General features: G+C 35.4%; 1 protein-coding gene across 2 annotated transcripts; it reads right to left on the bottom strand.

Moving 5' to 3' along the window:
* Positions 1 to 14,196: 14,196 nt before the first annotated feature.
* LOC149575947 (TOM1-like protein 3) lies at positions 14,197 to 52,579 on the bottom strand. 2 transcript variants are annotated; one of them, XM_089816066.1, is made up of 10 exons: positions 52,314 to 52,579; positions 47,281 to 47,465; positions 36,651 to 36,729; positions 36,378 to 36,476; positions 36,131 to 36,244; positions 33,633 to 33,799; positions 32,875 to 32,956; positions 17,956 to 18,041; positions 15,685 to 15,873; positions 14,197 to 15,417 (listed from the first exon to the last, which is right to left on the bottom strand). In XM_089816066.1, the coding sequence occupies exons 2-10, from the start codon at positions 47,379 to 47,381 to the stop codon at positions 14,529 to 14,531; spliced, it is 1,806 nt and encodes a 601-aa protein (XP_089672192.1). In that variant the 5' UTR covers positions 47,382 to 47,465; positions 52,314 to 52,579; the 3' UTR covers positions 14,197 to 14,528. The 2 variants fall into 2 exon arrangements, with proteins under 2 accessions (XP_089672192.1, XP_089672193.1); XM_089816067.1 differs by lacking the exons at positions 47,281 to 47,465; positions 52,314 to 52,579 and adding an exon at positions 40,751 to 40,879.
* Positions 52,580 to 72,089: the final 19,510 nt, after the last annotated feature.

Below are 72,089 nucleotides of genomic sequence, written 5' to 3'. Positions count from 1 at the left end.
TTTATATGCAATTACATGTAAATCCATGAAAAACATGAGATTTCACTTAAAATATGCAGTCCTTCCCAAAAGGTCTGATTTTGGTCAAATGCATGTTTTGAAATGTGTCATGCACCTTAGAAGGTTTGATTTACCTTGCTAAGAGTTTTTAAAATATGCATGTCACCCCAAAAAGTCTCATTTTGACTAAAAACATATTTTAAAACATGTTGTGCCTCCTAAAAAGTTTGATTTTGGAAGAACACATGAAATGGGCCTCCAAGAACCCGATTTTGGAGATTGTGAGAGATTTACTTGATGGTTTTACATGAGATTTTCTCCAATAGGGTTTTTTTTGCTTGGCAATGAATTTTCTAACATCGAAAATGGATTTATCTTGCTAAAAAATGTTTTTTCCAAACTCCTTCCAAGGGCACATTTTTGGAAAAATCTTCAAATAAATCCATTCAGAGTGATTTAAATCACGTTTTTGCAAGCAAAATAAGCGTTTTGGCATCTTCAATCATGTGCAATACATTTTGGCTCACGTTTTTGCACTTGGAAGCCAAAAATGAATTCATTTCATGTCTTTTATGAATCACATTTTTGCTAAAAACGCCCAAAAAATTGGGGTTTTTATATGTTTTTTTGCATTTTAAAGTCAACTTTTTGTATTTTGATCCATGTATATCCATTTGTGGAAGTTTTTTTTGCATTCACAAGTCAAAAATGACTCAAAAACATGCATTTTTTGGCCACATTTTTGCAAAAATGACCCATCTTTTTGCATTAAAAAATCATGTTTTTGTTGAAAAAACTCAAAAATGGTATTTCCGGCCCATACCTTTGATCAAGAGGGATTATTTCTTAGTTTTAAATGCATGATATTGTATTTGGAGACCATATATTTGGCACTTTCATGTCAAATTCGACCCTTCATTGCTCATTAATATTTGTTAAATGCAAATATGAAAAAAGTCAAAAAAGTTGTTTGAAAATTCAAATTTGAGGGAGAACTGGTCTTCAAGTATATAAAACTTGTTATTTTGGCTCTTTAACCTCCTAGTAAGTAGACATTTTTAAACTTGCTCATCAATTCATGCTTATCTTGCTATTTTCATGCATATTATGGTTCGTTATTGCACACTTGTCCATATATATGCCTTGAAAAGTTCATTTTGTCTTTAAAATAATGAAAACTCTCATTTTCACACTTTTGGAATTCCCCAAATTCTAAATTCAAATTTGCACTTGAAAGCAATTTGGATATTGACATGTTTGAGTTTAAAACCAAAGGCATGGGTTTTTTTGTGCTTGTTTTTTGTTGTTTTCTTGCTTTCTTTTTTGTTTTTCTTCTTTTGGAAGAAATTGCAAGTTCTTTCACAAGAACTTGAGCATGTTTCACTTCACTCCACATTCCATTTTCCATGTTTCCATGTCACAACACTTCACATCTCATACAACAAATGCTATTACATATTTTCCATCTCATTCACCATCCGCACATACATGTAATCTCATTTTCCATTTCCATCCCTCCATATGCATTTGTAACTTCATGAGAAATTACATGTTTCCGCATCTTTCCATGTTTTCCACCTCATCTTCCATTTGCACTTACATGTAAAAGCTTGTCCACCATTCGCCTTCACATTCCATCTCATCCTTCATTCCTTGTTATATGTTGCATTGATATGTAATCATTTTTCATGTAATAACATCTTGAAAACCCTAAGTCACATTTTGAAAATTAGCAAGTTCTCATTTGCATGCATTCCCATGCGCCAATCACTTTACTTCAAAAAAAAAGTTAAAGGTGTTGATGGAAAGTTACTCTGAGTTTACGTCTGAACATCGTCAAGAAGGTTTTCAAAGTGTTAGAGAATCCAAAATGTGCCAATCTACAGAAGGAGAATTTATGAGAACTTGAGCGAGAAAAGTTTGATCATATCAAGCTATCAAAAGATGCAACACCATGGTTATCAAGGTGAATGCAGTGACACAAAATACAGGAACTCCGAATCATATTATTATTTGGGATAGCATTGCTAAGTACAAGGCCTTTTAGGACAATCCCTAGGATTATTTCATTTCTCTTCAGTCTTTCTTCTTCTTCTTTCATGTTTGTAATTGAAGAGGATGTATTACATGAAGATGTGTAATTACATGTGAATGTAAAAGATGTAATGCGAGTTGCATGTAACCCTATATTCTCTCTTTTAGTTAGACTAGGACAAAGTTGGTTGAGTTGCTCCCACTTTTTCCTCCACCTTTTTCTCAACTCTTGTGCCTATATAAAGGAGTGCCCCCTCATTTTAAAAATCATCTTTTATTCTATGCAAGAAAGCTCTGCCATATTTGTGCAAGCATAACTGTGATTGTGTAGTACAAAGTTGGGAGAAATGTGAATAAAAGAAGCAATTGGATTTGAAGCTTTGACTGGAAGCAATTTTGATAGAGAAAATTAGAAGCTTTGACTATAATTTTTTCCTATTGTCTTTATTCGTGTTATTATTGTGTGTTCAATAAAACAACATAGTGATTTAAGAAGTGATTCAAAAAGCAATCAGAGCTGAAGCTTTGACTGGGAGCGATTATGCAAATATATAGCTAGAAGCTTTATCTATATCTTGTACTTCTTTCTTTATTCAAAAAATAGTTAAGTTACTTTTACTTTTAGGATTCTTTGTGCCCTAATTGTAAAACTTTACCATATAGAAGTATGATTGGACTTAGAGCCAAACTGGTACATTTTCAGCTAGCCTTTGAGTTAGTGAAAGATTATCGGTATTACTATTTCTAGCTCTTGATAGAAATGTAGTTAGAGATTCACCCTACTCATTAATCACTCCATAAGTAAGTGGATTCTTTCTTGAAAGATAAGAAGAAAGGATATTGGTAACACCCATTTTATAAAATCTTTTAACTTCTTGCTTACCTTGAGTTGATCCAAGGAATGGTGAGAAGGGGAAGCCTTCCCTTTAAGGTAGGACAGACTTTGTCTCACATGTGGCTATTCATCCTATTTTGTGACTAGATTTTTATCCAAAACTATCAGTTGCAAAATGTGCACCCAACACCATCGACACGATAGACATCATCAATGGTAATTTTACCATCTAGAGTTAATAGATCCAATTCTTATTACCAACTCTAACAATACCTCCATCATGATTCTTGAACTTAACAAACTTATGCATATCGCCACTCATGTGATGTGAACAACCACTATCAATTATCCAATTAGATTTTTTTTTCTACTTGGGTAACTAGAGCTCTTTCTTCTCTAATTTTTCTATCAAGATCATCTTCTTTTATAGCCACAAATCCTAATTCATCATCACTTCACTTTGACCTTTCTTGTTAGATTCTTCATCTTCATTTGCATACAAACAATTTTTGTCTCCATCTCTTCTAGGATCAAACTTTCTTTTATACTTTTTCTCTCTTTTAGGACATTGAGATGCATAATGACCATATTTTTCTCTTCTCACCAGAAGGGCTATTCCTTCCTCAATCTTCTTGTCGTCATCATCTCTGCTACTGCCAGCAAAATCTCCATGCGTAATTGCACGCCTTGTCAAATTAGGTCAAATTTTTAGGGTACTAAAGGTTTTTTTGACTCTTACAAGTTTACCAGACTGTCTCAAATCTACTTTTGTTGATTCTAATCTTCCAAGTAAAGTTTCCTTGGTGAAATCCTTAGTGTAGAGCATCACTAGCTGTATCATTTGAGCTATAGGTTTGAATGGTGGTGTCAAACTTTTCAAAATCTTCCATATGACTTCATCATCATCTTTGGTTTCATCTTTGGTTCCACCATGAGATCAAATTTCTATAACCATTTCTTATATTCTACCAATATAACTTCTTATAGATTCATCTTAGCATCTTGATATACACATATCCAACTTTGTAACCTCATTCTCTTAGCATGATCATCACCTTCAAAAGTAGATTCTAATGCTTTCCAAATTTCATGAGATGTTTCAAGTGACTTTACCTGACTATATTCATTTTTTGGAAGGATTGTTATTAGAGCTTCTCTTTCTCTCATGTTACACATGAACATATCTCTTTCTTCTTCAATGCAATCTTCTAGCTTTGTTTCTTCAACAATTTTCTTATTTTCCTTTGTCAAGCTCCAATATCTTGGACCCGTGCACAATAGATGAGTCTTCATCTTCTCCTTCCAACTGTCATAGTTGGCCCCATCAAATCTAGGACTATCCTTTCTGAAAAGATTCGTCATCAATCTCCCAATGTTGTTAAGCTTATCCTTCAAGGACCTGATGCCCTGATACCAATTGTTAGAATATATAGTCCACTGATATAATTGGGGGGGTGGGGTGAGTCAATTACATAACTATTAACATCAATACCAACTTTAAACAATCTTAACCATATGAGTAATGTAAACTGAAACCACAACAAGATACTCATATATAATAACACCATAAATGTTAACTAGAGAACCCTTGATCAAAGGGAAAACCCCGGTGGGGATGGTACCCACAAGATGATACACTAATATAAATATTCTTTGTTAGAGGATGGACCCTATTAGGAGTCTACGAATACATTCAATACATATGAGTCTCTGTTAGGAGACTTTGAATCCCTATTAGGAGATTCCAACCTTGTTAGGAGTTGTGAAAGATCGTTGGATCCATTGCCCAAACAGTTTCGAGGGCAAGACCAATGAACTCACTATCCAAATGATCTCTATAATATTCCTTGTAGAATAATAGAACTAAATTGTACTTCATTTGTCTTTGTCCTGTTATCCAGACTTCTACTCCTTTTAATCTTGTAACCAGATCATGAACTGCACATCCAATAATCCCTTGGATCGCTTACACACATTCAATCAACACTCTACTCCTTTTCACATTTTGCAAATACAATGCATAATAGATACTTGGTTCATTTACAATCAAGGAAAACATTCTTCATAATAATTCCTTGAGTCGGCCTTAAGGCTTTCCCAATTAATTAAAATAAGATACAATTACAATAGCACTATCGGCTCACGGTCATTCTCTTTGGGCATGGGTCTTGCCTTTATTTTCTCTCTAGTGATGTACCATTTTTGTGGATCTATCATCCTTCTTCATGTGAATGCTTTCTTAGTTCCATAGTTGATCAAATTGATAGACAACTAACACATCTATTTTCAATCATCCATTTATTCTTGCACGGTTGAGTAGTGTTGTTAGGGTCACTCATATAGAATCATGTGTCATCTATATCCTTTAATGATTGATGTTTTGCCTCTCTTTTTTTTCATCAATTCATTATTTGGGAGCACATATGCAGATAATTGTCTTATATATCTTTGATTTAATAGATGTTTTGTCTTTGTTTTTCATTTGTATTGTCTAAGTAGTGTCATTGGGGGCACTTATGTTTGAATATTTAGAATAATTGAGAGAGGAGGTGAATCAGTTATCCAAGGTCCATATGTATCAATTTAGCAAATAAACACTTAAACAACTTTAGATCATATCATTCCATAGCTCAGTCTCTACAGTCAACTTTTAGTAACATCAACTAATTTTCCACTAACCTAAATATTACAGACTTGCAGAATGTAAACATTAATTAGTAGAACACCATAAATAACATCTACACAAGTTTGACACTAGGATTTAATGTGAAAGCCAAATTTGAAAAAAAAAAAAAAAAAACCAGCAAAATGTCACTAATTTTCACTCTTCTGAAGTGAGCTCTATTAGGAGCCAACCCTATAAAGGTTACAAAACACAATGTTAAATGTGACATTGTTAAAGGATTTAATCACCCTATTAGGAGTGGCCTTGTTAGAGGACTTTAAAGAATTCCCTTAGAATGTCACCTTGTTGGAGGATTTACATATGACTATTAGGTCAACCTTGATAAAAAAGGATTTTAAATATTGTCTACAATGGTTATAAAGTAACAATAGGGTTTTTCTCTATTAAGTATAACCCACTTTGAATGTATAGATCTTTGTTCAAATCATAAATTGATTCATTGTCATCTCTATCCTTGATTCGCTTGGTAGCCCTTCAAGCAATCACTCTTCATATCTTCTCAACTCATCTTAGCCTTCTACTTAGATTTTCTAGTCAACAACATCAACAATTGCTCCAATCTTCCAAACTCTCTGGAATATTACTTTGGAACTCATCGAAATTTCACCCTTCTACCTCCTTAAATAGGTAATTCTGGTATATTTTCACTTAATCATCCCCATAGATCTTACAATTTACAATTAGATCCATCATATACAATGTATATGATCGTTATTTTATTTTTCCTCTTCTTTTCTATAAAATTCTCATGTAATTCATCCCCTAGGTAATTTACCTAATCCTCTCCTAATATTAAATGATCCAACTCATCGACCCTTATCTTCAATACGCTTTCCATTTTCCAAGAAATCAACTTAGTCAGCTGAAAATTATGATTTTTCATAAACAATTAAAATGTTGTTCCTCGACCAACATTGTGTTCTAACACTCGATCATCACTAGGTTACTTGGTCACTACTAAATTTCTTTCTTGACACAAACATTGTCACTTGATTGATATTGATGCTCGGTCAACACTAATTTTTCTTGACTTGTTCGAGCGCTCAATCGACACTAGCATCACTTGGCATGTACTTCAAAATTCTTTAGTCTTATGCTTTGTTTCTTGGTCAAACTTATGCATTTGATCTATCTTTGTTCACACTGTCAAGACTTGAGCATTACTATCTTTTTCACTTATAACATGATTTAAACAGTCAATTTATCTTGTCAAAGTCTAACTAATCAAATTTCTATTTGTTGTTTCATCTTCATAACTCAACGTTTCCTCTAGGTTCTTTTTTTATGAATAACTTATCAAATATTCTTCATCAATCAAATAGACACGACACTTAGAACAGATAGAAAACTATCTCACCAATAGGTTTTATACCAATGAGATTATAACAATTGTTTCAATTGTAGTTTCCAACAATTTCCCTCTTTGGCATTGATGGCAACACCTCAAGTTACCATTCAATCCAAAACATTTACTATTTTGAGCAACACCATCAATGTATTAGACCTTCATTAATATCCTTAGTTTCATTCTAATTCTCATCTTTGTAACTCTGATATTCAATACTTCAAATAATTTTTATGAACTCCCTCTAAGTAATCTCTCCCTCTTGCTTGGATATTTTTGCCATCTTTCATTATCTCCCACTATCATTTTCTTCTTGTGGTAACTAGATAATCTCTCCTTCTTCATGGTAACTGAATTACATCTTCTCCCTCTTTGACAACAATGCCAAAGATATCCTTAACTCTTGCATCTTTCTCATGTAGATACCTCCATATCAATTCTAAATTCTTTATCTGTCATCTTTGTATGACTAATCCATCATGTTCTTCTTCCTTACAACTACCTTAGGCAACTCCTAAAGTAGAATAGTTTGCATCAATTTGTAAGATAGTTTGATCAACACATTTGATGCAAATCACCATCTTTTCTTAAGTTGCTTTTTTAGGGGAATCACTCCTAATTTACCTCTAAGATATTTATGACCATCTTTAGATAAAGCTTTAGTGAATATGTCGGCAATTTTCTCTTTAGTGTTCACATATTCCAATTTTACTTCTTTGACTTGAACTAGCTCTCTCAAGTAATGATATTTGACAGCAATGTGCTTTGTCTTTGTGTGCATTACAGGATTCTTTGATATGTTAATAGCTTTAGTGTTATCACAATAGATAACCATTGAATCAATAATTTCTTCCTCCATACCTTTCAACAATTGATTGATCCATATGATATTTGAACATTTCACTGTTGTTGCCACATACTCAGCTTCAACAATTGATTGGGAAAAATAATAATGTTTCTTGCTTGTTCATAAAACTAGTCTCTTTCCTATGTAGAATTCACCTCCAGATGTACTTTTTCTGTCATCAACATTTCCTTCCCAATCAGAGTCAGTGAATATTTTTAGTTCAAACCTATCATTCTTCTTGTAATACAATCCATAATCTTATGTTCCTTTCATATATCTCATTATCCTTTTCACTAATACCATGTGGTTTTCCTTAGAACTTGTTGAAAATCTTGCAACTATCTCGTCTACTAATGCAATATCAGGTCTGCTATGAACAACTTATTACAATTTTTCAATCATTGATTTCTATTGTGTATGGTTCACATCAATAGAATCATCATTCTTAGATAACTTATGTCCAGTAGACATAGGTGTATTCATTGGTCTTGAATCTTTTATCCCAAAAGTTTTCAATATCTCTTTGATATATTCATTTGATATACTTGTAAGCCAACAAAGAATTTGATCTTACCAAACATTGTCATTTCAAATTCCTTCTTCATTTCATCAGCAAATGACTTGCATAATGCTTCCTTTCTTCCAAATATGATATCATCAATAAAAATTTCAGATAACAATACCTCATTGTTCTAGCCAGTCTTCAAGTATAGATTGTTGTTATCATTTACTCTTGCAAAACCAATCTTCACCAAATAGTTATGCAATCTTTCATAACATGCTCTAGGGGCTTGTTTCAAACCATATAAATCTTTGTGTCGCTTACACATCATATTTTTCTTGCTAGGGTTCACAAATCCTTCAAGTTTTTCTATGTATACTTTTTCTTCAAGTATCCCATTTAGAAATGCACATTTGACATCCATTTGATATACCTTAAATCCTTTATAAGAAAAATATGCAAGCATTATTTTCACTCCTCCTAGTCTTGCTACAGGGGAAAATGTTTCCCCATAGTCAACACCTTCTTCTTGTGCATATTCTTTGCATACCAAACTAGCCTTGTTCCTTGTAACCTCATCTTTTTCATTCAACTTATTTCTAAATACCCACTTTGTTCCAATAACATTTTTATCTTTAGGTCTAGGTACCAATGTCCATGTTTTGTTCTATTTAATCTGCTCAATTTCTTCATTCATTGCTTGTATCCAATCCTCGTTCTCCAAAGAATCTTTCACATATTTAGGCTCAAACTCAAAAAGTAAGCATGTATCACTTATTATTCTTTTTCTTGTCATAACACCAGATTATTTATCTCCAATTATTTGCTTAGGTGCATGATGTCTTCTTACATATTTTTCTAATAAAAGTTCTTTTATTCTTTGTTCTTCAACAGGTTCATCTTGAAAAATGATTTCAAGCTCATTTACTCTCTTGTTCAAGTTTTGGTTCATGCTTTGCATGTTCATTATTGCCTTCCTGATGTTCGGCTTCCTCTGTCTGTGACTTGGCACCCACAGTCTATTGTTGGGCAACTAGTTGTTGCAACTCGACATTCCCAATCTGCTAAAGATCTTCACCTTTGTTTTCTTGTTTAGGTGGAGTTCTAGGACACTGTCATTCATATATATGAATAAGTTGTAATCTTTAGGTTTCGCCTTGCGCTCAACTTCATTCTTCTCTGTATATTCATCAACTTTCACATTATCACTTTCCACTACTTTGTTGATGCTAAGAGTTCAAACACTTACAAGCTTTGTTTTTAGTAGAATATCCTAGGAATATACTTTCATTACTTTTAGCATCAAGGTTTCCATTTCTATTGTCTTTAACTATGTAATATTTTCTTCCAAAAACTTTGATATACTTCACATTAAGTGCATATCCATACCACAATTCAAAAGGTATAGCATTTGTACCTTTCTTGACTTGTACTTTGTTGAGGGTAAAAATAGTTATACTTACAGCTTCTCTCGAGTATTTTTATGACGCATTTTTCTCCATCATCAATGTTCTAGCACAATCCATGATTGCTCTATTTATTCTTTCAGCTATTCCATTTTGAGGGGTCTTAGGTGTTGTTATTTGTCTTTTGATTCCTCTGTCATTGCAAAATATGTTGAACTCATTGGAAATGAATTCACCACCTCTGTCAGATATCAAGCACTTCAAACTCTTCCCTGTCTCCTTCTCTACTTTGGACAAATACCACTTAAATAACTAAAAAGCATCATATTTTTCTCTAAGAAACATCATAGTAATCATTCTAGAGTAGTCATAAATAAATAGAATGAAATATGTCTCTACAATAGCTTTGAACACCAATAGGTCCACATAAATCATTGTGAACAAATTCCAAAATATCATTAGATGAATATGTCTTCCTCTTGAAACTAGACTTTGTCATTTTTTTCAATTGACATTGTTTACACATAGCATCATTAGGTTTCTTCAATTTTGGCAAATCTCATACTCTTTCCATTTTACTAATGCTAACCAAATTGTCAAAATTCACATGACATAACCTCTTGTATCATAACCAAATATCTTCATGTTGTGCAAACAAACATGTCTCATCAAATAAATCTAGATAAAACAAGTTACCTCTTGTGTGATCACCACGTCCAATTAGTTTACCATCAACATCAGATATTTTGGCATTTTCGTGATAGAATTTAACTCTGTAACCTAATTTGTTTAACTGTGTAACACTTAACAAATTATATTTAAGTCCTTCAACCTAATAAACATTGTCACATTTGGGCTTAGTTGTATTGATCCTTTACCTTTCACAATACATGGAACATCATTACCAAATTTAACACAGCTACCCTTGTATGGTCCAATATTCACAAATTTACTTCTATCACTCGTCATGTGATTTGAACAACCACTATCAATTATCCATCTATCACTTTTATTCACATAAGAGATTAAGGTTGTTTTCTCATCTTCATTAGAATTTTCTTTCATAGCAACATAGACTACTTCATCATTACTTTTAGATTCAGTATCAGTTTCTTCTTCGGCAATATAACAAGCTTTCTTACCTTTGTCTTTGTAGTCCTTATTCTTCTTGTCGTCTCGGTCATCTCTTCTTCCTTTGTACATGCTTTCCCTTCTCTCATCCTTGTCTTCTCTGTTAGGACATCTAGCAGCAGTATGACCAACTTTGTTGCATTAAAAACATATTATAGGAAGTTTACCTTTGTATTTTTATTTGCCTCTTCCAAGTCTTTTAGCTATCAATGCCTCAAGTTCATCATCAAAAGTAACACTGTCACATTTCACATGTTTTCCTTTTTCTTTCCTTGCTAATAACTAGTTGTGATTTAAAAGCATATTCAACAGTAGCAGGAGTGTAATTATCAAAATTAGACCTCTTAAAAGCAGCAAGTCTACCAATTACACCTTCCAGAGTTAGGTCATTACCTAGTGTACATCTGAATTCTAGTATTGCAGAAACCCTGATAACATAGATAAGAAGTAGAGTTGTCATTACCTTGTTGATTGTTGTTTCATCCTCAATCTTTCCATTTACTCCTCGAATAGCATTGACAACCTCTTTGATTCTTACATAGTACTAAACTATGGTTTCACCTTATGTCATTCTCATTTCATCAAACTCACCTTCTAGGCTTTCTAATCTGGCTCTCAAGACATTATTTTCTCCTCCATATATGGTCTTCATTTTATCCCAGATTTCTTTTACATTCTTGCACTCGTTCATGTCATCGGACTCAACATAGCTTAGGGCTAAAGCAATCTCCAACATTGCTTGATTGTGTTTTTATTTATTTTTCAGTTGTTAAGCAATCAAGGGGACTGTTGTTATATTCACATGTCCATTGTCCATAAAATATTGTGTAGTCATCACCAATACCAGCTATATGTAGTCTCAGCAACATTTTCCATGGAGGAAAATTCTCTTTGTCCAACTTTGGTACCTCATTTTGAACATCATGTTCTTTAGCTTTGAGTATCTTCAAACTTCTCTCTACAAGCACCAATACTCTGATACCAATTGTTAGAATATTTAGAATAACTGAGAGAGGGGGTGACTCAGTTCTCTAAGATCCAAATGTACCAATTGAACAAACAAACACTTGAACAACTTTAGATCATATCATTCCATAGCTTAGTCTCTATAGTCAACTTTTAGTAACATCAACTAGTTGTCCACTATCATAAATATAATAGAATTGCAAAATGTAAACATTAATTAGTAAAACACCATTTATAACATCCACACAAGTTGGCACATATTCCCCTTCCCTCATTGTTGTAGCATGCATTGCCATATGATGGCCATTACCAAATTCTGCACGACTAGAAATCTATGTCCCAAACCCCCCATCACCTTTGCAAGATGCAAGAGCAGCCGTTGGAGGCCAAGAAACGCTAGAACTAGGAGGGGAACTGCCACACCAGAGCACCATTTTTTCTATTTTTTATCTTGATTTTTCATTCACTATTATCATTTTTCTACAATCCATTAAAATTTTAAACCAATAGCTTCTACTTTAGATTGTGTATGAACTTTTCTACATTAACGTTTCATATCACACTCTACAATCCATCTTGAAGATGCAAGTGAAAGAGATGTATAAAATAATGAGTTCAACTTCTACTTTTCATTTACAATTCCTAATTTTTATCTAGATCAATTTTAAACAAATTAACCTTTGTAAAAACAAATGACCTAATGACCTAAGGCTTTTATAGCATTGTTGGAGACCAATATTGGAATATTGAATTTAAAAATAATAAACGTGCGAAAAACATGTGCAAAAAAACTCTTGATTCAAAACTTACGGGCTAAAAAATATTTGAAATACTTTTTAAAATTTGAATTAACAAACTTATAATAAAACTAAATTGCTAAATGTTGCATACGATATTTAACACATCAGATCAATTAATTTTTATTTTATTTTTTAGCAAAATATAGTCTTACGTATCCTTAGATTTTGTTATGAAAAGGTGTAATTAAAGCTAATTTGTAATATAAAAATAGATTGTTTGTTGGTTAACTATTTCCTACATATTCATTGGGTTTGTTCACACATCTACTGAAAATAAGAGAGGCGGCAAAACAAAGTTCGGCAGAAAATTACTTCAAAATTGATAACTAAAAGTTAATGAATAGTCCAAGATTAAATACAATCCAATTAATTAAGAAAATGGGACTAAAAAAATTCTCTCCACAGAATTACAAACTTTCTCTGTCATTGGCTTATATTCCAATAGCTTTGCCATGATCAAATCAATTTAAATTATGCTTGGACCATATGAATAGCCTAATGAACCATGCTAACAGCACAGCCTATACAAGACTACCTCTCAAAATAGGGTGAGCTGCAATCAAGCATCAAGTTATTTAAGGCAATCAGTATCATAAAATGGAAAAAACCTTATGCTAAGACAGTTCTGCAAATTTAACAGGTAATCCACACAAGATTAACAAAAAGATGATGAAATTCTTGAACATCACATAATTTGACTTGGATACTTAACAGCCACACTGATGATTATGCGTCAACAAAGTCAAAAGGCTAAAATCAAAATATAAATGAATATGATTGGAGTTCATAGTGGAAGGTAGCAGATATAGATACACGTTTGCCCAAGGTTTTGAATTCATGATGGAAAGGAAAGTACTAAAAGTGCTTGTTCTGGAGCTAAAAAGATGCACAAGAAGCACCTTAGAAACCCAGTCCCTAAAACTGCAATGTCGATAGGATGCAAACAACTTCACCCTCCAAAAAGTGTCAGTTTAGGCTTTTACAAAACCACCCACGTTTTTGCTTATTTTCAGCTCTTTATGCCTTCTTTAGATATAACAACTTCCAATTTGGGGTAATGGGGCCAAAATGCTGGATAAAAGGCAGTGTACCTGTTTATTGATAAACATCTCCAGAAGCAATCCAAAATGCTGAAAGAAATGGCAAAAGTTTGAAAATGTATTGACCAATTTAAATCGGGTCTTTACCATAAATAACCACATAATCCTATTGCAAGCAACATAAAACAACACTATAAATCACAAAACAGGAAGACTCAGAATTACAACCAATGCCTACAAAAACCCTTGCATTTTATAGACTGCAATAATTATATTACTACATTATGTTCATGCTAAAACTAAAACAAGACTTATTAATATATCAAAGATCCAAGGTAGAATGAGTTTGTTAGCTATATCTAAATATCGGTAAGACAATTTGGCATAAACAGGAAACTTATTTTAGGGCACCAAAATGGGTTTTATCCCCTCACACAAGTAAACGATCTACTAAAATATCCTACATTTGTAATTATAAAGCTTTGCTTCAAACAAAATGCCACAATCAAATTGCGAACTAGATAATAGTGCAAGGCCACACAGGCAATTACTTCCCACAAATACTATGACAAGAAAAGATAATGCTCACACACTACTTGAGATCTGAAACAGAACAAGCTTCAGCAATACATTGCAATATATATATGGATCTTTTGGCCCTGTTACTAAAATCGTTTACCTTCTAGGTAAGAACATAAGTTTGTTTCAATATACAAATCTTCAAAAGGAATTTCATATCAGAAAAAAAAGTAACAAAAAATAAATTAAATTGCAGTTCACGAGGAATAATATAGCACATAATGAGTACTAAACCTCAATTGAACAAAAGACTATACAGTGGCTTCAATAAAACTGATGCTACACCTAAACCATCACTTGTAGCAAGCTACTTGAAGATATGTAGTACAAAGCATCCCAAAGAACAACCTCTAATTTTTAAAAACTCCCGCTTTTACTGGGTGAAGTTTTACTTTTTGCCTTGGCAAAGTCAACCAGGTCTTCAAACAGCTTATCTTCAGGTTTAACTTGTTTGCTGGAAGTTGAAGATTGTTGTGGATATGCAGTTCCATATGCATCATTGTAAGTTCCATCATGAATGGAGATGTTTTGTGTCCTTGATATCAACTCATCATGTGTAGACTGGCCAGAACCCAAAGCTTGCTGCTGCTGAAAAAACTGCTGTCTCTGATTGTGCTTTGCTGGAGGAGGGGGAATAACTGTTTTAACATTGCTATCATATATGGGAGGTCCTTGCAGATTATCTACACCTTGTGATGTATTTTGGTATTGCTCCACTTCCCAAGGAGCGAGAGGAAGGCTTTCAGGAGTCTTTTGTGTTGATGCCTTCGAATTCTGTGATTGTGGCCCATATAACAAAACTGACTGTTGTGGACTAAGAGACTGCCCTGCTGGATTTGACCATTGCAAACCCTGGCTAGATTTGTCAAAATATGACTCTGGGCCATGGTGTGGAAACTTCTGGTATTCATTCTGTTGTGTTGATGACATCCCTGAAGAGTAACCTCCATTTCGATATGGAGAATTTGATTGTGAATTCAAAGGATATGGTGAAGTTTGCTGAGAAAGAGATACTGGTGGTGAATGTGTGTATTGCTCATTGACTGTGCTAGCTGTTGGTGGAGTTGCAGCAGTTGGTGACTCGTAAGCATCACCACTGAGGAAATCCATTGTCTGCTCAGTTTGCTGGCCGTGAGTATCAATTTTTTTAAGTCCTGGTGGTGGAGGTATCAATGGGAGTCGACCTGTTGACTGATTCTTTTCAGTGTTATCAACTCTCTGATGAGCTTGTGCACTGGATCTTGACCTACAATGCATAAAATACTGTTATTTCTCTTTTGATTTTTCTGTATAGAAGCCTGTCAAAATATAGTACATGGATTTAATAGATGAAAGGAACTAGTTGAAAGAATTTGATGAGTAACTACATTATTTAAAAATTACACAAACTCATGGCATGTGTAAGAAACATCTTGGCAAAGCTTCTGCAGACACTTTCAAAAATACTAAATTACCAATTGTTTAAATCAACAGTCACATTTCTATAAGAACTTGCCATCCACAGATAAGCTACCTGCGAGCTAGCTGTGTTAAATTATCCTCCATCTCATCTTCTTCATGGTTGACACTGACAAGAGGAGCTGCATGAGTTGATGTTCTTTCCCACGTAACAGGAGACCCTGTAGTAATGGAGTCATGTTTCCCTAGCACACGATCCAATTCATCATTCAATGCAAGACCCTGACCAAGAAGTTCCTCATCCCTGCATTAAATTTGAAATAAAGGTGAACCACCTATATAATGGGCTAATAAAACATGCTTTATTGCTAGTAAGAAGCATTAAAAACTATATTAATGGTATGTTAGCCTGCACACCCAGATTCTGGGTCAGTTCAACCATGGAGATTCCCAGGGTCCTGTCAAATGGGTCATACCAGACAACCCCTCTATTCTACAAACCTCAATGAGTGGTCCACATTGACTGTCCAAGCAATTGCCTCCTCAGGGAATTGGCATAGCAGATGCCTATGTACCAGTTTTTGGTGCCTTCTACATTAAAGAAACCTATTTTGAAGATATTGGCTGAAACCTTGGTTTGGTTGCCTTCCAGGATTTCTTCCACATATATGGCATCTTCTGCCACCTTGGTTGTGTTGGTTTAAGCAGCCCCATGCAAAAGCAGTGTAAAACTCACAACACACACATTCGGCACTACCCCAATTTTTGAGGTTGTTACACCGAAGCAACCGAACTGTGTATTGTATTGCCATCAGGCATAACTATGAAAATCAGTTACTCTGGAATTTGAAATGCTTTTAGCTTGGCAGGTTAGATGACCTTTTCGCAGATTGATTACCTTGACAATAAATTAGTTTTTTCAATGTTAATTATGTAAAAGCTCTTGCGCCAAATTTTAATTTGACATCTTATTTATTTATTTATTCTGGCTTGACAGTTTAGGCACCAAAAGGTGAAAGGTATAAGGAAACAATACAAAATTATAACAAACACCCCTCTGCACAACAATACAAATATGGTAGAGCAATGAACTTTAAAAGTTAGATGATAAATCAAACATAAGAATAAGAGCAGAGTGTGCCACATACGCTCAATCAAGTACACTAAAGCCATTTCGTTAAACACTAAAGCAAATATCATTTTACCCATGATAATCTTCTAAAGACCCATATGATGCTGATTACTAATTTTATTGTTTAAACCAAGGTTGCATGGGTACTTGTACCCACACCCCTAGTACTTGTACCCACGTACCCAAGTACTGGGTACACGTATCCCAAGTACCGGGTACGTGGTGGAGAGCATCATAGCTAAGGATCTTGATTGAGATTTCTGATTTATTTTTTTTTGGTTTTATATTTGTGTATCAGCTCGTTGTTTATCAAGCTTAATTCAATACCTAATTAGTGCGAAACTTTGATAGAATATTGATTAACAATAAACTTTATCACTGTTCAAGCATAAGTTTATCACTTCCAATGTCATCGTCATATGATTTATGATCTTGTTCATGTTTAAAGTTCTCCTTCTCTGTTATTTGTTTATCAAGCTTAACTCAATACCTAATCAATTTGAAACTTTGATACAATATTGATCAACAATAAACTTTATCACTGTTAAAGCCAGAAATTTATCATTTCCAATATGTCATTGTCATATGATTTATGATCTTGTTCATGTTTAAAGTCTGCCTTCTATGTTATGCATTTAAACATTTATCATAAATTATTATTACAAACATATAACAAATCTGAAGCTGAAAGCAATAAATTGCACTTGCAAACTTTCACTGTTCTTGATTTGAAAAATCATTGTCATAACTCATAAATTCAGGTTTTCTATAAATATAGAAGTATAATTAAAAATAAAGTTTGACATACCCAAGTACCCCCATCCCCTATTATAAAAATAGCTGTACCCGTACCCGTACCCTAAGTACCCCAAGTACCCCTGTCCCCGTGCAACCTTGGTTTAAACATTGCACAATAAATATCTATCATTACAATTAAGTTTGGCATTCACATTGAGGTAGCATTTTTTTTCACTGCAATTTAATTTGTCATATGAAATTATGCAGAATCCAAAATGAACTCAATCCCAGTTTTTTAACAAATCTATCTACCAGACCCTGTTACCCAAACTAGAATTGGTGTCTCGGATGAAAGTTAGCACTTAAAATGATCACAATGTTTCAACATAATAACTTACAAAGGACATCCCAGTATTTTAGAGTTTTCACTCATTTCTAAAAGAACTTTACCAAATTCATCTCAGAACTAAAACAAAGGATTCCAAAAGAAAATCATAAACAGAAAACGGAACTTACGAAGTTGTATTGACAAGATGCATCACGCGCTGCTTGTAAGTACGACATTGCCCAACAAGATCTATAATCACTTCCTGCTTCAGACCCTGCATATTGTAGCTATTCCAATTACAAAACTAAGCCTTGTAAAATAGCTTCAATACTTCTAATCCATGTATGAGCATATTCGTTTTTTTTTATGTCCATGAAAATCATTATGTTGATATTTAATCCAAAACTCTACCCTTATAAAGTACAAAAAGTAAAATATTCAGCCAGGAATTTCCAAATTTTAAGCTTTTTAATAATGGACAACAGTTTTTTTTTTTAAAATTGTGCATGAAACCAAGTTATATTAATGGGATCCAAGTTCAGGGCTCTGTACATCTAATTTTCAAAATAAGCTTACAAACAAACTTTACTGGCAGTACATAAGGAATTTCCAGGAAATTTTAAATGACTATTCATTCTCTCCTCTTTGTGCATTTCACGTAATGAATGTTAAATCTTTTCCTGGGAATGTAGTCTTTGATTACATTTGTGTTCTGTATTTTTTAGAGACTTCAAAACTAAAAGCCATTGAAAACACATTAAAGTTATTTTGAAACATGACATGCCCCCGTAACCTGTGAGGTGAAAAAAGTGAGAATTGTGTATTTCCAAACAAATAGAAAAAAAAAGCCGAGTCCATAAGGCTCAATCTATATAACATTTTAAAAGCAGTCTTTCTTGCTTGCCTCTGGCCATTGATATGCTGATTTGATTGCAGCATTGCTATCTTATAGAAAACTGCTTGGTGGAATACAGAGGATGAGTGAAATACCATTTGCAAGACTAAGGCAAGAACATAACATTAAATTTAATTTTATACTTTCTCATCAGAACATCATTTTGCAATGCTAGTACAAAGAAGAGTCACATTGACAGCATGGGAATTCTCATTCTGAAGCTACATTCCTACATGGCAGTGTGGTGCATTTTTGCACTCAATGTTCATTTTTTATACCCACTGCCTTGAATCCTTTTCTACCCTTTTCTCACCTTTCCCTATTGTATTGGTGCCTTTGTATTAGCCTACCCAAGGTATTTTAGCTAAGGCTCATTCTATGCCCTTCAATGTTTCTTGGCCTTCAATGTTAATTATTTCACGCCTATGTGCTGTTGTCCCTTCCCTGCTAATATTCATGTTCAATTATGATTACCACAGCTAAGCTCTGACTACCTGATGAATTCAAGTTTCTTATAGGTTTCAACCACCAACAAACATTGGACTTATCTAATTTGATGGTCTATGGGAAATTTAAGTGATTTTGGTGCTCCCAATGCCTTGAAATAGAAGTTTAACTGGCCTGGTCAGAGGTAAATATTAGCCCTGAGCCCCACATGCCGTTGGATCATCTTCAAGAAGTTTGCATCAGTTGTCCAATATTGTTCATGTTGGGAGATCAAAAATCATGATGTCAGCAGTGCCCCATGTCAAGCCCAACTGTTTGAAAGCATTGTCAAAAATTTAGTGAAACATTGCACCATCTATTTGAAAGCGTCGCCCAAAAACATAGCATGTAATTTTTGGTTTTCACTCGAGTCTTAATTTTTAAATGTGTGTGGTTTCAAGCCATTCCTTCAGGATGTCCTTTCAAAAATTAAATGCTTCAGTTGGCATCGTGATCCTTGGTACATTCTACGCCTGTGTGGCATTCCTACATATTCATAGAAAACTCTAGGAAGCATATAATGGATTGCAATTTATACTCTTAAGATGATAGAGACGATGGAGTCCACAAATTTTATCTTTATCTATTTGGGATTATCTAGATGCATCTACCGCTGGAACCCATGTGCAGCTAGATGCCTATATCAAATGTTCCTTTGAAGGGACTGGCAGGAACCAATTGCAGGTCTATTTGCTATTGTTCCTCTGGGGCCAGCACTTACCTTTTCCTAGCATAAGCTTCATAAATATTGAGCCTGTGAATTTCAAGTTGAGGCATGCATATCCCTCACAGACAGGTCACAATAAATATTTATTACAGCACTTCTATTCTAACGACTTAATAAAAAATGTGGGTCCAAATATTTGTAATTCCTGAGAGACAATTACTATTGGCCTGACCCTAATAAGCATTTCACCCATTCCTTCACGTCACTGCTATTGGCTGCCAGGCATCTCGTCACTTCTAGCTGGTCATGGCTGGATGTCTATCCTATCACTATCAACACTAATTTTTAATAATAAAAAAATGCAAACAACCAGAGGCAACAAGAGTATAGAGTAAATTAATAGAATACCTTCCTCCTTGGACAAGAGATGCGAGACAAAGTGATAACCGTGCAAGCACACAAAAATGGTCACCTTGACTATGTGCTCCGGCTTCATAATTTATCTCAAGCTTGGATCAATATTTGCATCATCATTTCCTTTGATTAAATTAAATTATTTGAATTATTTAATTAATCATTATTATTTTACATCAATTTCCTTGATTAAATTGGAATTCATTTATTTAATTATTTTAAATAAATGGTTTGATCATCTTGATTTTTGAATTATTTAACAAAAGGAGTTTGCTCCCTTTTAATTAAATAAAACCCCTCACTTAATTTTATATGCAAAAATCATTATTTTAAAAGAAAAAAAATTAAATAACTGTCCCACACTTTATTTTATAAGAGAAGGGATTATTTTACATTTAAATTAAATAAAAATACCCCTCATCTTATAATTTTTATGGAGTGTTACACTCCACATCTCTTAATTAAATGATAATTGCACATTCTCTTATGTGGGTCATACCCTTTCATTTAATTTTCATTTTCCCTCCAATTTGGGAATGCCTCTTTGGATTGATATATAAAGGAAACCTCCTTCTTCATTTTGACATCATGATGATTTCTTATGCTACAATTATTATAGACATTTTTCAAGCTTTCTTGGAGACTTGGAGATATCTTGCATGTTTATGATAATTTTGAATCTTCCATTCATTGGATGTACTTGCAAAAACCAAGACCGATGTTCAAATGAGAGCCACCACTTCAAACCTTTGAATGTCTTTGCATATTGATGATAGGCAGGGTCACCGGGAGACGGGGAGACTTGGAGATCTTTGGTACTGGTACTGGTACCAGTATGGCAATTTTCAAAAATAGGAGACGGGTGTAATGTTCTGCAAATCCTAAGTCTTGAATCAGACTTATAATTCAGTTCTGAGATTGGCTGAGAATAATCTTCTTAATATTATCAATATTAAGTATGTTGTTGAAGGTTTATCTTGAATGTAGATTCGATGTTCTATTTCCAAATTGATAATATATAATAATGCAGACTTATTGATTGCTAGAAGTGAGATGCTTATAGGAGCAGACTGTTGTGAATTGTGCGTCCTCTAATCTGCATCCACAGCTGAATATATACCTTGCTAGAGGGTGTGTTCCTTAAGGGACATAACCCTTCACTTGACATTTAATATACCTCTTCCTAAGTCAGCAATTTCAGGAGACTTAGTTTAGGATTTAACTAACTAAACATTAGTTTAGTCAAACACAAACAAAGACATCCCTAGAAAGTCGCTGGCACCTATAGGATAAGCAAGTATAAATATTAGATGCCAATCTTAATATATATCAACAATAAGAGAGGTATGGTCTGTACTGTCAGACCTGTAGGATTATATAGGTTAGAATCTTAACACTCCCTCTTAACCTGATAATCCTACAAAGAGATTTATATCTAGCTATCATCAATACAGATGAGTAAGCAAGTATTAATACTCTATATTTGTTTGTCTCTTGTGTGGTATCATAGAACACATGATACAAAGTCATATTACTTAAACTTGTGATATGACAAATCACTGATACTAGTGATATTATACAGGATAAATCTGAAGGGTAATCTCTTCATTTATCCAAGTTATGATTTCATAGAAACTGGTATCATAACATGATCCTAAGTTTTAAGATCTACCAGAATACAGAATAAACCCAAAGAATACCAAGATTGTTCCTTTATCCAATTTCTGACCCATGAACATAACAATGTCAAAATCACAATATAATCTTGATCTCATATAGATCTTGCAATAGATCTCTACTGTTTAGCACATTATCTAAGAGATCGTCACCTCTCATAATGTTTCATACGAGTATTTATTATTTTCTGAGATCGTCACCTCTTAAAATAATGAATACAAGTAAATACAAATGGTGAAGCCCATAATAGTCAATAGCCTGACAAAATAAAATTATTTTATTAATAATCAAAAGAGTACAAATGGATTACAACTCAACCATACCAAGTCTCCTCCTGAAATGTTCTATCTTTATTCTAGATAGAGGTTTGGTAAGTATGTCTGTTGTCTGATCTACAGTAGAAATGTATTCCAATTTTACAGAATTCCTATCTACCATATCTCTCACATAATGGTAAGGAATTTCAATATGCTTGGATCTGTCATGGAAAACTGGATTCACCGAGAGCTTGATGGAACTCTGATTATCACAATGAATAATAGTAGGATTCATGGCTTGCCCAAATAATCCAACAAGTAACTTTCTCAGCCATACCGCTTCTCGAGAGGCCATTGCTACTGCAATGTATTCTGCTTTGTGGAGCTCTGACCTACTGAAGACTTGCTTTCTGCATATCCATGAAATCATTGCTGATCCTAAACTAAAACAGCATCCTAAAGTGCTTTTCCTGTCTTTAACACTTCCACCCCAATCTGAATCGATGAATCTATGCAAATCTAAAGCAACTTTCTCATATTTGAGTCCATAATTAAGAGTGCCTTGTAAGTATCTCATAATGTGTTTAACAGCAACTAAGTGAATCTCCTTAGGTTCACACTGACTTAAGGCATGAACAGCATAGCAAATATCAGGTCTTGTATTTACTAGGTACATCAGTGACCCAATCATCTATCGGTAGAGAGTAGAATCTATTGGAGGTGATTCTGCAGCTACTTCTTTAAGTTTATGCAAATTGGTCTCCATTGGAGAAGACATAGATTTGCAATTCCACATTCCAAATTTCTTCAAGATCTCTGAAGTGTACTTTCTTTGATTCAGTATGATACTATCAAAATTCTGTCGTACTTCCAATCCTAGAAAGTAATGGAGAAGCCCCAAATCTTTCATCTCAAATTCTCTAGTTAGATCTTTCTTGCACTGATCTATAAGATGATCATCACCTGTGATTAATAAATCATCAACATACAATATCAGTATTACCATACCATCTTTATCTCTTTCATAATATAAGTTTGGATCGGCTCCATTCTTAGAGAATCCTAAGCCGATGAGATATTTATCAATCCTCTCATACCAGGCCCTGGGAGCCTGTTTAAGCCCATAAAGAGCTTTCTTGAGTTTGCAAACAAAAGCATTAGGATCATGGGTTTCAAATCCTTCTGGTTGCTCCAGATAGACTTCTTTTGAAATCTTTCCATTGAGAAATGTTGTCTTTACATCCATCTGATGTACCTTCCATCCCTTAGAGGCGGCAATTGCTAAGACAACTCGAACGGTAGTATATCTGGCAACAGGAGCAAAGGTTTCTTCATAATCAATCCCTTCTTTCTGAAAAAAACCTCTGGCTACAAATCTAATTATATATTTCTCAATACTCCCATCAGCAGCATGCTTTATTTTGAATATCCATTTGGAAGAAACAACAGATTTTATTTTTGGTCTTGGAACTATTTCTCAAACATCATTTTTCATAATTGATTGGTATTCTTCTGTCATTGCTTCTTTCCAGGTTGGATGTTTAATAGCATCAGAAGGATTGGTTGGCTCTGTTTTGGATAAATCAATCATATTTGTTGTATGACTCGAGAATCTTTTAGGTCTTCTCACTGATCCTGAAGGTGCAACAAAGTCTTGAGTTGCTTCAACTATTTTTATGGCCCAAAGTGGTCTTTTTTTTGAACTTTTCTCAAGGCTTATATTTTCATCTTCGACCTCTTCTAAGTTCTCCCTCTGGGATTCAGATTCACTATTTTTTTCAAAACTTGATAAAAGAGAGGGTTCATTGGAGCTTATTGCTCTTTTGAATGCAAGATCTTACTCAAAGATTACATCTCTGTTAAGTTCAATAGTTTTCTGTCCAGGTATGAAAATTCTATATGCTTTAGAAGTTTCACCATACCCCACAAAGATACCTTTCTTCCCAGATGGTTCTAACTTGGTTCTCTTTTCTTTTGGAACATGAATGTATATAGGACATCCAAAAATTCTAAGATGACTTATATTGTGTTTTACTTTAGTAAATACTTCTTCAAGGGTTTTATCTTTAAGATAAGAGTGAGGGATTCTGTTTTGAATATATACAGCAGTACAAGAGGCTTCTGCCTAGAGATAGTATTCTAGATTTTGGTCAAAAGACATAACCCTAGCAGCTTCTATAATTGTTCTATTCTTTCTTTCAGCTACCCCATTTTGTTCTGGGTTATAAAAAACAATGTACTCCCTCTTGATACCTGATTCTTTACAAAATCTTATAAATAAGTCTGAGGTATATTCTCCTCCATTATTTGTTCTAAGGGTTTTAATTTTGTCCTAAAAAAATTTCAGTTAATGCTTTGAATTCTTTAAATCTTTGTAGGATTTCTTCTGATTCCTTGCATTTAAAAAAATAAATCCATGTTTTCCTAGAGAAGTCATCTATGAACAAGATATAATACTAGAATCCTCCAAGAGAGGGAACGGACATAGGTCCACATAAATCTGAATGAATTAACTCAAGTACATTATTTGTTTTCCTAGTACTATCATGAAAGGAACTTCTAGTACTTTTACCCAGAGCACACTCTTTACAAATACTAGGGTGATCTTTATTTAATTTAGGTAATCCGGTAACCATTTTTTCCATAGTTGATAAGGTTTTAAAGTTTAGATGCCCTAATCTTCTGTGCCATATTTCATTTGAATCTTCTGCTTTGTGAACTAGGGCTTGAATGGATCTACTGGGTTCTATATTCAATTCACACAAATATCCCTTTGACCAATTACTTTAGCTTTCTTGATGAAAGAGCTCTTAGCCCAAGTTAATACTTTGCCATCCACGAATGCAACATTGTGTCCATCATCTTCTAATGCTGTAATTGAGATTAGGTTTCTTTTAATCCCTGGTACATAGAGTACATCTTTAAGAAGAAGAGTATTTCTTGTCTTTAGTTTCAAAGAGCCGCTACCGATTCCTTCAACTGAGTGTGCAGAGTTATCACCAATAGTAACTTCACCGTTAAATTTCTCTGATAAGGAGTCTAGAGTTTCTTTGTATCCAGTTATATGTCTTGAAGATCCACTATCAATTACCCATGCCTTATTTGAGATTTCATTTGATAGAGAGGAATACAAAACACGGTTCTCAGGGTCATAAGTCTCTTCTTCTCTAATGACATTTGTACAATTTGCTTACTGTTTGGAATTGTCCGAACAATTAGACCTATAGTGTCCAAATTTTTCACATTTGAAACACTTTATATTAGATTAGGTCTTTCTTGGGCTTTCCATTCTTCTGATTTCATTTTTCTTCTTGAAGTGTTTTTTCTTGCCTTTATAAGAGTTGGCATTAAGAACGTGAAGTTCTTCATCTTCTACTTTTGGTTTTCCTCCTCTCTTTAGTTTTCTCGACTCTTCCTGAAGACAATCATTCTTGAGTTTGTTAAAGTCTGGAAGTTGATCTCTAGCACTTATTCCTTGTGCGAATGTTTCCCATGATTCTGGCAATCCATCTATGGCCATGAGCGTTAGTTCTGTGTCATTAATGATGGTTCCTATGCTTGATAATTCATCTCTAATGCCAACAACTCTTAGGAAATAAGAGTTTATCGATTCTCCTTTCTTTATCTGGATGTGATTCAGTTGTCTTTTTAATGCAAGGACCCTAGTTGCATTGTTTACTTCAAATGCATTCCGTAATGCATTCATCATATTGTAGGCAGTTTGGTGTTTCGTAAGCATAGGTACAATATCATTCTTAACTTCATCCAAGATGATTTGAATGGCTTTTCTATTTCCATTGGTCCATATGGATTTGTGAGGTTCAATTGATGGTTGTTTAAATGCTCCATCAACAAATTGTCTAACATTGTTTTCTTCAAGAATCATCAAGATTCTGAATTTCCATGCTTCAAAGTGTTCCTTTCCATCGAATCTGTCCTCAGGCCTGATTGTATATGCCATTGGAAATGGAAGACAACTACTGAATATATAAAATATCTGATTACTGAAAAAATTTGCAGAGCCCTAAGTCTGATAACTTGGCTCTAATACTATGTAATGTTCTGCAAATTTTGAGTCTTGAATCAGACTTATAATTCAGTTCTGAGATTGGCTGAGAATAATCTTCTTAATATTATCAATATTAAGTATGTTGTTGAAGGTTTATCTTGAATGTAGATTCAATGTTCTATTTCCAAACTGATAATATATAATATTGCAGACTTATTGATTGCTGGAAGTGAGATGCTTAGAGGAGCAGACTGTTGTGAATTGTGTGTCCTCTAATTTGCATCCACAACCGAATATATACCTTGCTAGAGGGTGTGTTCCTTAAGGGACATAACCCTTCACTTGACATTTAATAACACCTCTTCCTAAGTCGGCAATTTCAGGAGACTTAGTTTAGGATTTAACTAACTAAACATTAGTTTAGTCAAACACAAACAAAGACATCCCTAGAAAGTCGCTGGCACCTATAGGATAAGCAAATATAAATATTAGATGCCAATCTTAAGATATATCAACACTAAGAGAGGTATGGTCTGTACTGTCAGACCTGTAGGATTATATAGGTTAGAATCTTAACAACGGGGTTACTTGGAGACAGCAATTTTTTTAATAGTTTAAAGAGTCTGATACAAAATACACAATAGTAATGCAGTAAAACTAAAAGACTGAAGTAAATAATAATAGTAATGTTACATCAATATAGAGTCAAATATTTCAAAATTCACATAATCACATTATTGTATCTCATAATCATACTTGTGAATGTTAAAGACTGCAAATAGGCAAATGATGGTGGCATAATTTAGTAGGAGTTGCTCATGTTAGGCAAGGCCTATAGTAATATAAGGCAGGTCACTTCTCATTTTGATTGTTACAAGGATTTGGCAAAATGTTACCTTTTGATGTTCTTAGTCTCTTTTTAATTGATAAGAGTGTAGATAGTTCTCAATACCGATAATGAATTTTGGCATGTTCTTGATATGGCTTGGAAAGCCTAATATGCTAATTTCTTCATATATCTATACAATATCTTGAGGGATGTGTTAGCACAACTGGCATTGCTGTCAAAATAGATTAGAATATCAGATATGGTGCAAAAAGTCTGCAGAAATCTTAATCTGAAAGTGCAGATTGGATTGGCGATGGAGAAGAAACACATTCATTCGATACTTAACTGTTTTGCTTATAGTGACAGATTTTCTTTGATTGATAAAGTTTCAGGGTGACAGGCATAAGTCGATCCGTAGCTGATTTTTTGTTTTCAAGTAGTAGTCTTCTGTTTTGTAGAATCTGAAAATACTTTATCGTGATCGAAATCTTATTCATAAACCTGCTCTTAATGAGTTTGATATGTATTTGTTGTGGCAATAGACCTATTTGTGAAGTTTTCTGTTCAAAATGGCCAGGAATGAATGCATCAGTTTGGTTACCAAAATGGCACCAAATGAATCCATCAGTCTGCATATATTGGTTGTATTAGATCAGTTTAAATTCTGGCTATACAATTAGAACTGTTACAACTGTCTTTAAAATAAGTTGCAATTATTGTTTAATTCTACCATCTCATTCTCCAGGAATGAAAGGTTTGGTTTTGTTTATAATAATATGGTTGAAACTGTCAACTGATTCCTATATGGTTAAAACTGAGAACTATCCAAACAGTTATTAACAAATTTGGAAGCCATACAAACAATGGATAAAAAACATTGGTCTTAATTTTTGCATTAGAAAACATTAAAATGAGGGCGAAAACACATAAAATAATTTGATATTATATTTTACATTTATTTTTTATAAGGAGACTTCAGGGAGACTTCACTTTTTGGATTAGGAGACTCAAAGACTTTGTTATGAAGTCTCCAACCTTTTTTGAGGTCTCCGGAGACACGAAAAGTCTCCGAGACACGTCTCTGTCTCCGAGATGTGTCTTTTAGGGGGGGAGACGGGTTTCCCTGTAACCATGATAATAGGAAGCTATGAGTCGATTCTTGAGATCTTGCGTTTACATGGTGTTATTTTGAAGGATTTCGAGTGTAAGGATTCATAGAAGTGTGTTTGCTATTTGTCCACATTTTTCACACACAATAACAAGAGTTGAGAAAGGGTAGAGAAATATATATGTAGGTACATAGGGACATGATGGGAAGAAGGCATAGAGGTTTTTCCTCAATGGTTGGATAAAAAAGAGCCCGACTGTGATGATCGACTTAGGGAAAATCTGTAGAAACTTGTAAGTCCTCATTGCCAAATTATGTGCCTATGAGGCAAGAAAGTAATCTAGATTTAATTAATGGTGTTAGTTTTGACTGTTGTTACATTCATCATACATTTTCAAACTGATTTTGAGTTCCCGTTATGTCTTATTTTTCTAGTGATTGTTCAAGATGTTGTGCATCGCTGGTAGGATTAGCTACCCTTCATCAGATACCAGAACCTAGACAGCATTAATTTCCTATGCAATAGATTGTAAAATCCCATTGATGTTTACTGAAGCTACCAGCAAGTGTACCACTGAGTTGTATTTCATGTCATCAACATTGTATCCCTCCTCTGTGTTTGTTTGTCCACGTAAGAATAATGCCAGCAATATATTCCCATAGGCAAACGATATAATAATTAAATGCCCTTCATTGGATACCTGACTCTAGATGGCATCAATTTCTTATCCGATGGGTTGCTCAATCTAAGGGAGGTTTATCAAAGCTATTAGCAAGAAAGCGTGTAAATAGTTAGTTGTGTTTCAACTTTCAAGTCATCCATAGTGGATCCCACTCCCAACTTAAATGGATAAAACAAGCATTAAAAATTGTAATATACTTACCATTGAGCTTCTTAGAAAAGCTTCCATTCAGCAATCTATAATCCATGAGACATTGGATTTGACCTAGCTAAGTGAAATGCATCCGAAAGGAAGTCAAAGGACAATACACGGTTAAAGGCTAATCACCCATCAGGGGTGCACTCTCAAAAATCATGGTAGCAAAAATTATTCTCAGAAACAAATCCATAAATCTAAAGATAAAAGCCATTTTTCAAAAAGTTACAATTAATCAATATTAGGATAATAGATAAGCTTCTATTATTAGTTAATGGTTATCTATTTGTAATCTATTGTAAATATTAGAATGTTTCTAATATTAGTTTGTAGTTATCTATTAGCTTTCCTTAGCTTTGCCTCGGAATATGTTTGAGGTTTAAACACACTGTAAATGTTGGCCATGAGAGCAAAGTTAAAAGACTCCATAGGTTTGTTCCTTTTCCGAGTAGTTCTCCCATCAATGAGCTCATCGTCACAAAGATCAGTATCTTAACCCACCACTTAGGCTGGAGAGGAGAATGACCAACATTAGTATTAGGAGATGCTCTATGATCAGGGTCCTCATCTGAAGAATCTGGTTCAAACTCAGGTGAAGCATCTACAAATCTGGGTGATCCTACAAGAGAAGCTAGAGGTGTCTATACAATGATCACTAGTGTAACTGGAGCTACTCGAGCCCTCCCATCAGGTGGACCTAATGGAAGCTTAACTCCAAATCATGAGCCTTCATAGGCTGGTTTGTTGGATCAGGAACAGGAGAAATAAGCATGAAAGGTCCTCACCATAGTTAAAAAAACTCGATTTTGGCAATATCTCAGCTGGCACAAAAAATTTGAAAATCTCGAAATCGGCAAAAACTTGACATTTCTATCGAACATTTGAAAATATATAATTTCTTAGAATATGCTTAAAAATGCATATACACACCAAATTTGTAGAACATATAATGATTTGAGATAGTCACCATATATTAATCAAAGTTATTAGTAATTTAGTATTATAGTACAGTATATAGTAGTTGTTAAATTATATATATAATAAAATAGTATTAGAGGAAATTTAAAAATTAATGTACAGTTTATTTATGTATTTTTAATTTTTAATTATTTACCAAAATAAATTAAGTTTTAAACAAAAATTATTAATAAAATATATTAAATTTTTTAAAAATTAAATATATTAAAGTTTAAAAATTCATTTCCAAAATACTATCATACTTGGAAAGTAGAAAAAACCTCCAAATCTGCAAGCTACCAAAAAATCCCAATCCAAATCAATGCAAACAAATTTATTCTATGATGTCGTCTATTATTCTTTTCGTATCGTCGAATGCCAACTTAAAGGACCCTATTCATGTCATCATATGGCAACTCGAAGTCTAGACAATGTTGTCAAATGCAAGGAGCAAGTTTCAATGCAGACAAATGAGAGTTAGGAGGCTAGGTCGCGAATATTTTTAACATAATATGAAACCTAAAATGGCTCGCCCAACGACTTTTGAACAACATTTGCCTACGACTTTCCCCTTTTACCGCGATATATTCCAAAACAGGAGCCGCAATTTTTTTCCATATCTCATTGACGATTTATGCTGCGATATACTAGGCCAAGTCTGTGCTCTATGAATATCGCGAGATAAGCGATGTTTCGCCAAAATTTTAACTATGGTCCTCACTGCTCATCAAAGACTACATCATGACTATATAGAAGACGAGATGTCTCAATGTCAATCAAGCAAGACCGACCACCTTGTTTGTTGATAACGAAGGCGTTATCAAATTAGCACGAAATCCAATCTTCCATGAACGAACCAAGCACATGGATGTTAATTGTCACTACATATGACAGCTGGTTGAAGATGGGACAATAGACTTGCAATATGTTCCTACCACGGATCAGACTATAGACATTCTCACCAAGCCTCTTGGTCCTGATAAGTTTGTTAAATTCAGAGGACAGCTTGGTGTTGTGGATAGATTAACCATTAAGGGAGGTATTACGATAATAGATAAGCTTCTATTATTAGTTAATAGTTATCTATTTGTAATCTATTGTAAATATTAGAATATTTCTATTATTAGTTAGTTTGTAGTTATCTGTTAGCTTTCCTTAGCTTTCTTTTACTAGAATAAAATATTTCTATTCTTTACGATCGTTCCCTAAGGAAACATCACTTTATTCTTTTGTGTGTATTGACCTCTCGGTCTCTGTTAATATTAAGCAAGTATTTTACCAAATACTTCGTAATAATCAAAACAATAAGGCTCAAGTTAGGAGCTTTGAAAAAGATCGGATAGGTTTTGCTAACACATAAATAATGCAGTCAAAACTGTCAAAAATTCATGTAAAATCATAACTACTTCGAAGTTAACCAATTTATTAGAAATTTTATGGCATTTACCGGCAAAGAAAAATAGCTGTAGTCAATTTCTTCAAAAATTTACAGAAATTCACAGGGAAAATTTGTCTGATCAATCACCCAATCCAAGATTACCACCATTACTCACAATTTTTTGGCAAGAAATGCAACTAGGGATTGGATTATTGCTGTAGTTGCAATCCAGAACCAATAATACTAGAGCTGAGGATGATGATAACAGTGACGGTGATTAACATCATATAACTGTTCTGCACAGGATCAAATTAAAACTGCAATGTTAGCACCAATCCGACCGAAGGAACAACTGAGGTGAAGTCCACTCCCACCACCTGAAGATGTGTTGTCAATTGCCACCACTGAACTGATTTTTGTCCAACAAGGCCAAATCACATTACTCTTTTTAGTCAAATATTTCAAACTGGGAATGTGTCCCAAACCACAACAAAGTTATTTCCCTCCCAGTATTAGAACTATATGAAGTGGGGGGGGGGAATGTTAAGAATATAAATTGTCACATATAGTTAGTTTATAACATTATTAGCTTTATTATTAGCAAGTCTAACCTATTAGGTTGAGTTATATAAGTTTGTTGTTGGGTGCCAGTCCTTAAGATTGGATTCAATAATTCAAGAATCAATTGCTTTAGAATATTTGATCATAGTTTGCAAATTCTTTTTGATAGCTACCTACATTCGAAACCATAGGTATGCAGACTTGATGCACAATCTACATATAATGTCAAAATGCTGCAAAGCAAATAACCAATAATTTAAAGAGGAGCTCCAAATTAAAGAAATCAAAGCAGGGATGGACTTGTGACATTGCTGCTCTTTTCTGTATGTTAGCACCAAATGGCTGGGCCCTTGAGAAAAACAAAATGGTGAAAATAGGATTTCTGAGAAAATCCTAGCAACTCAAAAAATAAACCATCATACATCTCTGATTCAAAAGCTGAACCTGTAAGCTCACCCTAAGGCTGTTGGTTAGGTGGTGGTGGTGGTCCTGTAATCACTAAGGTTAAAACCGGAATTCTGCATGCACAGATTGACCATTCTGACGGGGGAACAGATCAACCATTCGGCCCCCCTCTACTCTACTGTATGTAGGATAGAGCCTCCAGCGCCGGATATTATGATATTAGTAGACCATTGTGATTACATGCTTGTGCCTTCGCTGATCCAATATGCTCACAGATCTAAACCTCAGTTTTGTTAAATAGAGATGAGTCCCCCATTTATGGCCTTGTTGGTTCATGTATCCAGGTCAGAAGTGTTTCACGTGGGAACAAAGGGTATATCGTGCTAGCATCACCAGTCATGTTTAAAAGTTTACAAGCCACTTATTAAAAAAAACATTAATTCTAAAAAAAATTCAAGAGATTTGGACTTCTAGCAGTCTTGAATTTAAATTTTAAAATAATAGGGCATCAGATTGAATTAATTCACAAACAGTGTTAAGTGATAAATGGATAAAAAAACACAATATCTTATGAGTACCAAATTACCTCCTTACTATGAGGATCTAGAGCATTTAGCATCTCCATCAATACATCAGATATACCTCGTGCATTCTGAATCTCTGTCAAGCTGTAAAAAATGGTTTTTAGAAAGGAGGCTTCAATTTTCTCAACATCAAATGATCCTTCAATATAATTAAAGCTCTTAAAACACTATATTGTTAAATGCACAACATTAATTTCAAATTTCAGTCTTCATCCATCAACGTTTCAATTGTACAAGCTGCAAGAAAGTAATACCTATTCTACTAGCATATAAAATAAGATAAGAAATCCTGCAACAAAGATTCAGCATTCAGGATCCCAGAGATTTGTTATGCTTCCAGAAATAAGTCTGTGATGCTTCCAGAGATGAGTCAATTTTTTATTTTATTTTTGTTAATCACTATGCTACTGTTAGTTCTACATGGCACTTAAGGTGTATACAAGTCTCCTTATCTCATTGATATTCTTGATAAAATGGACACATGCATTAACATTTATAAATTGAACTGTGCTTTTGGAATAAGTGGCTAGGCACTTTGGATTTATTAATGTCACAATTGGCAATGATATTTCACTAAAGTGAAAGATGTGGCAGGCATGAAATAGAAAACATGGGGAAAAATAATAAAAAAGCATGTTGACTAGAACTAAAGGCACTAAGAAATCCACAAATCAAACCAGCCAATATGATTCCCACCCATTGTTAGAAGACAAAAATCAAAATATCAAAGATGCTAAAACCTCTCTTGAAAAATACATACCTTAGACCAGATACCTCAGAAGCCATAGATGCCTCAAGTTCAACTCCATCCTCAAAACCTGAAGGTACATGGCTTTGAGTTGAAAAAGAAGTTATTGGCTGTGTCTGAGGTGGAGTAAAAATTGGAGCAGAGCTCTCCGGACGTGGTGGATATTCTACTCCTGCACGCTGTGGTGAAGATAGGATGTCACATCTTGTTTGATTAAAACAGATATCAAGAAGCATGCCAATTCTTTCAATAAATCAGAAAGATGGTACAAAAAAAATTACTTTGAATCCAACAAAGTGCACAACCATAACTAAACAAAACAGAAAGCCTCCTTTAACACAATCATGTACCCTAAAGTTACTAAGTAGAGAAAACAACATGTATGAACCATGTTATCTTTAAAAAAATTGAAAAACAGAAAAAAAAACCACCTGTCTGAAAATAAAAACCTTAAAGTAATCTTACTGCAGAAGATACATGAGCAACCGTAACACAATTATTGCTGTTTTCTTGGAAAGCCTTAAAGCATCTACAAATGTAGCAAACTGAGGCAGGCAATCACATTTTAATATGCAATAACAAACGATTCATGCTTAAAAAAATAAAATCTACCTTGTTATTGTGTAGACAACATCTGGAAAGTCTGATCTGTTCTACAAAATTCTATTGTTCAATAGTAAAGTTCAATGGCCACTCTTAAAAATCCTTCATACATCAGACCAATGGATAATGAAATTCAAGAACACATCCCCACAGGCAAGATAAAATTATCCTTGTGCTAATCAACACGGATCCTCTTGATTCACTGCTCCACTTCTGTAGTCTAAATCCTATAACATTTAAGAATCAAACCTCAAGGCGTGAAACAAGTCTTACAGTTATCATGTATTTGGTTGTGTTTTTCCATTTTGCTTCTTTGGTACAGACAAGATTGTAAATACTAATATAGTTGCCAGGAACTGCTTTAATGATATTCCAAGTCCTCAATGTCCACTAAATATGTCCAAGCAAGTAGAAGCAACGGTGATATCAAACAAAAAATATGCAAAGTCAATCACTTATAACACAGGGAATGGAATACTAAAAATCAAACTGTCACAGGCATAAGTACTTGCTGTGCAATTGCCCCTTGAGTGGGGGCTTCCGTTTAAGCATTAAAAGCACCAATCGTCAAACTTCTAAAAAAGAATCTCTTGCATTAAAAATGCACAATTAACATTTAAAATTAGAGGGCTACATTTTTTATGGTTGTGAAAGTTATTAATGTATCTTCTTTGGTGGGCCCAATAAGCATCATATACTTGACTAAAATTAGCTATAAAAGGAACCGTATAGACCACAATTCTTTCCAATAGTTCACAATAGACTTTGCATTGAGATCCGAGACATTGATTCAATGTCTTTCAAACAATTGCCCCTAAAACATTGTTCCGCTTAATATATGGACTGTGGAAATCTCTGGTCTTTGCTATCTACAGTACAAAATCATAGAAAACACCAAACACAATCGTACGCACACCATTCCAATGAGACATTTACACAACAATGATTAGCCTGTTGAGACAAGAAAAGCAAAAGAATGGAGATTACTTATGCAATTTCATTGAAAATGTGCCTATTTTTTGAAAGTCATCAACCACCAATCATGGAAAGTAAAATGAATGCATTTTGAACAATGTAGCATACACCGCTCTGTTTCCCCAACCCTTGCCCAAAATATAGAAACCTGAGATGCTTTGCCTAGATCATTGTATAAGTCCCATATCAATGCTCCAAGAAATCTTGAAATTTCTCTCAAGGGTAGCACCTGATTTCATTAGAGGTCAATTTATAACAAGGACTTGCAAAATGTACCACATATCCTAACATTCCATAACTGTGGCATTTATTAATCTCTGGATGTTCATAAGCAATTTTCTGCTTGTGTTAACCTGCACTACCAGCTCTCATAGTAACAAGCTTCAAAATTATTTGTAGATTTGAGAAAGGAGAAGTTTTGCCAAAGTTGGAAATTTCGAAGTGGTAAGAAAATATTCTAAGTTATATTAAATGCAAATCATGCATAATCACAGTAATACAATGTGAAATGATGTTAGTTCAATGCCAAATGGTCATAGCTTTCAAATTTGGATATACCACATTATCATACAAAATTAAAAGTGTTGCACTCTCTCAGGTGGTACTCAAGGCCCTAGAGCCACTGGGCTCTAAAATGACAAATAAAACTTCAAACTATGAACATGCAGCATGATATTAATTACTAACTAATGTCATTATGCCAACATCACTGTTGCAATGCATCCTGGAATAGTTTAACAATATACGCTACTTCCAAATGGCATTTAAAGTATGCAAGCTAGAAAGCAAATCTAGGTAACAAAAATGAGGGTCGATATCAAGGTCAATGTTTTACCCTAACGTTTGGCAGAGTCAGTCAAATATATTCAACCTGCCCTCAAAAAACATGAGATTTGTTGAACATCCTTAAGATTCTTTTTTTTTTTCCTTACCTGTAACTCGTGGTATGCAGAATAATATTGTGGATATCTTCCATTTGGCCCCCCAAAAGCTTCCTGCCATGTATCTAGCAGGACCAAGATCTTTTCTCTAACATTTAAATCAGGCTGCAAAATAAATTACAAATAAAACCCACATAAAGGACTGCTGAAAATATGCACTAAGTGCACAAACCGAAAATTGTTTAAGCTACAACCCAGAAAAACATGTGCAGGTTACACAAAAGCTTTTTTTCCAGACCTTTTTCTTTACTATCTTGACCATTTCATGTAGCACATCTCTCTCAGCAACTTGCAAGTGAACAGTATCACCACAATTTTTTGTAAGTGTCTCTAATAGCTGCAAAAATAACCAGGCAAATATTAAATCAAAGTTATCCATCAAAGTCAATCATAAATGAATTCTTACTACAGTATATTTTTTGCGCTCAGAATTCAACCGAATATCTCAGTAATGATAACTTAAAATAAATCAAAATGCATATAGAAATTTATAATATTATTCAATACTAACCGTCAGAGAAAGAATCTGGATCTTAGGATTCTTATTGGCAATGCGTTTCTTAATTGCTTTGATTACTTCCTTTGCTTGTCTGTTCAAACACAATCATATTGACCAATATAGACCCTTCATTAATATCACCATATCCAAATGTCCATTGATAAGAAAGAATTTAGAAGACAGAGCTGTTAACCTGCTCTATAAAAACCATACCAACATCTCTTATGCAAACTCTATTCATATAACAAAGATGAAATTACATTCTCTGAACATGGACTAACATTAATGCATAATACAGAGCAACTACCAATCAAATAATGTCAAATTGGATTTACTACAGAGGATAACAGTGTATCAATATTTGTAAAGCATAATCAAGAAATCTGAACCTAAGGTGGATTAGCAATTTAGCATGATTCTATGCCTTGTAACTCAGAGATGAAGGTATTTCCAAATATTTTGAATGACTTCTCATGTTAGACAAAAGATTATACAGACACATCTTATAAATATAGCCAAGATAGAATATTCAACAAAAGGAGTAAGATTTCTTTGTGCCATTCAAGGTTTTTGGATAGGCAGCATGAATAAAATGAAATGTTTTCATTTCCTTAAAAATTCTTGAAAAACATGTTTGATTGTGACTACCATACATGTTGATGTGAGCATGCCTGGCTCCCAGTTACTGCTATGATATAGTTTAATATTACTGCTGTAACTTTTATAAGTGGTGATGCAGATGAGCAAATTTGGATAACAGTTTCTATATGTTAGGTGTCGAGAAGCTTCACTTTACAATTTAAAAAACAGTTCTACCATACATGCTCTTTTATTTTGTGTCGTCTTGGAAAAGATTGAATCATTCATGTAAACAAACCTAACAAGCTCTACTGTGTGTTTATTTCATCATATGCATTCTCCATAGACTTCTTTTATATACCTACAAGGCCACAACACATCCAAGCTGATATTTTGGTTATGATATCATGGTAAATCAGGGGACTATCTAGGGTTACACAGCTACACATTTGCACCTCCTCCGAACTCACAGTTCCATTCCCCCCAGTATCCCCAGTACAACTGGATGATGGCCAAAGGTTGTCCCTTGTGATTATGGAAGAAGTGGATGGCATCCATGAGAACCCAGTGTCCCAAAGACATTTCCTCCACTGTTTGAAATTTTTTAATAAAACAAAAAGAATCTACCATACAAAAAGAAAATCAATGATTGCAGCCGTCAATAGAAAGCTTAAAGCTATTTAATGACTGCATACAGAGATAGAATGAAAATGTAAAATTGATAATTACAGATGTTGTCAAAGGAAAGCTTAAAACTTTTCAATGACTACATACAGAGAGAGAGAGAGAGAGAGAGAGAGAGAGAGAGAGTCCAAAACTGTTGAATGACTGCAATACATACAACTATAGAATGAAAACATAATGACTACATACATTTCATGCTGCCTTTATCAATGGAAGAAAGCGTGACCACAGGCAACTATTGAAAGAAAATTTACATTTTGTTGAATGACAGCATACAACTATGCATTCGTGGAATGAGAATGTACTACAACCAAATGGCAACATACCATTGTAGATTCCATCAATGGGAAATTCTATGCACACACAGCTGCAGGAGAGCAGGCAATCATATAATTAGAGTATACAGGCATATAGAATGGGCAAACACATAAATGCATACAGTTGTAAACTGGAACCGTGCATATACCGAACAGGAGCATACAGTTGGAAGAAACATACATGGTGATTGTGATTTCATTATCATTTTGTATCCTTCAGGCCTTTTGTTGCAATGAAAACATTGGACAATGATTCTTAGTATGCTGAAGGCATATATTGCACTCACATATGGATGCAAAAACCTGTCACTAAAATGAAGAAGAACTCAATTTAAAATGCCTGTGACACATATTACCTGAAAAACAAAGCCAGATGATGGTTGGATAAAGATCAATCTCGACAGTGTGTTGAAAGGTAATCTTGGTCCATCTGGTGCCTGATTTGTGGCTAAGGATAACAAAGGAAACATTGTAGCATGTGGACCCAACTAATTGATGGATGGTACGAACAATGAAGGCCAAGCCAAGAGGCCATCTCGGCAGTTGAAAATGGCAAGCAGAATAAAGATTCCAACGTTACACTTAGAAGGTGATTTCTTAAATTTCATAAATGCAATAAAAAAAGACTTAATTGCCGATTCGTGAAACATATGGACACGTGAATCAGAATTTTTTTATTCCCAATTATGATTCATGGAAGATTCATGGGTGTGTGTGTGTGTGTGCGCTAAAAAATAAGAGAAATATACATAATTCTAAAACTATATCATTTCATAGTATGAATATATGATTCTAGTATGGATCTATCGATCTAGTATACCTGATAATTGAATTATTTTCACAATTATAAAGAAAATCAACACATTCACATTGAATTGCTGAATTACAAAATGAAATCATGATCCTTGAGGATCCTCAGGCTGTGGCTTGGATCCTTGAGGATCCAGGCAGGATCCTTGATTCTGGCTGTGGATCCTCAGGCTGTGGCTTGGATCCTTGAGATTCCTGCCTGACGGACCCGCAAGCAGAATCAAGGATCCTGCCCGGCCCGGATCCTCGAGGACCCAAGCACGAATCCAGATCCGGCCTGTCAAGGGTGAATCCGGCAACTAAGAAAACAGACGAACCTTTAGCTTGTAAACTAAAAATATATATTAAATTCATTAGAAATGAGATGTCAAAATTTGTATAGTTTATAAACACCCACAAAAAATGAGAAGGGAATGATTTGGTAGACTCTCTTTCAAATTGGATAGATACATTAAATAAAGCCCAGACTAAAAAGATATACAAGGATCTCAAACGAATTTATTTCAATGAGCGTATGTTTCCAAACGCTGCCATTTATATAAAGATCAAGGGTGCATTAATGATTTCTGCCTTTGCATAATGGGGAACGTGCAAGGTTGATAAAAAGGTTAGCCAAGTCTTGTCAACCTTCATTGCTTGGTGTTGGTTGCAGTGAGCGGCAGAAACCGGAGAAGATTGGTATTGTTTAAACATGGAGGCCAAATTCACCTTGCTCACAAGGAAGCTACATCTCGCAAAGTTGGGGAAAGTCTTGAAGGGGAGATTGAAGAATATTTTTAAGTTTGCAGATCCGATGTTTTTTTACATGGTGGGTATCATGTTGGTGAAGAATACATGAAACCTGAGTACAAGTATCAAATGAATGTCAACATTGCCTTCATCTTCTTGGCCTGGTGTGTGGAGCTTGGAAACAAAGAGGATGCCCACTGGGTGACAAAGAAATGTGTGAGGGATGAATCGCCATACAGCTTGGGCGCTTTTATTGCAATGGCAAACCTTAGGGAAGGGTTTGTGGCATGGAAGTGTGAGTGGCTCCACATTGCAGAGGTCACTCCTCCTATGTGACCCTTTCTCTTATGTAGTGCATCTGAAGAAGAGGAGTCATGAAGAGCAAAAGCCCATGTTGACTAAGGTTTAACCAAAAACTACATTTGGGACAGAGCATGAGCCGAGCAAATGTTCAGGGTTAAAAAAAAAAACAGGCTGAAATTTTTGAAGAATGATTCCTGGGTGAGTGAACCACAGCAGGAGAAGAAACCCTATAACAATATGCAATTTTCAAAAAAATGCTAGCTTTCTAGCATCTATGTGTTTGTAAATTTTGTATTTTGTGTAATCTGTATTTAAATAATATTTTATTATTTATTTAATGCTCAATTATGTACTTTATTGTAATTTTAGGTGATAAGCTTGTCTCTGATCTTATCTGCAGTTTCTTTTCTAAACTTGTTTATTTTGTAAATATTGTAAAACTATTTATTGAGCGTCTTTGCTCATTTTAATACATCAAATAATTTACCAATTACTTGCATAATATGGTATCAGAGACAAAGTATTCTTTTTGAGAAAAAAATTCAAATAAAAATTGGCAAAGAATTTTTAATGTTTTTTTTGAAAAAATTCCTGATTTTTGTAATTCGCTTGTGAGAATGGTTTTTGAGTTTCAGAAAAAATTGTGGAAAGGAAGAAACAAGATTTTAAAATCGCAGGTTTTGTTTTCACCTGCATTTTTTGTCTTCAAAATCCATTTTTTTTCTGATATTCCCGTTTTTCTCAGGCGTGGATCTTTTCAGTGCAATTTTTGGCACGATTCTACTCCATGTTTGGTTGTGTTTTGGTTGGTTTCTGACACATTTACTGGGGTTTTTTGTTTGGCTGCGACTGGCTCTGTCTTCCTGAGACAGATTTCTTGTGATTTTTTTGCTTGACAAGTTTCTGTCGGTTGCGCCTGGTTTTTACTGGTGGATTTCGACGCCTTCAGTCTTTGACAGGATTTGCAAATTTTGGTGCGACCAATTTCTTTGACAGCATTTACCTCTTGTTCGTGGCATTGCACAAGTGCCATCTGGTATTTCTGCAATTTTATGAGCTTTCATGGCTGCTAGGTACCCAGAAGTTATTCGACCAGGGTTTTGACCTGTCACATCAAGTTGGAAAATATTTCAATTGGAGATTTTTGGAGGATTTTTCAAGAGCTCAACTGTATTTGTCTCAGATTTTTTGTGTACCTCATTTTTTGTGCATTGATTTATGTGCCAACAAATTTGTATTGAAATATGTACCTATCTCAGTGCATTGAAATTCATGCATAAAATTTTGTGCAATCAGCATCGTCGTAGTACCTTGTTTTTTGTGTCACAAAAAACATGAAGATGGCTCCATTGACCAACATCATGTTGGAAGGCAATCAACATTTCAATTGTAAAAACTACAACACTTGGAAGCAGTGAATGATGACCATTTTTTAATATCACTGCCTTGGTAGGATCATCCTAGGCACTGTTTAGCATCCAGTCATAGTAGATAAAGATCAGGAAAAGTTTGATGAGCACAATCGTGAAGCTGTCACGCTCATTAAACTTTATGTTAGAGATGATCAGCTTCCACAGGTTCCCTCTGGAAAATCAACTATTGAGATTTGGGAGCACCTAAAGGCATTGCATGAAACCTCTAATAAAAACCGTGCATTATTTTTTTTAAATCAGCTTTTCTCCATCATGATGGATGAGATAATGTCCTTACAGGAGCATCTAATGAAGATTAAGGACATCCGTGATCACTTGGAGTCAATTGGGCAAAAGATGAAGCAAGAAGACATGGTGGTTATTATCTTGAAGAGCCTACGAGGTCCTATGAATATTTTGTTGAAACTCTCAACATTACCTCCTCAAATGTTGATTTCAAGTTTCCAGACCTCTGAACCAAGCTTCTGCAGCAGGAACCTTGGAAACAACAGCTTGGTCCTAGTTCTTCCTCATCTTCTGCAAAGCAAGCTTTTCCATCACTATCAACCGAAAAACAAAGGGAGAGGTCAAACTCAAGATAGTTCTAAGAAAAAGAACATAGAGTGTAATTTCTATCATGAATACAATCACATGAAAAAAGATTGTCGTCAGCAGTTGGCTACTAAACAGAAGAAGCAGGGAGGGTCTCAGCAAAAAGCACATGTTGCTAAGCATACTGAGCAAAAAGAATTTGCCTTTTACGCCTCCATGGCTAAAAGATTTGCAGATCATGTGAAATCTTTTGTCTGGTACTTGACTCAAGTGCTTCACACCACTTCACTCATTGGCGTGACTAGTTCACAGACTTCTCTCCATTCACTGAGTTAGTTGTTTATGGAGGAGAAGAATACACAGTTGTCGGTAAGGGCATTGTTCAAGTACATTATGGTGGGCGGGATCTCGTATTCATCAATGTGTACTATATTCCTGGCATGGAACTAAATCTTCTCTCACTCTGTTAGATCACATGGCATTCTCCTTAACTGGATGTTGTATTCAGCTCACACAAGTGTTTGATTGTTGATCAAAAGATTCACACTATTGTAGTTGTTGGCATTGGGGATCATGGTTTTTACCGACTTGTGTATACTGGTGATTCTCCAGAGTTAGCAATGGCAGCCAAAAGTTCTTTAATCACAAATCTTTGGCATCAACAGTAAGGGTATAAATCTCAACTATCTCTCAGTTGGCTCAAGAAGGACTTTGTAGCTTGTTTACCTGAGATCCAAACTCAACATCATGGTGTTTGCGAACATCATGGTGTTTGCGAACATCATGGTGTTTGCGAACATCGTCAGGTTGGGAAGCAGCACCAGACACCATTCACGTATGGTGACTCATGGCAAGCCTCTAAGGTACTTCAATTGGTTCATGTTGATATTGAGGGCCAATGCATACACCTTTTGCTTCTAGTTGCAACTATTTCTTGCTTTTTGTTGATGATCTCAATCATAAAATGTGGGTGTACTTAGACAGAAATCAAATGGGTTTATTATATTTTAGAAGTTTAAGGCCTTGGTAGAAAAAGAGCCTAGTTGTTGTTTAATCACTCTTAGGTCAAATAACGGGGGGGAATTTTTTTCTATTTCATTCTCCAACTTCTGTGATACACATCATATAAAATGTCAGTGAACCAATCCTTACACTCTTTAGCAAAACGGTGTTGTAGCGAGGCGCAGTCGTACTATTGTTGAGATGGCACATTCTATGTTACAACACAAGCGTGTTCCTAATAAGTTTTGGGCAGAAGCAATTTCACTGCAGTCTATCTCCTTAATTGTTCCCCTACACAGATTGTTAAGGGAAAGACTCCTAAACAAGTTTGGACCAGTCACACACCTAGGATCAATCATCTCAAAATTGTTGGCTCTTTATCTTATGTATGGATTCTAGATGCCCAATGCTCCAAGTTGGATTCCAAGAGTCAAAGCTTATGTTCATAGGGAACAATGACAACCATAAGGCTTATTGATTGATAGATGTCAACACTAAACATCTTGTCTTCAATAGGGATGTTGTCTTTGATGAAGCACGAGGACATTTTCACCCATCCTCATTTGTGCAAAATTTTGAGGATCAACCTTTGAAGGCTTCTGATTTGTGTGTTTGTCTTCCAATAGGTCTACCTCATGGGAGGGATGATGCAAATTATGAGTTTGAAGATGCTCAACCTGAATTTCCTTCATATGATCGTAATTTTCCACTTGTTGACACTGTTCCAGATCCAATACTAGTTCTAGCTCCTACATCTAATGTTGGTTCTTCTACTCTCTGACCCATATGGTGGGCTAAAGACTATTAGTGATCTTCATAATGATAAGCTCGTTAAGGGTAGATCATCCAGAAACAAGGGGAAACAGCTGCATACAGTTAATTTTTCTCTCATGGCCAACATTCACAGTGTTTATGAGCCTCACACAAATTTAGAGGCTAAAGGGATACCTAAGTGGGAAAAGGCTATGAAAGCCAAATATCTTCAGAAGAATCACGCTTGGGTCCTTTCTGATCTTCCTTCAGGGAAGAAGCCCATTAACTGCAAATGGGTGTGTAAGGTGAAATACAAAGCTGACGGGACCCTTGACAAGTGCAAAGCTTGTCTCATTGCTAGGGGGTTCTCACAGAAGAAAGGCATTGACTATGAGGAGACATTTACTCCTACAGCGACGATGAGTACCATTCGGCTTGTCCTTGTCTTGGCAACCCAGTTTGGTTAGAAAGTTCATTTGATGGATGTTAAAGAGTGCTTTCCTCAACAGTGAGGTGAAGAAAGACGTCTATATGACTCAATCTCCAAGGTTCAAGGTTACTAATCAACAACACAAGGTAGGTGTGCAGACTAGTAATAACACTCTACCGCCTGAAACAGACTCCTCAAGCTTGGTACATCAAGATTGATAAGTGATAAGTACCTCGTAGATCATGGCTGTTAGAGATGTCCATCTATTCTTAATTTGTATGTTAAACAAGTTGGTAATGAGATTTTGTTGGTTGTTGTCTAGGTTAATGCCCTGATCATTATTGACGGCTAAGAACAATTGATTGGTGAGCTCAAACTGATTTTGAGTAGCGCATTTGACATGACAGATTTGGGACTTCTCCATTATTGTTTAGGTTTCGCAGACAAAGAATGGTATCTTCATTTCCCAGGCCAGGTACGCTTGAAGTCTTTTGGATAAGTTCTAAATACAAGATTGTAAACCTACCTCCACACTCATGGAAAAAGGGCTTAAGTTGTCAGCTAAGTCTAATTCACCTATAGTAGATGAATAATTGCTCAGGCAACTAGTGGGTACTCTCATCTATCTCACTCTCACTAGACCTGATCCCAGATTTGAAGTGAGCTACATTTCATGCTTCATGACAGCCCCCAAGGCTGATCATTAGCTAGCAGCAAAGCGTGTGTTGCATTATGTGAAGGGCACTTCTGATTTTGGACTCTTGTACACTCGTAGTGAAGATCTTACACTTCTTGGTTATACAGATTCAGATTGGGCATGTTCAGTTGATGACAGAAAATCAACATTTGGGTATGTGTTCAGTTTGGGATCTGATGCAGTCAGATGGACTAGTAAGAAGTAGCAGATTGTGACTCTCTCCTCGACAGAAGCGGAGTATTGTGGAGCTGTTAAAGCAGCTTGCGAGGCAATTTGGCTTTGACGGATGCTTGTGGATATGCAAATATCTCAAGTAGGTCCGACTCCTTTGCTTTGTGATAATCAAGGAGTTCTTGAACTTGCAAAGAATCCTGTCCTCAATGAAAGAACAAAGCATGTAGAAACTCATTGTCACTTCATTTGGTAGCTTGTTGAGGACAGATCCATTCAATTGTTGTATGTTCCAACAACGGATCAAACAGCAGATATCCTCACTAAGTCCCTTAGTTCATATAAGTTTGTGAAATTCAGGGGCTCTATTGGTGTTGTTGATGGATTAACATTAAGGAAGGGAATTAATATAATGTTTTATTATTTATTTAATGCTCAATAATGTACTTTATTGTAATTTTAGGTGATAAGGTTGTTTCTGATCTTATGTACAGTTTCCTAATTTTTATAAATATTGTAAACCTATTTATTGAGTATCGTTGCTCATTGTTAATACATCAAATAATTAGCAATCACTAGCCTAATAATTTGTAAGTATTGTACTTGTTTGTAGGAGTCAAAAGTATGGTTTAATACTCAGAATACATATAGAATGAGTGAAATATATTTTCCTTGGGGGCAGGGGGCCTGTAGTTTGTTTCAAAGACATTGGTATGGTTTCAGAAAACAAATTATCTTTTAAAATTTTGTATAGATATATTTTAAAATATAATATAAACTAAATTCACCAATCAAAAGAAAAAATGTGTTTGATTCTATTTATTATATTTTAAATGTGTCTGATTCTATTAATTATAATGTATATGCATTCAAAACAAAGTAGGACATAAAATCCTCCTCTTTCTCAAGGATAAGGATAAGGATAATAATGAATATAAAATAAAAAAATAATGAAATAATAAAAATGTAGTCTTAATGGATTTTTTATTCTTGTCAAGAGTTCGATAGAAATACAAGAACATAATAATTTGATACCATAAGTTTTTTTGCAATTATAAAGAGTTTATAGGAAACATGAGAATATAAGAATTTACCAAAAGGCACTTGGTGTAATGGTAACAGTCATGTTGTAGGCACATAATGTATATGCATTCAAAACAAAGTAGGACATAAAATCCTCCTCTTTCTCAAGGATAAGGATAAGGATAATAATGAATATAAAATAAAAAAATAATGAAATAATAAAAATGTAGTCTTAATGGATTTTTTATTCTTGTCAAGAGTTCGATAGAAATACAAGAACATAATAATTTGATACCATAAGTTTTTTTGCAATTATAAAGAATTTATAGGAAACATGAGAATATAAGAATTTACCAAAAGGCACTTGGTGTAATGGTAAAAGTCATGTTGTAGGCACCTAGATGGTGCTGAATTCAAAACTTGTTCAATACAAAAAACAAAAAAAAGTACAACATATATATATATATATATATATATATATATATATAATAAGAAAATATATTGAAACATAATAATATAGTCACATCTCAATAATAATTTAATATTAATTACAACATCGTAACATACTAATGATTTAAAATTTAATTACAGTACAATAATATAATAATTACAATATTATAAGTTGAATAATAAACAAATATGATATCTTTCAGCATACTTTATCCATTAACATATATATCTATATCTATATATATATAAAGAAAATATATTGAAACATAATAATATAATCACATCTCAATAATAATTTAATATTAAGTACAATATCATAATATAATAATGTTTTAAAATTTAATTACAATATAATAATATAATAATTACAATATCATAAGTGGCATAATGAACAAAAATGATGTCTTTCAGCTTACTTTACCCATATTCCTCTAAAAATATGGTATGCTAGTAGCTACCATACTTGAATTGAATCAGTGAACATATTACATTAAATGTTTCTAAACAGAAGAAATAAAAAAATATGACAGAGAAGAAAACAAAAGGTTCAATTGAGTAAACGTTATAAATAATAATATAGAATTGTGCTCATTCATTAATCTTTTCAAGATAGAAATAGAATAACAAGCAAAAAATGTAATTGTTGTATAAACTTACATATAGTAAGTTACATGAACAAATTATGAAAAGCTAACTCGAGAATACTAAATTAGGTAAGAAAGTTTCCTACCCGGGATCACCATTAAGAATATCACAGATCTCAATGTTCATTCCCCAGTCAGGACCAATAAGCATATCACTTGTTGCTCTCTCAACAAGTGCAGCAGCCATTCTTAGTCTTTTCTTTACAATTGGAGAACTCCACTTGCAAAATCTTAAGAACACTATTTCCTTCACCACATTAGATACTCAATCCTGTGACAAATGCCAAGCAAACATCGTCTGAATGTTAAAATTAAAATGTATACCATTTTAGATATTCAACATGGCCTCTTTTATTAATGCCACATCTAGTGAATTTTTGCATAAACACGATTTTACATTTTAAGTACAAGCTTAAGTGCACAAATGCAGCACTTTCTATTCAATAGGAAATGAAACATTAGAAGTGCAGTTTTTGGCTTTATACTTTCATGAAAAGGAATGCACGCAAATGTTCTGACAGAATAAATAGCAGATCCTTCAACAAATCAAGAATGCTTGTATAAAGGAAATTTCAAACAAAGAGGGATCAGCAATATTATCTCACAAAAACGTATGAATATAAATTGCTCATTTTGAGATCTTCATTTCAATGTATGTTCTGCTTGAAATCTGGAAAGTATTCTCAACTTACATCTGTGCATGTCCAAGAAACCCAATAGTAGCATGTGCACATATTTATAATACTAATTCAGAAAATGTTCTTTCTGTCTCCATGCTTTCACAGAATGCATTCAAATATGATCAATGTTGCTCTGAATAAATAATTGAAAACAAGCACAGCCAAGCTTCCTAGCTAGTAAAGCTTGGTTTCAGGTGACTAGACAAAATCTTGGTAAAACTCTTTAACTATTCTTCCAACTTTTGACAAGACTGATTTGTTCTAGGACCAATAACCTTTGTTGCAAACATACAAGAATTTGACAAAAATATAGTAAGCATAAATATGAATTTTGTGAGGAACGGAGTTCTAAACCAATGTTTATTTGTGTTTGGAAAAATAAAGCTCATCAAATTTCATTCAAAAAAATTGCAAGCCAATGAATGTAAAGATGTATAAATCATTCTAACGCACAGATCTCTTTCATCTACTCTGTCACTCCATTACTAAGCTGCTGCTCCATTCAATAAAGATCTTATTCTGAGTGTGAGTTATGGTTGATCTCAGCTGCATTCTGCTACTGTAATTGGCTTTTCAGCTAGCATTTTTTTGGAAAGGATAGATAGTTTGCAAAATTTTGTAATGCAAAGAGCACCTGACGTTTGCAGTTAAGGAAATATTGCTCCTACACTATTCATGTAAGTAGGAAAGGGATCAACTTCCAATTGCCAAATCTTTTAACTTCTTGATATTTGTATACTCCTTACACTGACATTAAATTTTTCAATTATAATTTATTTGTATTAATATTTAACAAATTATGCTTTCTAGAAAAAAAGATAAAGTTCTAATATTTATGGATGAAGAATTTGATTATATTTAATATTTAATGTTATTGCTTAACATTTTCAAAAAAATTATTTAGTATAGTAAAGATTTATATTATAGTATTAATAAAGTATAGTTTATAGTCTACAAATATGCATATAATTTTATCATTTTTTTATTTTTACTTCTTTTTTGGTACAGATGATATTGAAAGCATACCCAGCCACAAAGAATGTATACATATCCAAGTAACCGTACCCAAATCCAATTTGCAACTTACTGTATGGAATCACAAATAGAGAAGTTAAACGACTGGCAACTGTCATTAAGTGTCTCGTGAGTAGAGAAACACTAGAACTCAAATAAAACATTATAAAAAAACAATTTAAAATTAATGGTTAATTGCAATGGATCAATTTACTAACTGCTGGCTAGGGTGTGACCTAATTATAGTCTACTGTATTAGGGCTCGCAACTGTGAAACTATTGGAATTTGATCATTTTCAGGTGAATTCATCCGGCAAGTGCGTGTAACCCCCCAGCAACCAGTAGTATCCTCACCTCTTTGTAAGTGTTTAATAGCATATGTGCCACAAAACTTTCTAGCTCGGGTCAGGATTGAATTTAGATCCATTGTAATGGTCAGTGGGCCTCTGAAGGACATCTTAGGAAAAAGAAAATTATAAGACATGAAAAGAACTAGAAAATTATATAATAATATAATGATTTTAGGCACAATCCGTAACATCCCGGATAGAGATATGACTGTAATTTTTTCAAAGTATAGGACCAAACTGTCCTAGGCCTGTTCTGAAGGTTTTCAATTTAGATAATTAAATTTGGTCTCAATGTTTTCCTGTAACTCCTTAATATATGAAACCAATGTCTGGTTTTGCAGTCTTAGTAAACAAGAATCGAAACTTTTGCAGTTTAGGTTAGAAGAACATATAACCAAACATGGACTATGTTCATCACGGATAGTCTTTCACCATTACACATGCAGCAGTATTCAACAACTTCTATACAGATTTTATAACCAAATGGTGTCTTCAAAGTCTCAAACTTACAAATAAAATCAGGTATGGAAGAATATGTTGTAAGAAATGTGGAACACGGAATAGACTATGCTCAATGAACTTGTTTACTGGTGCCATAACTGATAACACAGTCCCAGCTGTAAATGATGTATCCTTGCGATTGAGAGTATGCCTAGAGATGTTACTGGTGTTATTGTCTCCCTTCCACAGTGTTTTCCTTTGAATGGTTCTACCTATGCTTCAGACAAATCTAATTGTTGGACTCAAGAATGAATGCAGAGGTTATTCTGAGAACACAATATCTCTACCCATGATTCCCAACTGTGACTCAAACTCTGTCCAACCTTCACGATAATATCATAACTGAGTTGATGTTGTTCCACTGCTGCGACAAGCAACTCTTATCAACTTGAATCAAACCAACGTCCCCTATTCAAAATACAGTTTCTTCTTCCAGCAGTGTGTCTTCAATACGATGTCACAACCTAGAGCTACTTGGTCTCTCTTCCTTCGCATGTAGAAAACAACACAACTGGAATTCTTCAGCTGTTAAAATAATTGAGACCAACTATGCAGTGCCATCTTCAAAATACCAACAACACCTTTAAACCTACAACGAACTCAGAGGTAAGCTCACTCAATTTGTTCGGGGCTACGTCCAAACAACTTCAAATGTTTGCATCTTGGAGTATTGCACTCACAGAGACAGCAAGCAAATTGAGAAACTCAGAGATCTGCTCTTTTTCCAGAAATCCATCCCCTGACCAAATCCCTCCCTTTCATTCCCTTTTGCATGCACAGGTGTTACTGAAGAAGAGATGTTTCACAGCGCCCAGCAAATGAGAAATTAACAGTGGCATGATTAAGGCTTCTTCATTGTAAAAATTTAAAACCATACTGACGTGAACAAGGGAATCATCGACTGACATTGAAATTAGCATATGAAATGGACTTGCATTAAGATACCAAAGTCCAATTAGAAAATAATAAATGTTTTCAATGTAGGGGATAACAAATGATAGTTCTATGACTGCAAGGCATCCCTTATTGTAAACATCAGTATACCGGGATGACAAGTAGACCAATTAAGCACTCAATGGTACTAAGTGCAAGAAAGGGACATGACACAATCCCGCAGTCATTTGCAGCTATAGGCTAGTAACCTAGTACACAAAAGCTTAAGTGAAAATCAAATAAAACAGATAAAGATCAGTAAGATAATTTTGGCACCACATGCTCTCAATGTAACAATGTCATAAGGGCCTAGAGAACATTTTGACATAAAGAAAATCAAAACTCATTTTAACAAATCTTATCTTATTAACACATTTGGGGGAGACTAGAACGAGAATTCTGCTAATGATGCAACAATTCCAAACTAAGAATAGGTTGCCTATGTTAAGAGCCAATGAATTGAAATCCTACTAACAAATGTTCATATCATTAACATGACCTTGGAATTATATTAATGGCAAGTTGGGGGGAGACTAGATTCTGCTAATGATGTGACAATTCCAAACTAATGCATAGGTTGCCTATGTTAGGAGCCAATGAATTGACTAACAAATGTTATATCATTAACGTGAACTTGGAATGGGAAAGCACCAGACATAAATTCAATTAGAAGACTGTCTTGTATGAAGATGTCATTCAAGGTTGAGTTCTCTACCTAAACTCTCAAGTGAGAAAACTTGAAGTCTTAACTGGTGAACATTCTTAAATGCTTGTTATACACCAACGATTAATAACTCCTGCATGCACTTAGAAAATACAGCTAAATGGAAGGCCGAAAAGCTAGTCGTCATGTGCGCCATCGATGAAGCTAAATGACAAACAAAGCTAACTAACAAGAGAGATGAAGAAGATCTCTTTCGTGCCCTCCACTTATGCAGAACGGGATCAATAAAGATCCAAAAACAGAGATCGTTTAAGTGTTCAACTGATAGACATGAAGACGTCATGCCTCTTGATCGAGTGACAAGTGGTCCTCCACTTATGCAAAACGGGACCAATAAAGATCCAAGAAAAAGAGATCAGTTAAGTGTTCAACTGATAGACGTGAAGATGGCCCTCTTGATCGAGTGACAAGTGGTGGGACAATTGGAGCAATCATTTATGCCTCTATCAATAAACAAACCAGGGCATAAAGAAAGACGAAATTTATGCAAGCGATATTATAAACTTAATAAATTGTCACCAGATTGAACGAAACAAAAACAAAAAAAAACAGACAAATTATAACTCCAGCCAAACAAGTCCATGAAAACCAAAAGGAATACAAAACGATCCGGTCACTAAGTACTTCTTCCCAGACAGCAACATCATCAAAACAAACTACGATTACAATCAAAACTTCGTCAGAGCAATTGCATAAATACAGCACCGAACGAACGTTTCAGAGCCACTATTTTCACCAAACAAAGCATTTCAACCAGATCAAACAAACATACGCAACATGATGAAATCTTAAAACCCTAATAACCCTAGTAATCCTAACACTTATTGCCAATTCAAATCAAATCGGATCTAACCTATATATTCCAACAGCAATTACCACTCAAGGGAAACAAAACAAAACAAATAGACAGCACTTACATCCACAGCCGTGCGATCCTCGACTTTTGTTCAGATTCTTCAGAAAGCCCCCAGTTCCCCGAATCTCTTGTAAAAAAATGACCAGCAAATACTCGCCGAAACAGGAGCTAAAAAGTGGCAGCAGTACTTCAAACCAGTTAAACCCGCAGCTCCTGGGAGGAACTAAATCGGAGGGCCAATCTGAAACAAAATCGCTTCCTCAACTCCTTTACGCGTCGATTTATTAGCCCTATCTATAAAAACATATTAATTTAGTAAATGCCTACAAAGAATTCGAAGACAATTTTTATTTATTTATTGGCCTCTTCAACCGACCATGCCGAACACGGTGCGTCCTTTCTAAATTCCACCGCAGATAAAGTGGAATTGGGCGAAAAAGAATGGAGAGATTCGTGTGAATTCGCTTCGCTCATTTGTCGCCTTGTAATGGGGTCTTTTTCAAGCTTACGTACGTAGCATGGACTTTTATTAGATTAATCTATTCCTCGTTTTTTCTAGATGTTACCTTATATTTGACTACAATGTAGTTATTGCCAAACAACATTTCAATGGGACACTCTAAAATGTTTGATTCTCCATCTCAATCTACTTTTCAGTGTGAATTGTTAAAGTTTGCACTTACTTTTGTCTTTGCTAGTCTAGTTTAATTTAAGTGAGAGACCGCCACTTATAGTTTTCAATTAGTGCAACTTTTCCTTTATTTCCATCAATGAGATTATAGGCTTCAATTAGCGAAAATAAATTTGTTCTATTTTAACAAGAGCGAGTTGTAGTGCCTATGTGCATCTTCTTTCCTTTTTCTTTTTTGAAGTAAGCTAATAAATTACAAATAGGGAGAGTAGCAGACAAAAGGCTGTAAAAAAAAATTAAGAACTAACTCAACACTATAAGACTATATCAGCGAGCTCACAGATTGGTAAACCAAAATACCATCCAAGAACAATGCATAACAATGAGCTCATAGGTTGGAAAAACAAGTTACAAACAACAGTCGTACAAGAGAACCAAGTCACAAACTCTAAATAATAGCAATTCATGAGGAACATTATGGCTGCACATGAAACTTAATGAGTTGTTGAAGTTGTTTAGAGCATTTCATCTCACAAACATGGAGCTGTAGCAACTGATATTTAGTTTCATCCAACTGTCTTTGGTACCTGGCATGATTTTGATGCTTAGTCTATGTGCATCTTAAAAAGTAAACAATATTACAAATATGAGAAAGTTGATAGAGAAAGTAGGCAATATCACAAATATGAGAAAGTTGATATAAAATGAACATATGATAGAAGAAAAATGTGTTTGAGAAGGATATATTAGAAGAAATTATGTATATATAACATTTTAAGTTGAAACATGTGTATAATTAGAGTATATTTAGTCAGGTCAATTAGTGTACAAGTCCTTCAATTATTATACAAGCTTTTTAAATGAACTAAATAATTCAATAAATTAATTTATCCTAGAAATCTTCTGATAATATCAAATAAATTAAGAAAATATAAATCAAGAAATATTTTTGTCGTACTAGTAAATCTACTTTATTCCACTCTAATAATGTATATTGATAAACTATTTGTCAAAATTTATACAAAGAATAAAATGATTATAAGCATTCTTTCATTTGCACAGATTAATTTATATTAAATTGTTTATATTAGCTAATTATTTAGATTATATTTAGGATGTTCACTAAATAGATGCATGAATTCACTACTACATCTAAAAAAATCTCCATTGCACATTGCTTTTTTTATTGCCTGCTCTAAATGTTTAAATTTATTTTTTAATTTAAAAAATACCAATTATAAAATTTCTTAAAAAATTCTAAAAAAGTTTTTTTCCACAAAAAATATGTTGAAATGATGTAGAAACATTTACGACAAACACCATCATCAGTAAGTGAAAAGCATGATCAAACAAACTTTGCCACATCATTTCTACCCATGCACAAATAGAGCCAAAGAATGGGGTATAGTCATAATTTGTTTAAGCATGAAAAAAAGTATAAAATAATTTGCAAACTAATGTCATAAATTTTCAAACAATTTCATTGTACAATGAAAAAACAAAACCAATATATTTTGCCAGTGTCGTGGGTCCATGGGGTATGCAATTAGATCTGTTAAGATTGTCTATTTAAAAAAGAGGAAGCTTCCTAGCATATACAATCAACATGTGTGGTGCCAGATTCAGCAACCTCATCATAAATGAATTTAAATGGAAGTGACCACGTTTGAAAAAAGAAATGCATCTTTGAGTTATGATTCATGATAGTGGTTGGTTCATTCTTGTGCTCAACCCCTCATTTTTTCCTACCCAGGGTCATTTGCAATCTTCAGATTTCACTTATATGTTTGATATAATGGGCAAGTGAATCCTTGATGTTGGGAGCTTGGCACAGAATATGGACATCTCACTAAGAAAAGTTTATGTAAATTTATGTTGAACTCAACACTAAATTTCTATAAAATTATTTGTATCTACCTTGCGAGACATCAACATTCTTCTGTTGGATCAGAGAATCTCATTGGAAATAGCGCTTGAGCACACATATTGTAGTTACAGGCTAATCTACCACAAAAAGGTACCAAAGACAAAACAAAGTCAAACTTTTTTTATCCAAATTCACGAAAACATAGTGATTTTTTTCTAAATTTTTTGTTGTTTTAGACTGCAAACTATGCAAATCACGAAGATCAAACGCTCAAATTTTCAAAAAAATCCATGATGTTTTTTATCTTTTGAAAATTGGTCAAATGTACATTTTTGTGAGAGGATAGCCACCTCCTATATTGTATATATAAATTTGAAAAGGCTCTCAAAGGTCTCCTTAAAGAGAAGCCTATTTTATAATGGCATCTAAAAAAGAATAGAAGAGTAATACGATAGTTGCACTAGGCATGAGCTTAGTAAACACAATGGTTGTCGTGAAGCAAACAAGGCCTAGAACGAGCATAAGCATTAGTAAAAATGATGAAGGGTTGCTAGAAAATACTACACTACAAATATCGGTAAAAATGATGGGGCTGAGGCCAATGTAGTCATTCAGAATCCCCACAACAGGGCATGTGTGCCTATGTTCTTTGAGAAGTTTTGCCTGCAAATCACCACCATAGTTGTGTTCTTCCATGTCATTTTTTTTCTCCCATGCAAAGGAAAACACACATCTGTGATGTCATTTCAAGTCGTTATGAAGCACACATACAAAATAACATAACCAAAACAGAGCAAAAACCACTAAAATTTTTACCTACCAATAAGGCAAGGGTCGAATCCTCTAGCTCACAAGGCATTAGGCATCATAACCGACGAGTCCTTCCAGAGAACCAATTAACAAGATCACCCAAGCGAGAAAATAATTCTATGGAAACCCCACAACTAAACCAAAAGCTTTCCCCATGTCTTTGGTGATGCTCAAGTTATTGAGTTGCAACTGATTTAACCCCAAAGCAACCTTGAGAGCCACGAAGCAGTTAACAAATGTGTAATTATTTCCACCAATGGCTTGCACCCAAATAGTCATCACATACCCTAACCATTTCTTTGTAAGCATGTATCTTGATCCCATTGAATTTTGAGTTACGAGAGTAGAAAATAGTGATTTTTGATATCTTCTAAACACAAATGCAAAGGCTTGAGTTTGACACAAAGAATTCAACTGGGCATTTTTACACTTAGATTTCTTTGGAAAAAATTCTTATGTTATGATTTCTAGTCATGGAGTAGAATTACATGAGTTTCTTTTCTTTCTTTATTCTTATTTCTTGGCTAGTCCAATGGCACCGCTTCCACATTTTTCAACTTTGTTTTGTGATCTGGCTAGTCATTTATGGCACAAAGTTTTTGGTGGTTGTTCTTAGTGCACAAAATAGGCAAGAGAAAGGTTGGGGCAAATAGAAGGCAGGGTGACTAGGGAAGCAAGCAGAGTTGAGGACTGGGCAATTTCAAAGTTCAGCAATCCATGTTTTGGACCTTGATTGGATAGAGCCTTTTAGACAGAAAGAACGGTCAGCGGAAAATTCTAGATGATAGTAACCTTATCTCATCCAACCTCTCTTTTTCACAATTTTCTTCTATTTTTTATTTTCACAAAAATCACTAAAACCCCAACAAATTCTAATTCAACAAATAAAAAATTAGGAATTTGCATTCATTAATTACTTTTTTAAATATAACCTTTCTAACTTTAGAATATAACATGGGGTTGGACAATAAATAAATTGAAACAGGGTCTACTAAAAACATTATTTCATGCCTTAATAGACAAAGGAAGAAAGGCAAGCCCAATAAACCCTTGAATTAAAAAATGAGGGAGTCCTCCTCCAAGGATGAGGATGAGGAAGGAGAGGAGATAGTAACAAAAGTGGAGGAAGAGGTTGTTGTTTAAAAAAAGACCCCTAAATAAAAGGAGAATCAACCCATTCAAGTATGTTAGAGTAAATAATTAATTAATTATTTCTTATTTATTCTATTGCTTAAGCTTACTTAGGTAAATGCATTTATTTAATATTTTGTATTTAATGCATGTAGTGGTTAGTTGTTGACAATACAGGAGTTTGTTCCCTTCTAGCATGTTCCACCTTTTGTGGATGTGTGCTAAGTTGTCAAGCTTATCTTCTACCACCTTCCAACTTGTTCTACAAGCTTCCATGAGCTCTTTATAAGCAGGCTCTCTCATTGTATTTTCAAAAGGCATTGTGCATATTGTAAATACATTTTCTTCTTGTGTTTGCACATATTGTCTCTCATGTTTGTTTAGGGTTTTACCCTTGCTCCATGCTCTTCCTCTCCTTGGCTTCTCTTTGACAGGTTTTCGCATGCAGGTGATCTTGGGCATCTTCGGAGTTGGTTTTCATCAACTCCAACATAGTATCAGAGCCTTCCTGTTGCTGCTTCGTTGAAGAACTTTGAAGCCATGATTTGAAGTCACAAACCCTAGTTTGTTTGTGCATTTTTTTCAAATCGGGGGATCAGTGATTTTTTGGAGCACATTAGGGCCAAACGAACATCACCATTGGATCTGGAAGGCCATTTGCAGTCAGGATTCATATAAAACTTGTCATTTTTAGAGACAGAGCTCCAGGAGGCAAAAAAAAATTCATTTCACGGCATTTCGTACGGTCATACGGACAGATCAACATTTAAAAAAATAATAATAATTTGTGGGAGTGTCGCCGCAGCAGCACCCCCGCGCCACTGCGCCACCGCCCCCACACTGCTCTGCAGCCTCCTTCGCCGTCGTCCACAACCCGTTGCGGAGCGCCGCCAGTCGTTAGGCCGCGCCACCACCCTCTGCAACGAGTTGTAGTTTCTCCATTGCGACCCGGCGCTGCCAGCGGGCCACTCCTTCCTGGCACCTTTGCTGGTGCCACCCTCTTGAGTCGCTTCGTTGACTGTTTCGCCACCTTGGCAGCCCAGTCACCAGCCACTCATCGCTTGACACGTGGCAAGTCTGCCACGTGGCACATTGCCACATGGCCCCTGCCACGTCAACCACCTGCCACATGGTACTGCCACGTGGCCTCTTTTTTTGTTGCAACATCTGATGTGGCAGTCAATTTTTTCCAGTGAAATGCTAACGTTAGCATGATGTCAGGACTACATCATCCTTGCTTGCACTCTCCTTCTAGGTCATTTTAGACCTACCTTTGTTTTTTGGCCATAACTTGAGCATACGGAGGTATTTTTCAGATCCAAAAGAAGCGTCAAAAAGCTGGTTCCGAGATAGAGACTTTGGTGTAGGTATTTTTAGGTTTTGATGCTTTTTATTGCCCATTTTTATAGTTAAAGTTTGAAGTTGTGTTTTTGACTCTGGCAAGCATATCTTTTGCGTTCCATGCCTATTTTTTGAAAACTTTATATTTTTGGAAAGCTGGTTCTGTCACCTTTTTAGAAATGTGGTCTTTTTTCTTAGTTTTTGGCCCATGCTCTTTCTATCATAGTTTTGGCATTTTTGCTATATGGTGGATATCTTGAGTATTTTAGGCCTGAGGATCATTTTCGTGGCATGGTTTCTCTTGTTTTTAGTTGTACTTTGTTTTGTTGTAGCTTGTTTTTAGTTTTGGTCATTGTAGCTATCATTTTGAAGAACTTTTATGTATCGCACTGAGATAAAGTGCCACTTTTGCATTCAGGGGATCGTGAACGTTGTTTTGAGTCAGTTGTACATGCACTATTTTCATAAAGCACCATGGGGGGATAGTTGTTTTCTATTTTAGGCCTTCTCCCTTTGTCAAGTGAGTGTTCCTTCCATGACATTAGCCCCATGTAGAGTCAATTTGACTGTGTCTTTATAGGTGTCTATACCTCTTTTCCTCTCTCGTCGTTCTTGGTTCGTCTGCAGGAGACTTTGGCCCACCTTCTTAGTTACCTATCATCACACCCCATCTGCATTAAGGGGGGGTTATGCTGTTGTTCTAATGCATCTGTGGTTCGATGGTTTGATAGTGTGAACTATGTATTTAGTGGTTGATCATATATACAAGGCGATTGCAGTGGCTGGCTACCTATGCATTTCGGTGAGATGGATCATCTACCATATAGACATGCTCGGTTCGTGCCTTCTTCTTCCATGGAGGTTCTTCAGATCAGCAGTTTGACAGATTTGCGGCTTCTTCATGCTTCAGTGATGCTTCTTCATGATCACTCACTGTTCCTATTTTAGGGGACATTTCCCTAGTTGGAGGCTTCTTCAGTTCTTCACTAGATTACCTCTTTTGGGGGGAGGGTTTTTCCCATGTGGTTTTCTCTCTTTCCCCATTTTCAAAGGTTGCATCTTTTCTTGCATTGTACTTGGGTACCTAACATGGCCTCGTTGCTGGGACCCATTCTGCATTCATCTTAGTTTTGTGAGCTTAAGGCATTTCCCTAAGTTGCACTTAAGGGGGGCTGTTAGAGTAAATAATTAATTAATTATTAATTATTTATTCTATTGCTTAAGCTTACTTAGGTAAATGCATTTATTTAATAATTTGTATTTAATGCATGTAGTGGTTAGTTGTTGACAACACGGGAGTTTGTTCCCTTCTAGCATGTTCCACCTTTTGTGGATGTGTGCCGAGTTGTCAACAATGCTGAGAAATATTGATAACAATTATTCAATTGTATAATATCATTAATGTTACACAATTTTTATACTCTAACCAAGCACCACAAGTTGGAACTAAGTTCAGAAGACTCTAGTATTAGTTGAGCATAAGTTCATGAGAAGCACAAGTTTAGAGATTCCTATATAAATCGAGTCATATCATTTACCAAAGGAATTCAATGTAAACCGAGTCAGGGCAGTTACCAAGGAACTCAATAGTAACCGAGTGACCTAGTTTTCAATTTTAGCTTACTTACAACAAATTAGCTTTATTTATTAGTTGGTTTATGTAACCCGACTCAGTGGATGTTATTTGTTTATTTGAAAGGATATTCAATCTGACTTGACGTTGGATTTCATATATATGAAAGGTCAAGATGTGGATTGATATATGAGAAAGAAGAGAAGAAGTTAAGATGTGTATAAAGAAGGCTATTTGATTTAGAGCAGAGTATCCAAGGAGTTGCAAAGAATATTCTGATCAGGGAGTATCTAGAGGATAAGTCAAAACAATGATATGAATCTACAATTTAGTTGCTTCGTCTATCAGATCAATCATTGTTACTCTCTAACAATTGTAGTAGTGAAGAAATCTCTTAACAGAGTTGACTTAATAGTCATTTTGTAAATCCTCTAACCAGGTGGCATTTCTAGATTGAAGTGTCTTAAGACTTCTAACAAGGCCACTCCTAACAGGGTGATTCAAATCCTTTAACAAGGTCGCACCTTATAGTGTATTTTGTAACCTTTAACAAGGTTGGCTCTTAATAGGGCTCACTTCATAAGAATAAAAAGTTGTAACTAGTTTCATTGGCATTTTTACCAAATTGGGTTTCCACATTAAATCTTGGTGTTTCATGTGTTCATGTTGTTTGCTTATTGCTTTATCTGTCTACAACTAAGTCACTAAAGGTTAATACACATCATTATCTTAAGATTGTTATCCGAGTTACAGTGAATATCTAATTCTAATTGAGTCGTGAGTTTAAAGGAAGTTTGTATTGACATCTAAGGTATTTAGAATTATTTTAGTGGTAATTGACTATTTGGGAACCATTGGAGATATAGGCCTAAAATTCCTAGAGAACCAATATGTGTCACCTCCTAATCCTTTGACTATGGATTAGATGGTAGATAAAAAGAATCACAACACAATGATGATTGACATTGCTTCTGCTCTCAATTATGTTGAATTTGATGAAGTCAAAAATTGTCCTAGTTTTTATGAAATATGGAACCATCCGCAAAAGATCTATGGAGGAGATGACAATGTGAGGAGAGAAAAAGCATAAAGTTTAAGAGGTCAATTTGATCGGACGAAGATGAGAGAAGATGAAAATATTGAAAAATATAGTGAGAGAATCAAAGCAAGTGCGAGTGCAATCAGAGCTTCAGGAGCAACAGGGTATTAAGAACCCTTCTTCTTAGAAGATACAATAGTAGTCAACAAGGTATTAAGAACCCTTCTTCTTATCTATGTAATTAGAGTTTTAGTTATTCAAGAGATGAGATGAGATCCCAAAAGTGATACAACTTTGGATGCACTAGTGGGAAGGTTAATAGCTTTTGAGTTGGATAACTTTGATAACTATCTTCCTGGATCTCACAACATCGAATCAACATTCAACTCTAGACTAACCCTTGATAGAAAGGGAGGAAACTAAAAAGGAAAACAGTCTAATAGTGAAGAAGAAGAAGAATCGAACTTCAGAATGTAATATATAAAATCAGGTGGTTGTCTTTGAGGAATATGAACGAATTTTCTGTCTGCAACTTGATGCCGGGCTAGGGCAGTCGTGCCCTAGCTTGCCTCTGATCTTGTTGTGCATGCGAAGGTGGGGATGTCTGTTCTTTCGTGTGGGGGTGGGATTCTATTACATACTTCTACAAAGGCACTGCTTTGCTCCTTTTTTAGCCACCCTTCTGCGGGCAGGTTGCTCGTTTGTTTGGAGGTGCCCGGGATGGATTTCCCTTATTGTGGACTATCTAGGGCCGTGTGCAACTATCTCTAGATGAGCCTTCTAGGGTACACCCAACATGGATTTTCATGCTATGGGGGGCTTGACTCTGCCAGGACAAGGAGCGAGGGTTTATGAAAATGCCCTTTTTTCTCAGATTACAGGAGCTACGGAATCGAGCTTACCTGGTGGATCTTGGATCACGAATATTAATGGCTGCCTTGAGCACTACAAAGAAAGACCTAAACTGGTAAATCCCTTTTGAAATGATTGTTGAGGATGTTGAATACTATTCCAAGCACTCTCTATATTGCAAATTCTTGGGATTAAGAGTATCTCTTCAATTTCTAGAAACTTAGGCTCAAAGAATTTGGGAACAAGAGGGTGAAATGGAGGTCACGTTGCTTGCAAATAACTTTTTCGTGGTCACATTTATCTGCTTGGCTAATCACAATAGGGTTTTTGAGGGCAGGCCCTATTTTCACAACCAAGTTGGGCTATTCATCAAGCCATGGCATGCAAGATTTAATCCTTCTGAGGAGCTTCCAAATCGTGTTCCGATGTGGGTTCGATTACCCAGATTTCCAATAGAATGTTGTTGTGAGGATGTTTTTAATATGCTTAGATTGATGCTCAAAAAGCCAGTGGGGTCTTCAACACAAACCCTGGGTAAGAAAGTAATGACTTTTTCTCGAATTTGTGTGGAACTTGATTTGAGTAGACCATTGCCAAATGCGGTGGAAATATGTGGGGGCTCACATTCTTGGGTGCAACAACTACATTATGAGACCCTTCCTTTCTGATGTCGCTTTTGTCATGAATATGACCACCTATTGCAAAGATGCCCGAAGGCTAAAACAATGGAGCAGCAGCCTCCGCCTCCTCCTCGTAACACTTTTGGTGCTGATAAAGGGAAGAAGCTTGTTTCTGGTGAGGGAAAGGATGTTGATGGTTTTGTTCAGGTTAAGGCTCAAAATCGAAATAGAGGTCAGAAGAGGACTCTAATGGAGAGACAAGATGAGGATAGTTTTAATAGATTTAAGGTCTTGGATGAATTGGGTTAGCAAGAAGTTAATCTAGGATTAATCAGCGTGGATGAGTATGTGGCAGATTTTGGCCTGAAGAATAACACTCCCATTCTTCCTTCTGCTCCAGATGAGGAATATGCCATGCCTATAGTCACAAATGGGCAGACAAGGGCCCATATGATATTAGGGCCAAATTTTGATTTGGGACAGGGAGAAGGGGGCACTGTCATTCCTACACGGACTGTTGTTTTGAATATGTATAAGCGTGGTAAGTCTTCTCCTCGCTTGGGCATTCTTCAAAAGGATGGAAAGAAGGGGGTTTCAGAGAAAAGTGTTAAAACTGGCTAAAAGAAGGACTTGGAAAAGATTAGGATGATAGGGGAGACTTTGGTGGAATCAGGATCTGTTAATACCTTGGATTCCCATTTTTTGACTCCTCCAAAATGATCATTATTTCATGGAATGTAAGGGGCTTGAACAACAGCCCTAGACAAAAAGTTGTTTGGGAATTGGTTAGAAGTCATTCTCCTAATGTTCTTTTTCTTCATGAGACCAAGGTTTCTATTTAATGCATGATTAATATAGCACCTAAATTGTGGAAGAATGGTCAGTGTCAGTGCATTGGAGCTCAGGGATCTTCGAGGTATGTGGCATGTTTCTAGAACCCACCAAAGATCCAACCTCTGTGGTGGATATCCTTTAAGTCCTCCTTATCCATGGTTTATTTGTGCCATGAGTCAAGAGAATCTGTTCTTTTCTCCAATGTCATTGCTCCCATTGAGTTCCAAGGTAAAATTCTTGTATGGAATAATATTCATTTTGTTTGCAACCTATTTCCTTACTTGTCATGGATTATTGCTAGAGACTTTAATGTTATTCTTGATTTAACTGAAAAATGGGGAGGTAATGCAAGACTTGAGCCCTCTTTTGTGTTATTCCGGGATAATATATTAGCACTAAATCTTGTGGACATCAAGCCTAGTAATGGTCAATTCACTTAGAACAATAGAAGGGTGGGAGATAGATGCATTGTTGAATGATTAGATCGTTTCATGGTTTCCTACTTCTAGGTGGGTATATTGTGGTCTTCCAATTCTAAGATATTAGATTGGAGAGGTTTGGATCATTGGCCCATAAAGCTAGTTATTTCTTCTATCTGGTTGCCTCAAAAGACACCTTTCAAATTCTAGCTCATGTGGTTGAGGGATCCTGACCTATATGGATGTGTTGTTGATTGGTGGAGGGATGGTAGTATAATTTTGCTAAGCTCCTCCAATATGTTAAGTATCAACTCAAACAGTGGAACCGATAATGCTTTGGAAACATTTACCATGCAAAAAAAGTTGCACAAGCTGAGTTGAATGATATTACCAGGTTGATTAGGGAGGATGGGGTGTCTGAGTATTTGTTGTGGGAGGAAGTTAGGGCTTTAAAAACCTTGGAAGAATGGGAGCTGAGAGAGGAAATCTATTGGAAACAAAAAGCTTGGATTAAGTGGCTTCAAGAGGGTGATAAGAATGCTCACTGCCTTCTTCTTCAATTCAGTGAAGGCCAGACAACATGGTAATTCTATATCAACTTTGGTGACTGATAGGGGGGAGGTTATTTCTTCTACTTAGGATATCTCAAATGAAGCTATGTAGTATTTTACCTCTTTATTTAGAGAGGAATTGCAAGGGGACTTGGTTGATGAGGCTTAGGTCCTCTCTTGTATTCCTTCTTTGGTTTCTTTGGAAATCAAGGAGCATCTTATGAGTGCCATATCTTTGGAGGAGTTGGAGAAGACAGTTTTCCAGATGAAAAAAGGAAAAGCTCTCGATTTAGATGGCTTCCCGATTGAGTTCTTCTAGGAATTTTGGGACATTATCAAGTTGGATTTATTAGCAGTTGTTCAAGAGTCCAAGAAGAATAAGCAAATGCTTCGAGCCCTGAACTCTACCTACCTTGCTCTCATCCCCAAGGGGGAGGGGGCTGATCGGTTAAGTCAATTTCACCCTATCTATCTTTGCAATGTTATTTATAAAATTATATCTAAGTTGATTGCTGATAGGTTAAAAAAGTGGCTAATACTGCTAATTTCTAAAGAACAAAGTGGCTTTGTGGCGGGCCGCCAAATTTTGGATGGGGTGATTGTAGCTACTGAGACTATTCATTACATTGCCAACTCTAAACACAAGGCTATGTTCATCAAGCTGGACATGGCCAAGGCTTATGACAGAGTTTGATGGTCCTTCCTCCAAAAGGTTTTGGGAGCCTTTGGTTCTGAGGAGGAATGGATTCATTGGGTTATGAGTTGTGTGAATTCAACTTCTTTCTCAGTTTTGATTAATGGGGAGCATTTTGATCTCTTTGGTGCCTCTCGGGGTTTATGGCAAGGGGACCCCATCTCTCCTTACTTATTTCTTATTTTGGTGGAAGGTTTGGGATAGTTGATAAAAAGGAATGTAGAAGGGGGATTCATTCAAGGCTGGCAATGGGGAGGTGGCCTTCTTATACAATCTCACCTACAATTTGTGGATGATACGACTTTGATGGGCATGACTACTGTTAGGGAGGCTTCAAATATACACAAGGTGTTGGATGTTTATCTTGATGCTTTAAGCCAGTCAATTAACAAGGGAAAGTCTTCCATTTTCTTCTTCAACACCCCACCATCCATTCAGAGGAGAGTTGCTCATATTCTTAGATTCCAAATTGGGAGTCTTCCACTACTCTACCTTGGGATTCCTATCTCAGTTGGCAAGCAATCTAGGGATTCTTGGCAAGTTATTATGGATAAGTTTCTTGTTAAAGTCACTCACTAGACCCATTGTTGGCTATCCTTTGTAGGTCAGGTCCAACTGCTCCAATCTATGGTTCAGGCTCTTCCTCTCTATAGGTGTATGATTTAGGTAGCACCGATGGGCTTTGTTAGGGACCTTGATTCCTTAGCAAGACAATTTTTATGGGCTGGTAATTTATCCTCTACTAAGTGGAGCCTTATAAAAAGGGAGGTTTTCTATAGTCGAAAATAGTTTGGTGGTCTTGGATTACAACAATCATTGCTATCTGGTACTACTCTGGTAGCCAATTTGTATTGGCGATGGTGTGTGGAATAGGACCGTGTGCGAGCCATAATTTTGACTCAAAAGTACTTTCTAGGGATCCCCTAGAGAGATATCCCTCGGTATAGCTTGACAAGGAAAGGATCATTGATTTGGAATACTCTCAAGAAAAGGGTTGCGCTCATTAAGGGTGACCTATTTTGGATTTGCAAGAGTGGGTTAGAGGCACATTTCTGGCATGATGCCTAGGATGGATACCCTCCCATGGTCATCCAATATCCTCATTTGTGTATATTGTCCCAGAGGTTTTGTGAAGCAGGATGGTCAAGGGTGCGTGACTTTAAGTCCTTTTCCCTTTAGGGGCAATTAGTGGAGGCGAGATGGAAGAACCCTAAGGAATGACCTATTTTTGGTTTGGAGGAGTGCGTTGAGCTTCATTACATTCTTTCTTGTAGAAACTATAGCGCCCTTATGGATGATGATGTGTTGGCATGGTCCCCTAATCCCAAGGGTGCTTACATTGTTTCTTCTAGGTATTAGGAGTTGCTCTCCCAACAACTTGTGGGGGGGGGGGGGGGGGGGGAGGTTCATTGGTGGAAGAAGGTTTCGAATAAGATTTCTTGGCCAAAGTGTAATTTCTTTATTTAGACTTTGGTCTGGAATAGATGCTTGACTTGGGACAATATTTGGAAGAGGAGTCTTTCTGGCCCTTCAAGGTGTGTTCTTTGTAGTAGTGAGGAGGAAGACTCTCTGCACTTATTCTTTCATTGTTCTTTCACCCTACAACTCTAGCATTTCTGGTGGGGTGTTTGGAAATGCCCATGCATTCATGCCTCCTCCTTGGCTGAGTTTTGGATGAGACTGGGGAGACCCCCCTCCTGGGCCCCCTTCTTGCAAGATGTTTCATAAGCTAGACCCATCTTTCTGCTATGGCAAGTCTAGTTGGAAAGGAATCGAAGAATCTTTCAGGGTGAAAAATTGGGGATTCAACAAGTTTGGCTTAGAATTATGGGAATGATCCAAGATATTGTTGAAGCTAAGAGTGAGATTGTGTTGCCGCTTGAGAAAGGTGATGTTGAGATGGTTGATAGGTTTGGAATACAGGGGATATCTCCAACTTCAGCTTGCATTAGGAGAGGTAGACATGCAAAGAAAAAAGTTCAAAGGATGGGGAGATGGTTGCCCCCTCCTACTGGTTCTTTGAAAATTAATATGGATGGCTCTTCCATGGGCAATCTAGGTCCAGCTAGGATTGGTGGGATTGGTAGGGATTCTTTTGGATCAATCGTTTTTATTTTCTCGACTAATAAAGGGATGCAGACTATTAATAGGATGGAAGGTTTGGCTATCCTTTATGCTTTGAAGTGGGCTTATGCTCTAGGGTGGCATAAGGTGATTTCTGAGTTTGACTCTCAGGTTCTAGTCAATCTACTCCTTGAGAGGAAGATTTTTGATGTTAGTTGGCAGTTGTCTACAATAGTGTAGCAAATATCAGGTTAGCTCTTTGATGGATTTAGTGTCTTGTGTCCATATTCTAAGGGAATGGAATAGGGTGGCTGATTATCTGGCAAAATGGGTGTTAGAAAATATTGATGGCAAGAAGATTGATGAGTGGGAGCAGATGCCCTACAAGTTATGTCAAGATTTGGAGAGGACTCTTGCAAAAGATGTAAGTGGTATTAGGGAGGAATGATTTAGTTCTTGTGTTTTCTTGTGGTCTCTGGTGGTCCCAGGGGCTTTGGCCCTTTGTTGTTTTGTAATGTGTTGTTCTAAAGTTCAATAAATTTATTACCCCTTTATTTCAAAAGAAGAAGAAGAAGAATATGATGATGACCTTGAAGCCATTGAAGCCCTACTCGCAAGAAGGTTACCAAAAGGCAAAGGTAAATATAAAGGCAAAACTCCATTGATTTTATTTTTCTTGTGAAGAAGTTGGTCACATTGTTGCTGTTAGAGTAAATAATTAATTTACTAATTATTTATTCTATTTACTTAAGCTTACTTAGGGAAATTCCTTAAGCTCACAAACTAAGAAATGCAGAATGGGTCCCAGCAATGAGGCCATGTTAGGTACCCATGTACAATGCAAAGAAAATGCAACCTCTAAAAATGGGCAAAGAGAGAAAACCACATGGGAAAAATCCTCTCCCAAAAAGAGGTAAGAACCTAGTGAAGACCTGAAGAAGCCTCCAACTAGGGGAATGTCCCCTAAAACAGGAACAAGAGTGATCATGAAGAGCATCACTGAAGCATGAAGAAGCCACAAAATTTACCATCAAGAAGAAAACTGCTGATCTGAAGAACTTCCAAGGAAGAAGATGGCATGAACCAGATAGCACCGACGAGCCGCAGACCATCAATTTTAATCGAGTGAAATGCTGACGTTAGCATGATGTCAGCACTGCATCATGTGCCCCTTGCACCTCTCCTAGGTCCTTTTTGACCTACCTTCAATTTTTTGGCCATAACTTGAGCATACGGATGTATTTTTCCAATCCAAAAGAAGTGTCAAAAAGCTGGTTCCGAGACAAAGATATTGGTGTAGGTATTTTTAGTTTTTGATGTAGTCTTGTTGCCCATTTTTTCAGTTGAAGTCCAAAGTTGTGTTTTTGACTCAAACATGCATATCTTTTGCGTCCCATGTCAATTTTTTGAAAACTTTATATTTTTGGAAAGTTGGTTTTGTCTCCTTTTCAAAAATGTGGTCCTTTTTCTTATATTTTGGCCCATGCTCTTTCTATCATATTTTTGGCATTTTTGCTATATGATGGATATCTTGAGTGTTTTAGGTCTGAGGATCGTTTTCCTGGCATGGTTTCCTTTGTGTTGGGCTGTACTTTGTTTTGTTGCAACTTGTTTTCAATTTTGATCATTGTAGACATCATTTGTAAGAACTTTTGTATACACATTGAGATAAAGTGCCACTTTTACATTTCAGAGATTATGAACGTTGTTTTTGAGTCAGTTGTACATGCACTATTTTTATAAAGCACCATGGGGGGGATAATTGTTTGTTGTTTTAGGCCTTCTCCCTTTGTCAAGTGAGTGTCTCTTCCATGACATTAGCCCCATGCAATGTTAGTGTGACCATGTCTTTATGGGTGTCTATACCTCTTCCTCTCTCGTCGTTCTTGGTTCATTCGCAGGAGACTTTGGCCCACCTTCTTAGTTGTTTGTCATCTCACCCTGTCTGCATTAAGGGGGGTTATGTTGTTGCTCTAATGCATCCTTGGTTCGATGGTTCGATAGTGTGAACTATGTATTCAGTGGTTGATCCTATATACAAGGTGATTGCAGTGGCTGGCTACCTATGCATTTCGGTGAGATGGATCATCTACCATATAGACACGCTCGGTTCATGCCATTTTCTTCCTTGGAAGTTCTTCAGATCAATAGTTTTCTTCTTGATGGAAAATTTTGCGGCTTCTTCATTCTTTAGTGATTCTCTTCATGATCACTCTTGTTCCTATTTTAGGGGACATTCCCCTAGTTGGAGGCTTCTTCAGTTCTTCACTAGGTTCTTACCTCTTTTTGGGGGAGGGTTTTTCCCATGTGGTTTTCTCTCTTTCCCCATTTTTAGGGGTTGCATTTTCTTTGCATTGTACATGGGTACCTAACATGGCCTCGTTGCCAGGTGTAGACACCTAAATCTGATTACATCACTTAAGTAATCCTATTTAGTTATCTTCTAAGGCATCATTAATTAAGTATTTAATATTTAATTAATCTATTGTCATCCCCTAGTTAATTAGTTAATTTAATTAACTATAGTCCAATTGATAAAATTAAAAGATCACCCAAAATCAATTTATCAATTAAATCTCTCTTCCCCTATTAAATTGAATAAATCCTCAAATCTATTCAATTTAATTCTATATCCCCATTTTATTAAATAAATCATTTAATAAAGTATCTAAAATCCTAAGAGCCTCCCTAAATCCTATCCTAACCCCTAATCCAACCCATTCACACATACTAACCTCACTTAGCCACCTAACTAACCCATCCCATCAAATCTAAGCCACTTACCTCCTAATCCCCCTCTAATCCAAGCCTAATCCTCTTCTAATCATGTGCACAATCATAAACATGGGTTAAAGACTTGCTAACCCAAGCCAAAGTCAACAATCTCATTCTCCCCCCAACCATCTCTATTTATGACCCAACCATCCCCATTTATGGCTCAACCTCCCTCATTACTCCTTTGACCAACCCATATCCTACCCTCTCGCATCCAATCACCTTGTGACATGTGTCACCTCCTAATTGGCTTCAAACAAGCACAATCCATGTGCTCCCCTTTGAGTGCATCGTAGCCCTCCCTCACCATCTTGCTATCCTTGCATCTTGACCGTCCATCCCTCTACCCCTTGGCCTATAAATAGAAGCCTCTTCCTTCACTAAAATCATCCACTTTTCAATCAAATTTATAATGCTATTTTGAGAGCCTAAAAACTACCAAAATGCTATTATAATGCTGAAATACCTCCATGAATCCATTGTTGAAACCTTGACTCATCCACTCCATTCATCCATCTAGAACTTGAGCATACATATCTTAATTAGGGACAAATCCTTTGTATCATGTGTTATGCCATTAGGAGCCTACCAAATGTTCTTGGTTTGCTTCGGTCCTATCTTAAGTGTTAGCTTGCTTAGTATTGTTAATGCTTTCATTTAATAGTTACTATTCATATTATAACACTAAATTAGGTGATACACCAGGACCCATTTTGCATTTCTTAGTTTTGTGAGCTTAAGGCATTTCCCTAAGTTGCACTTAAGGGGGGGGGGGGGGGGGGGGGGGGCGTTGGGGTTTGTTAGAGTAAATAATTAATTTACTAATTATTTATTCTATTTACTTAAGCTTACTTAGGTAAATGCATTAGTATAAGTTGTTGACAATATGGGAGTTTGTTCTCTCTAAGTCATACTTATCCTCTCACCTTGTTCAAGGACTTTCCACCTCATGTGGATGTATGCTTAGTTGTCACACTTATCTCCTGGCGTCTTCTAACTTGTTCTAGGAGATTCCTTGAGCTCTTTATATTCGAGCTCCCTCATTGTATTTCACATCACATATTATCTCATTTTTTCATATTTTAAATACATATTTTCTTGTGTTGCAATATTTTGTGGTCTCTCATGTCCATTTAGGGTTTTTTTTTAGCTCCACGCTATTCTCTCCTTGGCTTCCCTTTGACAGGTTTTTACATGCAGGTGATCTTGGGCATCTTCAGAGTCGGATTTCATCAACTCCAACAGTTGCAAGGTGTCCAAATGAGGAAAGTAAAGATAACAAAAATTCCAGGAAGTTCAAAGGCAAGAAAGATTTTAAAAGCTACAAAGACAGAGGTAAGAAAACTTGTTATATTGCTAAAGATTCTAACAATCATGATGAAGATGAAATGGTATATATTGCTATTAAAGATGAATTAGATGAAGAGGATAATGAAAAGATGGCACATATTTCTCATGTTAGTAAGAATGAGTGTCATGGATAATAGATAGTGAGTATTCTCATCACATGATTGGTGATAAACCTAAGTCTGAACACTTGGAGCACTATGATGGTGGAAGTGTTAAATTTGGAAACAATGAACCATGTTATGTGAAGGGAAAAGGTTGCATTGCATTGATTTATGGAATCAAATGTGATAATTCCCACTGGGTAGAAGGATTAAGACATAATCTTCTAAGTGTGGCACAACTAAACAACATTGGATTCAAGGTAGAATTCATGAATGGGAAGGCAGGCTTGTGGATGGTAAAGGAAACCTAGTTGGAACTGGCAATCAGACAAAAGGTAATCTATTCTATCTAGATCTCACTGAAATTTCATGCTTCTCGGCACATGTAGAGGAAAATTGGTTATGGCATAAAAGGATGTGTCATGTAAACTTTGATAATCTAGTTACTATAAGCAAGAACATAAGAGTAACAGGCATTCCAAATATGAAGAAACCTGAAATTACCATATGCAAACAATGATTGATTGGAAAGATGGGTAAAATTAGCTTCAAAAGTAAGAATTTCAATACTGGAGAAGTTATGGAACTATTTCATATCGATCTTTGTGGACCAATAGGTACAAAGAGCTACACTGGAGACAGATTTTTTATTTTGTTTGTTGATGATTATTCTAAGATGATGACAATAATGTACTTGAAGGATAAATCTAAAGCTTTTCAAAAATTCAAGTGGTATCTGGCTAGAATTGAGAAAGAAATTGGTAAGAAGTTAAAATGACTAAGATCAAATAGAGGAGGAGAATTCATCTCTAATGAATTCAATAAATTTTGCAATGAAAGAGGAATCAAAAGATAGGTATATGCACTTGTTACACCTTAGCAGAATGGCATAACAAAAAGAAGAAATAGATCCATCATGGATTGTGAAGGAATATTGATGATAGAGAAAAATGTTGCAACCAAATACTAGAAGGAAGCAATCAACATAGCAATTAATACCTTGAATAGAATTCAACTAAAGAGAGGTACATATCAAACACCTTATGAAATATGGTATGGCTATAAACCTAATATATGTTATTTCAAAGTATTTGTAAGCAAATGTTATATCCTAAAAGAGACAAGGAAAGGAAAGTTTGATGTGAAAAGTGATGAAGGCATCTTCTTAGGATACTCAACAAGAGC

Source organism: Cupressus sempervirens, chromosome 1 (assembly GCF_028749045.1).
Source record: "Cupressus sempervirens isolate cs-2001-9-10 chromosome 1, ASM2874904v1, whole genome shotgun sequence".
Lineage (NCBI taxonomy): Eukaryota > Viridiplantae > Streptophyta > Pinopsida > Cupressales > Cupressaceae > Cupressus > Cupressus sempervirens.
This window is presented reverse-complemented; position numbering and strand designations above follow the sequence as displayed.

Excerpts from the sequence above, each read along its gene's own strand:
- LOC149575947 (XM_089816066.1), bottom strand. The coding sequence starts at position 47,381 with ATGGCTGCTGCACTTGTTGAGAGAGCAACAAGTGATATGCTTATTGGT. Across the intron at positions 36,245-36,377 it reads TCAAGATAGTAAAGAAAAAG|CCTGATTTAAATGTTAGAGA; the intron begins GTCTGGAAAAAA and ends TTTATTTTGCAG. Across the intron at positions 32,957-33,632 it reads TCTGAGGTATCTGGTCTAAG|CTTGACAGAGATTCAGAATG; the intron begins GTATGTATTTTT and ends CATTTTTTACAG.